The following is a 72,089-nucleotide window of genomic DNA, read 5'->3' as shown; positions in this document are numbered from 1 at the left end:
TTAACGGCTTGTATAAGCTGCTTACTGATTAGCGTTTCTAACAGCTTGGATCCTGCGCTTAGTGATGTTATGCCACGGTAATTAGAGATATTCCGCTTTTCTCCCTTCTTAAACACTGGAAACATGATCGAGCTCTTCCTACGGTCCGGAAATGTAGATTGGCTTACTGAACGGTTGCAGATGAAACGCAATGGTTCGCAGAGAGCTTCCGCACATCTTCTCAAAACAAGCGTAGGGATTCCATCAGGCCCTGCAGCAGCGGACGGTTTAATTCATCTGATAGCAGCTTCAATATCCATGTTGGAGAACTGACCCACGTGGAAGTCCAGCACATCAAAGGGCGTATTTTGCAAAGCGCTCTCAACTTGTTGATTGCTGATGATTTCCCCGTCAAACACGCTCGAAAAGTGCTTTGCAAAAAATTGCATATGCTGTCGACTGAATCTGCATGCTCTTCACCAAGAAACATAGTGGACGGGAGACCACTTTCCTTGCGTTTGTCGTTAACGAATGCCCAGAAAAGTTTTGGGTTATTTTTGAGATTTGTTTGTGTACGCCGAACATACCTAGCATACAGTGCACGGTTATAACTTTTATATCTAGTGCTCGCTGTCGCGAACACACGTTGAGCAAAGGCATTTCGATTTCTAGAATATCTCCGGAGCGCGACGGCTCTTTCGCGTTTTAATTTTCTCAGTGTACCGTTTGACCAGGGTGGCTTCCGTCGTGGTCGGGGAGGCGGAACGTAAATTCGAAACAGTTGTGTAAGAATTGATATCAAAAGTTCCACAGAATCATTGACATTCGCCGCTGCATACAATGGAGACCAACCAATAGCTGAGATGGCTTCGTTAAGAGATTCGAAATCAGCACGTTTAAAATCGAATTCTCTGTCGTCGTCTAAATCCTCGAAATGAACCGGAGCGACACACGAGAGAGCAGCATAGAGAGGAGGATGCTGCGGGTCGATGCGGGTTAAGGGCTCAACGGATTCCGAAAGTTCACAACACGGTGCAGCATCTTCATCTACGAAAAGAAGATCCAGTGTTCTACCATTCACATTTTTAACCGCATTCAGTTGCTTGAAATTCAGTACAGAAAGTCCGTCTAGGAGGGCTACGCTGGAGGTTGAGAACGTTGATTTAAGCGGATCTGGGAACACTATGTTGGCGGCACCCGAGTCGGACCATGTTAAACCGGGCTGATTAAAGTCACCAAACAACAAGTGCATATCAGTCATTCCAGAGGAGTTTACAACAGCGTCAACTGAGTTAATAAGCCTTCTAATTACGTCTACTTCAACTGCGAGATCAGGAGGGACGTATGCTACACCAACATGTATTGTTCTTCCATTCCCATCTACGTTTATCCACAACTGCTCGATATCTTCATCAACTCGAACTGTAGAGCGAGAAAAGATTAGCCGATTACGGACCGCAATCAAAACCCCGCCACCTCTTAATTTTCCAGAGCGTATGGGGTCACGATCGTAATGGAATGTGATTGAATGTGGCCTGATTTGATCCAGGATTTCGTCCTTCGAATCCAGGCAGGATTAGTATACGGGAGAGTAGGGGGCGGGATCGCTACATCTCCCCCCCCCCCCTTATGAGCTGTTGAGCACCGCTGAAAGAGATGCTCGACAACTGGTGGGTGATGGGTACTTGGTGTGCAAATCGAAGTGAAGGCGAATGGTAAAAACACTCAATAGCGTGGCGGATAACTACCCTTTCCAATAGTGAATACAATATGAATAGACTTAATTTCATTGATATCCGACATAATTTCTGATACTTTTTCTGACATTGACTTTTAAAAATAGATTGTAAAATCAACATACATTGATTATAAAATAAAATTCTTCTGATTATAATTTTTTTCTTCTTGTAATTAGCTAGTGCCCCGCCGCTTATGGCCATTGGTGACACTGCTTGATAATGTAGGCAACTGTATTGGAGAAAATTTTCACGTGTATGTATTCCTGTAAATTTCAGCAATCTGCAAGGTTCTATCGGCGACATCGGCGACCTGTCATCGTCCGGTCCAGATCACCGCAACTTTATTGTTATCTGAAAGGTTCTGTGGAATGGTGGGAGCGTTGAGCGTGTCGGAAAAAGCGGAGGTTCTTCCTCGTGTCATCTGGGCAGCTTCTCGGAATTTGGCATCTGGCATCGTAGTAAATCTTCGTGGTTTTATCGTCATCGACTGTCTCTCAAAAATAAATCGTCGTCTGCATGCTTCTTAGAAATCGTCGTTTCCGCGTCTTATTGGCTGCGCGTGGTGTACGGCATGGCAACACTGTGCTTTGCGTTGCTCGATGTACCCCTTGGCTTCAATATACTTTTTCATTACTTTCATTACATTACTTTTTCACTTTTTCGTATCGGTTCCCTGGCCTATCATAAACTTTCGTGGTTGTGGTTATAATATTACGGCCCTTTGGCCTACTGGCAGATAAGACTGCGTACTTATAATTGTGGCCCCTTGGCCTTCCGCACATATGTCCAAATAGTCGATCGGACTTATGTGGTGCGTAGCGAGGATTCGGCTGGTCTTATGTAGCGTGACCAGCGGAATCAAACAAGTATCTCTACTTTTGCTTATAGGTTCTTTCGTGTTAGAAAAAAATGGCGCGGTCGTCGGTATTATTTTATTTTATTTTTTATTTTATTTTATTTATTTAACTACATATTCACGTAACACAAGTAACCTTATAATGGTTTTCAAAGTTTGCGTACAATGTGATTTCTGCTAATAATCAATCAGTTCCAATAATAATCAGTTTTCTGCTGAGAGGAATGTTTTACAAGATATTTTGAAGGCGGCGTAGCTTCTAGCACTTTTGCACACGCTCGGCAGACGGTTCCAGAGACAGATACTACGGTGACGAAAGGCTTTCCTGCCAGCATCAGTTACACAACTGGTTAGCAAAAGATTGTTGGTTCTATTTGATTGGGAGAATGAGTAAAAGTTTGAAAGATAAGTTGGCCCATCAAACAATATTTTATATGTTTGAGTGCATATTCGGAAGTAGAGAAAATTTTCAAATGTACACCCAACCAATAGTGCCAACCAATGAGTTTTGAAAGCTTGAAATATGATCAAAACGGCGAATGTTATGGACGTAACGAGTGACGGAATTAAAAGCCAACTTGAGTTTTTCGAAATTTTCGTTAGATACATTTGCAAACAGGACACTACCATATTCGAACAAAGGAACAATAAGAGTTCTGGCTAGTTGTAAACGTATAGGTTGTGGAGTGTAATGACGTAGTGCTACTAATGAATGCATAGACCCATAAACTTTCTTACACACGGCTGCTACTTGAGCATCCCACTTCATATAGCTATCAATGAGTATGCCCAAGTTTTTGACAACCGCTGAATAGGGAATAATCTCGTTTCCAACCATAACTTGAGCAACTTCATCAAAAATCATTCTTTTCGTTCTGAAAATGATTGCTTGAGTTTTTCCAGCATTTAATCGAATACCATTTGAGTTACTCCAATCCATAATTTTCTTTATGTCCATATTGATTTTATTTACGAGAATGTCGATTTCATCACTTTTACCGGGAAGGTATAATTGAAAATCATCAGCATAAAGATGAAATTTGCAGTACAGTAATTGCTCAGGAAGATCGTTAATAAACATCGAGAACAGAAGCGGTCCTAAAATCGATCCTTGCGGGACTCCGCTTGTTACGGTAGCCAAATCTGATTTTATGCCGTTGAGCTCAACGTATTGTGATCGGCCGGAAAGATATGAATGAAGGAGCTTAATAGCACAGTCTTGTAGTGAGAATATGCGCTTTAACTTTATGCAAAGTAAAGCATGGTTGATTGAGTCAAAAGCTTTGCTAAAATCAAGGAGCACCATAACTGTAGCAAACTTTCGATCCAACGCGCATCGAATATCATTTTCGATTTTGATGAGCGCTGTGGTTGTGCTGCAGTGCTTACGGTATCCTGACTGGAGAGGGCACAGCAGACTATTTTGCACTAAATAGTTATTCAGTTGTTTTGCTATTAGACTTTCAAAGATTTTTGAGAGAGCGGAAAGAATGCTGATTGGACGATAATCAGCCTCGGTGGAAGGATTCTCATTTTTTGCAATAGGAACAACGCGAGCAATTTTCCAGTCACAAGGGAAGCATGACGTATCTGGTATCATGATCATCTGGCAACATTGGATTCATTAGTAGCAACTATCTCTGCAGCTATTTTAAATTGCGAATTATAGTGTGGAATCATCTACAAAAATTATATATTTGGTGCTTGGCTAAGAAGTGATACATGGCTACTGGGGCCGCCGTTGTTTGCTGTGAGGATAAGTAGCTTTTCGGTGCGTAAAAAGGTATTTTTTTACAATACATCGGTACCTGAATATTGGATTTGCATATCATTTTTCCGTTACGCACGTTACGAGATTATTTCTTTCGTCTTTATTGATTCGCCTTCGATGACAGTCGCGTTAAATAGCTTGTGCTAACAGTTTGAGGTGCTGTACCAATACTATAGTGAACTGTTTACAATATCGTTTGCAAGATATGATAATCGGCTAAATATGTATAACAATGTCTGACGACGGTGAGGAATTATTTTGTTTTCTGTGTGAACAACCGGAGGATATTCCCGCGGGTGTGATTGAGTGCGCAAACTGCTGCAGATGTGCCCATTTCAGGTGCAAAAAGATCTACGGGAATGCCATAGCTAGAGTAAAGAAAAAACTATTTTTCTTTACCACTGACTGTGCTGAGATGCATGCTAAGCTACACCAACGACAAACCGACAACGATGAATTAATAAATGAGCTCTAGCTGCTAGGGCAGTCCCTGAGAGAAGTAAAGCAGGAATCTGCGCATGTTCGGATTGCTGTTGAGAATACCCAAATGCAAATGAAGGCGGTAGTTGATACGACCCAGCAGATTGAAAAATCCCAGGAATTTCTGGCAAATCAATTCGATGCATTGCATAATGAGTTCGGGACTTTTAAAAGTGAATTGTCATACCTGAAGGCTGATTGTAACAAGTCTAAGCAAGAGGTACTGGATTGGCAGAGCAAACACTGCAAGCTGTCGCAAACTGTTATGCGAATGGAGATGGAGCTCGACAAAGTTAACCGTTCATTACTGTCGAAAAATGCCGTGCTGCTTGGTATACCGTTCATGGAAAACGAAAATATTTTCAATTTGGTCAAAAAAATTGGTGATGTTATCAGCTGTTCACTCGATAGGAATGCAATAGTCGGTGCCAAACGGTTGTATGTCAAAAACACAGTTAATGTTAACAAAGATGCTCCTATTCTTGTCACGTTCTGCACTGTAACAGTCAAGGAGCAGTTTTTCGATCGTAAGCGTCAGTATGGCGTTCTACCGGTCTCTACTGTATTGGACGGCTGCGCTGGGATGACAAACAGGATTACAATCAGAGACGATATGACGGCTTTCGGCAGGGATCTACTTCATGAGGTGAAGAAGCTACAAGAACCGTATGACATTAAATATGTATGGCTTGGTAGAAACGGAGTCGTACTTATTAAACGGAGCGATGGGGCTAAAATTCATCGTGTGGAAAGCAAACAACAATTAGAAACCATAATGCACACCATTTTTAAACGATCGCTAGATCAGTCCAGCAGCAATTTATCTATGAGCTCGCCATCTGCAGAGCCTTCAGCAAAACGTTAAGGCGTATGATATGTGAGGTTTCTTTGTAATATTATTTGTAATGGATTATACACGAAATAAATATTGTAATTACTACTACGATAGTTTTAATCAGTTGAATCAAGGTGCTAGGCAAGATTGCAACCATTTGTTGAGAATCTTACAGTTTAATATTCGGGGCATGAACGAGTCAGACAAGCTGGATTACATCAGACAACTACTTACAATGTACCCTCATAGCACAGATGTTGTTGTCATTGGTGAGACCTGGATAAAACAAGATAGGATCTCATGTTGCCAAATCGTTGGTTACCGAAGTATTTTCTCCTGCAGACCAGAAGCTCAAGGAGGAGGATTAGCAGTCTTTATCAGAGAGCCGATTCTCTTTGAAACAGTATCGAATACCCATGATCAGGGACTACACCACATTCATGTTCGCTTAGATGTCGTTGGAACAGCGTTTCACATACATGCAGTTTACCGACCACCGTCTTTCAGTTGTTCTGGGTTCTTAGAGAAATTTGAGCCAGTTTTGTCGTCAAATATGCGTAATGATTGTGTAATTGTTGGTGATGTAAACATCCCATTCAACCAACACGATAATGGAAATGTGCAAGAATATTCGAACCAATTACGTTGTTACAACTTCGCTGTGACGAATTCGTATCCGACTAGACCTAGCAGTGGAAACATTTTAGACCATGTTGTGTGTTCTGAGAGTTTGCAATCCACTGTAATGAATTAGACTATACATTCAGATGAGAGTGACCATTGTTTGATTTTGTCGACATTAAAATTGCAAAAAATCGTAACCAAGCGAGCGCTGGAAAAAAATATTGTGGATAATGCCAAACTAAATGAAGCGTTTATTACTGGCCTATCTGATCTGCCTCAGAGCACACCCGTGAATAAATTAAAGTACGTTGTGAGTATGTACCAGCAGTTGAAGGAAAAATTTTCAAGGAAAGTAACAGTCCAAGCCAAAATTAAAGGTTATTGTCCTTGGATGACTTTTGACGTGTGGAAATTGATTCGAATAAAAGAAAATGTATCACGGAATTACAGAAAAAATCCAACAGACGCCCACCAACAAGAGCTCTGGTTGCATATTTCCAAAAAAGTGCAGCAAGCTAAGAAATTCGCGAAGAAAAGCTACTACTCCAAACTTTTTTCCACTGCAAACCAAACGAGTATGTGGAGAAATCTAAAAAAAGTTATGGGTTGCCAGGAAGGAAGGAAAGAGATGATAAAACTACAGATTGGACATGATGTAGTCACACATGGCGTTACTGTTGCAAACGCTTTCAATGAGTATTTTTGTACGGTTGGACCCCAGTTAGCCTCGACAATAAACAGTTCTCGCGATATCAACAAATTTGCCAGACTGTCTCCATTAAATAATAGTTGACGATATTTACAGTGCATTAGATTCGCAACAAACCTTGGGCGTACTTTTCCTGGATTTGAAAAAGGCATTCGACACGATTGACCACAAAATTCTGTTACGCAAGCTTGAGTACTATGGTATTCGGGGTCCAGCAAACGACTTGATAAGAAGCTATCTCTCATCAAGAACACAATTCGTAGTCGTAAACGATTCCTGTAGTAATAGTCTAAATACCGCCGTTAGAGTGCCCCAAGGCAGTAACTTGGGGCCCCTCCTCTTCTTGATCTATATCAACGACCTTCCTAAAATTGGACTACATGGAATACCACGTCTCTTTGCTGACGATACGTCCCTGTCATATGCATCTGCCGACTCGAATCAAATCATTCAACAAATGAGGAATGACATGGAGAAACTGCAGATATATTTCGGCGAAAATTTGTTGTCACTCAATATATCCACAACGAAATACATGATATTCAATTCCGCTCGATCCAGACGACCTACCAACCCTGCTTTAATCGTTAACCTTGAAACGGTTCAACAAGTTGATACCTTTAAGCATCTTGGCTTAACGTTTGATACAAAACTCACTTGGCACAGCCACATAGCTAAACTACAGTCTGAAATTAGTTCAACTTGCGGTTTACTGTATAAAGTTTCTAGCTACCTGCCAACGAAACAATTGTTGAACATATACCATGCTTTTGTGCAGTCAAAACTCCAATACATGGTTTCAATCTGGGGGGCGGCCAGCAAGTATAAAATTAAGTGTTTGCAAACCCTTCAAAATCGCTGTCTGAAGGCAGTATATCGGAAACCACGTTTGTATTCGACGCTCGATTTGTTTAACGCAACAGCCAGATCTGTCTTGCCAGTAGCAGCACTTCGTGAAAAACAAATACTGATACAAATGCATGATATCCTGTGGAATCCATCAACGCATCATAACCGAAAGTTTGAACGGGCTTCACATAGTCACTTCACTAGAACTCAGACTAATCTGTCAATATCAAGAGTAAATACCGAATTCGGGAAAAGAGCGTTTTCATACCACGGTAAAAAGCAATATAATGGACTCCCAGCCACCATGAAAGACGAGAGAAACTTGAAGAAATTTAAAGACTCGGTGTTACGATTAATGCGACTCAAACTTCCACAATTCTTGCGGTAAATGGATCCAATATTTTGAACGCTAAACATACGAGCACTCCCTTCAAAGAGATCTAAATCTCACTGGGGGTGCAAATCAGCCAAGTTAGTTAGATTACCCAGTAAATTTAGAAAAGAACTTAGTGTAGGAAGTATAATGAAATTGTAATAAATATTGTAAATAAAATAATAAATAGTTGCGACCACTACCAGGGGGATCACAATACTTAGAGCCCCCTGGAGTGGGGGTGAGTGGCGGGCGCAAATAAAAAAAAATGACGTAGTTAATATACAATTGAACAGGTCGGTAATAAAAGGCAGCGTGACACAAAGTGTCTTTTTACCTTTGTTATACTATAACAAAGGTTTAAAAATTGGTCGAAAAACACGAAATTGATCCGAGGCCCGGAGGGCCAAGTCACATATACCAATCGATATGGTTCGACGATTTGAGCAATGTCTGTGTGTGTGTGTGTGTGTGTGTGTGTGTGTGTGTGTGTGTGTGTGTGTGTGTGTGTGTGTGTGTGTGTGTGTGTGTGTGTGTGTGTGTGTGTGTGTGTGTGTGTGTGTGTGTGTGTGTGTGTGTGTGTGTGTGTGTGTGTGTGTGTGTGTGTGTGTGTGTGTGTGTGTGTGTGTGTGTGTGTGTGTGTGTGTGTGTGTGTGTGTGTGTGTGTGTGTGTGTGTGTGTGTGTGTGTGTGTGTGTGTGTGTGTGTGTGTGTGTGTGTGTGTGTGTGTGTGTGTGTGTGTGTGTGTGTGTGTGTGTGTGTGTGTGTGTGTGTGTGTGTGTGTGTGTGTGTGTGTGTGTGTGTGTGTGTGTGTGTGTGTGTGTGTGTGTGTGTGTGTGTGTGTGTGTGTGTGTGTGTGTGTGTGTGTGTGTGTGGGTGCGTTTTTTTTTTTTTTTAACGAGTAGGGAAATCTGCTATCAGACACCTGAGAAGACAGCTCAGGGAGTGGGGTTTGGTATCCCGTGAAGATCGTGAAGATCCAGACCCACTAAAACCCTACTCGAGTCTCCAGCCTCAATCCCCCCTGGAACCACCTTATCGGTATTACTTCAGGGAGGGGCTATTGTGCTTAACGCACGCTCTTAGATAACTACTGGACTATGGTAGTTAGGCTGTTTATTCGCCGTTGATCGGCTTTCCAGCGGTTTTGCAGCTCAAGTACGATCTGGGTAGCAGCCGCATTGACCGCACCCCAGACGTCCGAGCTAGAACACATCCTTTGGACTAAGTTATCCGGAGTAGTGTCCTGTCCGCTAACTGCCATCATGTTGCTTCTCACGCCCTCGAAACGAGGGCATATGAAGAAAGCATGTTCTGCAGTTTCCTCAACGTCCGCGCATTCGGGACACTCGGGGGACTCCGCATGCCCAAATTTGTGCAGATACTGTCTAAAACAACCATGCCCTGACAGAATCTGTGTCAGGTGGAAGTTGACTTCGCCATGACGCCTGTTGACCCATCCGGATAATTCCGGGATAAGTCTATGTGTCCACCGGCCTTTTGTGGAATCAGACCATGCCCGCTGCCATGTGATCATCGAGGCCGATCTTGTGGTACTCCGTATGCCTCTAGTTCCACGTTGGTTGAAGCGATACCAATAGGCATCATACCCGCTAAGACGCAGATTGCGTCATGTGAAACGGTACGCACTCGCCACTCTTAAGCACATGAGACGATAGGTGCTTTCCAGCTTGGCTAGATAGCTTTTGGTACCTAACGCCGATGACCACACCGGCCCGCCATACCTGAGTATGGACTGGACCACGTTGGCTAAAAGCCTTCGCTTGCTGCCATATACCGCAGAGCTCAAGCGCAGAGCGTGTGTGTGTGTGTGTGTGTGTGTGTGTGTGTGTGTGTGTGTGTGTGTGTGTGTGTGTGTGTGTGTGTGTGTGTGTGTGTGTGTGTGTGTGTGTGTGTGTGTGTGTGTGTGTGTGTGTGTGTGTGTGTGTGTGTGTGTGTGTGTGTGTGTGTGTGTGTGTGTGTGTGTGTGTGTGTGTGTGTGTGTGTGTGTGTGTGTGTGTGTGTGTGTGTGTGTGTGTGTGTGTGTGTGTGTGTGTGTGTGTGTGTGTGTGTGTGTGTGTGTGTGTGTGTGTGTGTGTGTGTGTGTGTGTGTGTGTGTGTGTGTGTGTGTGTGTGTGTGTGTGTGTGTGTGTGTGTGTGTGTGTGTGTGTGTGTGTGTGTGTGTGTGTGTGTGTGTGTGTGTGTGTGTGTGTGTGTGTGTGTGTGTGTGTGTGTGTGTGTGTGTGTGTGTGTGTGTGTGTGTGTGTGTAATGATTTTTTCTATCGCCTGTTTCTCAGAGATGGCTGAACCGAATGGTTCGCTATTACTTTTGTTTGAAAGGTGTTATTGTCTAGTAGATCACTATTGAGCTTCGTGATACGACGTTTCGTTTAAAAGTTATAAGCAAAAATGTGAAAAATACGTGACACGGGTTTCTTCGAAACTACATGACCGATTTCATCGATCTTAGTATCAAATGAAAGCCCTTATTAAAGGTAAATTGTTCAGGAATTTTTAATTGAAAACAAACAAGTAGTTTAAAAGTTAGTTTTAAAAAACCTGTTTTGACAAGGTAATAATTATCGCCTGTTTCTTAGAGATGGCCAAACCGATTTATGCGCTATTAGTCTCATTCGAAAGATAATATATCCTAATAGACCACTATTGAATGGTTTTTTGATTGGACGTTTAATTTGAAAGTTATGTGCAACCGTATACACCACACCAAAATTAACAATAATTTATAATGATTTTAACAAAGATAATTTACCTAATTTCAATTATTTTAATATCAAACGAGAGGTTTTGACACTACGAATATATATGCAAAATTTCATAAGAATTGGTTTTACCGGTTAAAATATATTAACCGTCGAACACTCGCGCCAACTTTTGTAACACAGTTACTCGCGCGCACAACAGCCCCAAACCAAAGAAAACGTGTGCACTAGAGTTTTGACTGGGAAAACTTGATTTTAGGTTTATCAAACCTTTGGAAGAGTTTCTTGAAATTGAAAGCTCTATCGTCTGGTGGAATTTAAATTTTTATTAATCCCCCTAAAAGTGAAATAAAAAAAATATTTTTCTTTAGTGTCAATATAACACATTGATGTGTTCTGCAAAGTTATAGAGCATATTATTACAAGAAATTTTGCTAAAGACAGTAACCTTCTATCTCTGCAGCGAAGATAGAAATATCTTATTTATTGTACAGTAGACTCTCGGAAAAGTTAACTCTCTGAAAAGTTAATTGTTCAGAAAAGTTAAGCGAATATCAGCTCTCATGCAACGCTCTAAAAAGTTAATTTTTGCCTTAACTTTTCTGAGAGTTTGAATTTATTGGTTGTCCAAGCGTTCGTCCACACACGTGAGTTTACCTTCTATCTTTATTTCTCATTTTTCAGTTTATTGTCGCCTTTCTACAGTTTCATACAGAGTCGTATCATAACTGAGATTAAATTAAATTTTTGTACCGGACAGTCGCAACAATAGTTCAATACGAGCACATAGTTACTTCAGGATTATTGAAAACATACTGGAAAAGCGCAAACTCAGATGAATTTTAAATGCAAAAAAGGAACAGCAAACTAAAAATAAGCGCGAACATTATCAAAACGTAGTCGCAGAAAAAACAAAAGTAAACTAGTGTAACCGATTATTTTAAACTTACTGAAAGGAACTAAGTATTATTTCATAAAGATCTTGCTACATATTTCTTTCCATTTCATAAAAATACATAATACAAAATACAAATACATAAAAATGTCTATCCTATATCCCGGAATGCATTTTTCGCCTTTGTATTTATCATTTTCAATGATTTTTAGGACTACTCGGAAAAGTTAATACTTCGGAAAAGTTAATCAACCCATTCCCCAATCGATTAACTTTTCCGAGAGTTCACTGTATATGAATTTGTAAAATCAGTTTTTCTATTTTTACTCTTTTTGTAATTGTTGTATGACTTTTTCATATACTACAAAATTGTACAAATAGTAAAAATACACAACTTTGCTGAAAATAGTATACCTGTATGTTTGCTTGTTTAGGAACTGTAGAACTTTGATTATAAAGAATACCCTAATTTTGACTCCGAATTACTCGACTACCAGCAGACGGATGAATTTTAAACATTTTACATTTGCTGATAGTTTTGCTGCATACATTTTCCCAACAATTTAAATTATTAATGCATTGAATAATTATGACGTTTTGCTCACAATAAGTTTGTTGAAGAATATACGTTAGTTAAACAACGATTTGTAACTTTACAACAATATGGCGTTGAAAAACCTACACGTGTTGTATAAAATACAACAGCGTGAGTTAATAAAAATTGATGAAAATTATTCAAGAAAACTCTATTGATGTGATTCAAATAGAATGGCATTACAGGAAACTATGCATAGTTCAAAACCTATAAACTAGACCTTTACTAGACAATGTATATGCTAAAGCAGCGGTTCCCAAATGGGGGTTCGCCAAAATTTTAGTTCGCTGCAAAATAGTATAGGGAAATCCTTCAGGGGGTACGCGAACCGAAAAAAGGTTGGGAACCGCTGTGCTAAAGGATAAGATTTCCTCTTACAACTTACTTTTATTTGCACTTACTCAGATTAATAACAACTTACTTATCCTTACTCAGCAATTTCATGAAAAAAGGATCCATCGAAATTTAAAAGTGTTCCTATTTTGTTCAAATTTTGTAAACTTTTTCAATTTTCAAAAATTTTATGTAAACCAACACACTACGCAACGATAACCAATAGATGAATTATGTTCCGAAGACGTGTCGATTTCTATCTCAAATAGCAAGTAAGACCGTATAACAAAGGTTCCTTTCACCACTAGGTGGATTAAATCGGGTTTTTAGAACATGCAATGGAATTTGATCAGTTCCGACCGAATCACATGTGGCCGAATTGAATTCGGTTAACGCTTCATCTTAAGATAAACATCTGAAAGAAAAATTTTCCTGACTTATATCCGCAGTTAAATCGTAGGGATGTGTGGGATTAAGTTGAGAAACAAAGTACGTGTTAAGCGATGACGCACTGACGTCCCCGCCACCAGCTCTAGAAGACGCCTCTTTAAGACCCAGCTGTTTGATGTTTCTCCAAAGTTTGTTTGTTGAAAGTTCAGGGTTAAGATGGGAAGTGAAAAATTCTTGCTTGGATTTTTTTACTTCACGATTCACAATATTTCTTAACCGCGTAAAATTGTTCCACTTACTAAGACATTGCTTATCTCTTTTCCAGCAATTATATGCATCCAATCTGTTTTTAAATAGCACATTTAAATTCTGAGTGATCCAAGGGCATTTGGGATCGATGCTCTTTTTCTTTCGCAAGGGAGCGTGTTGATCGATGATGGATAAAAGGGTGTCGTTCAAAATAGCTAATTTATCATTTACATCGTTGTATTGTTGCATTACAGAGAGATCGGCATTACGTAGATCCTGCGCAAACTTGTGGTAATTAATTTTGCCATATTCACGAGTCCAATGATATTCGGGAGCGGAATATTGGCTTTTTATTCTATAATCGAAGCAGATTAGATCATGATCACTAATACCTCCAAATGAAGACTGATACAAATTTTTGATATTAAAAGTACAGTTACCCGCTACTAAATCAATCCAAGATTCTGGGCAGTTGGGTCGATGACATGTGGGTAGGGAGGGCACTAGTTTAAAAGTCACCGTATCAAGCTGTTTCAGCAGCTTTGTCGCGGATGGTTCAGCAAATTTTAGCAGATTAATGTTTAAATCGCCCATGATTAAGACATTCGGCTCACACGAGGATAGCTCAGCAATTATTTCGAAGATTTCGTTTAGACTAGAACTAGGAATGTTAAGTGGTTTGTATATTATCCCGCAAACAGTTTTTAAACTAGTAAGCTTAATAAAAAGATAATCTACTTCGCTACCTTTTTGAGATTTAGAAAGAACAGAATATTTCATTGATTTGTTTAAGTAAAATGCAACTCCCCCCCCCACGAGTCTTGGAACTGCTCAGGCGATCAGATCGTACAATTTTAAAGTTGCTTATGGATATTGATCTGTTAGTGTTTTCAGGCTTAAGCCAAGTTTCTACTACTCCAAGAACCGATATCATTGTATTTTCGAAAAATGCACGGTAATTATCAATGTTGTTCAGTAGGCTGCGAGCATTATGAAAACCAATAGTTGTGAAATTACGAGATTTTTTAGAAATCAACGATTTTAAACTGGTGTCAGAAAAGTCGTTAACCTTTGTTACCGATTCAATGTAACTGTCCAAGTATAAGCTTATGTCGACCGTGCGCCTCCGTTGCTTTTTCACTTATCGAAATTGAGGTCGTCCTTCCTCACTTTTTGTTGTCGTCATTGGCATTCACTTGCTGCTTCTTGGTTGTGGTCCTTTAGTTCTCGTCTCCTTCGAATCCCGCCAATCCTCGACGCTCGCGACTCACCTCGTCGTCTCAAAAAAAAATCATCTCGTCATCATGGCTCATCTGACATGGAGCCCGTTGGTGTCTTGCGCGACACATCCCTGTGGCTAATTTTCGTCGTCCTCTCGTAATATTCACTTCTTAAAAATATCACTTCCTAAATGCGTTAACCGGCGGTAACTCAACACGATTTTTTTAGTTTCTCAAAAAACACATCGGCTGCGTTCATTTATTTACCTGACGGCTACCACGGGTTACCGCGGGTTTCTCCTGACGGGCCGTAATAATTCATATGACTTTGTTTGTTAAGTTTTTGAAAAAAAGAATGTTGTCTGCTCCTATTGTATCTACTGTGTTCTGTTTCTTATAGCCTAAGCCCGTAATTTTTCTTGATCCCTATCTAGCTACTTATTGCTATTCCAAGCAAGTCTTTATTTAACGTATAGTTTTGTTTAAATGTTTAATTCTTTTAAGATTTATTGTTTTGGGGTTTTTAGTTTACATGTATAAATATAAACATTTTCGTTATAATTTTAGTTGTATACAAATAAGTTGTATATAATTCGATTACTATAAATTCTCTTTTTTTCGAGCCGAACGCCTTGCCTTCGTTCGAACTACGGGTTCATGACCCTTTTTCATTCCTAAGTTTCAACGTAAGGTTGGTGACTTTTCCCATACCTTCGTTATTTCATTAAAAGTTCTGTTTTGTACCTCGTTGGCATTTTTCATCAACGTGTAAATTTTTTTAAACGTCCCCTTTTTTTAAATATCCCCTTCCCCCCCCCCTCTCTCTCTCTCTCTCTCTCTATCTCTCTCTCTTTCACTTTTCGCTCTCTCATTTACCTTTTAATTCTTCTTCAATAATAAATTTGTCTTTGATCGTCTGTCTTTTCCCAACTTTCCCACTTTATTATGCAGTAGCCTGCATCTTCCTCCCCTCTCCCTTTATAGGTGCAGGCACCTGAGGATTTTGGCATTGGGCAACGGTAAGACTGTGCCATTCATACTTCCATTTACTCCGGGCGCCCATTCCCGTATTTATTCGCTCTTTCACACATGCATACTCATACATTCCGGTTTCGGCTTGCCTTGTTAATTTTCCAACAGTCTCATTAGCCGTTCTGCGCAAGAGATCCCCTTCGGGAGATTCTACCAACATTCCGAACATATCTTGTCAACATTTTCCCCTGCGTCTATTTTTCTTCTTCGATGCTGAGAAAAAAAATGTTCCCTGGCATAGCCATCATGGCCTCGTCATTCATTGTTCTTTTTGCACAACCTTGTATGTAGAACAAATCCTTTAACTACCTTTTTCTGGGCAAAGTCCAACGACTCCCTATCGTCATTATGTATTCGTTTTTATTATGGAGTGGCTCTTTCTGGCTCTTCTCCATATTTGTCTTGTTATTTTTTTTTATAAATTATATTCAATAGATTTGCTCGTGTGCATAGTATCTCACGTTTTCTATGCACCGCCCTTGTATATTTTATATCTTTTCCCGATTTCATTATCTCTTTTATTTTTCTGCTCGCGTGCATAGTGTCATAGTGTTTTCTATGCACCGGCCTTCGCGTTTTCCGCGGCTATATTTACTATTTTCTTGCTATCTTTCCCCATTTCAATCTGTTTTATATTTCCCGCTCCTCCACATAGTGTCCTATGTTTTCTACGTGGGGCACTCGTCCTTAAATTTTTGTAATTTGTCATATGCCCTTTTCGGCCGTAAAAGTCTTCCATGTTCATTGCCTTTTGGTAGAGAGAGAGAAAAAAGGTAAAATTTGGCAGTTCTTTGCTGCTTATATATCGTATTAAAAGAGAGGTGTTTTTCCACACTCTTTCGTCTGTTCGTTTGACTTGTTATATTGTCAAATTTCTTTCTTTCTAATGAGGGTACTCGTATTTTTCCTCCTCATTTATTACTTTCCTTTTCCATTTTCTCAAGTGAAAAAAAGGTTATTTAGTATTTACTCTACGTGTACTTTGAGTTTTGAATAAAAATTATTAATCAAGATCTTTCCCATGAAACAAAAGAAAACATTTTTTTTCTATAAAGTAGGCATACCTACTACTAACAGACATCAGTCTGAGTCTGCAGCATGGTTAAAATCGCTGCTTGTGCATACAAATATGCTGTGGATGCCGCTGGCTGTCTCCACCGCCGCTGTCAGCTTATCAGCTGATCACATCGAATTAACATTATCGTTCAAAAATTTTCCTTCTTAAATTTTATTTTATTTAAAATTGTTAAAATTGCTTTTTATTCATAAAAAAAATCATAAAATTTAAAAATTGCACCATAATAATTAAACTTTAGTAATGTAAATCTGTTCCGCCTGTACTCTTGAAAGGTGGAAAAGAAAAATAAAATAAAACATAAATTTGAATAAAACAAACTTAGCATCCCCAGTCGGTCTCACTACTTGGGTTACGTATGTCGAGGGAAAAAAACACTGTTCCAAAATGATTAGACTTTTTTCAAACATTTCAATCTGATTCTGGCCGAAAGACCATGATCTTCCGATCATAGTGCGCCGCAGGTTGTGTTGTTTATAGTTTCAAATGCGCGAGCAGTCCAAAAATGCTGATTCAGCGCTTTCTTCACCGTGGCTTCAAAGCCGTGAGCAAAGTTAATTCCAATATTTACGAACATTGCCTTTGCAATGCGAATGAACTAAAAGGAGACTCAGAGTGCCTCCTTTCGGTGGTCACTCATGAGAATTTGTTTTATTTCGTGCCGCTGGCACACACCAGAGCACCAGCGAAGCAGCTATTACTGCACCCTTCACCCTCTAATTCTTCCATCGTCGCTGCAATTGCGACCGGTACAGGCGAACGATGATAAAATAAGCGAAACGTGTGGCAACTGTCGTTGCTTCTTTCTACTCCGCCTCACCTTACCACCGCGATTACGGCAGGTAAATGACGCAAATTCTATTCCAAAGAACATTCTAAAAAAATCCATTCATTCTTCATAAAAAAAATCAATATTAGGTAGGTATTGTAAAACCCAATATTAGGTAGGTATGTATATTAAAGTTCACTATTAAGTAAGTAGGTAAAATAAATTTTCAATATTAGGTAGGTGTGTATATTGAAATACTTCTGTGTATATAAAAGTTCACTATTAAGTAGGGGTATAAAAAGAAAATTTTTATAAAATAAGTAAAATTGACTCACCATATGATCCTTCCATTTACTCCGGCCATCATGCCAGATTTCACTGCTCACCAAAATTGCTCTTAGGGGAATTTACACAGTATTGTTTTGATTAGTTTTAATTGATTTGAATAAAACTTAGGTTAACTAGATTTTTAACAACTTAATCGTACAGAGGATGAAAGATGGCTTCTTTTGGCGACCATAAGTGCATGAAGCTCGGTCACATAATTCGCAAAAACATTCAAATCAGTCGAAAAAAAAGTCAGGTAAGTACTCGAAAAAAAAAATCAGGCAAGTGCAACGTTCGTTCACTTTCTTTCACAATTGCCCTCGCTTCGGGGAAGAGAGTTCACCTCTACCCGGAGACCACCGATAAAGATAGATCGCTGCGTCGATCGTAAACGGTTCAAAAAAACACAGTAACACTAGTTCTAATTTATGCTGGTTTGCCAGCAACAAGCAAAACCAGTTGGACGTTAAACTCCACCCGCGAACTTGTACCACTATTGAATGAACGAGCAAAAACAGGTGACTCAGTTTCGCTCACACGGATGATAATTCGACGTAAAGCTGTCGTTTGGTAGAATTGGTTGATTTCTTATAAAACACAAGAATGTAACGTAAAACACCAGAATGTAATACGCGTCGTGAATCACAGATTTGAAGTATCAGCTCAAAACTTATTCCGAACGGTAAAGTAGATGCAGGGTTTTTTAACTTTTTTTAACTTTAAATCTGCAGCTGAATTGACTTCTATTCTCGTTTTCTTAGGGTTCTGTTAGTGTGATCCACCGTGTAAAATGCAGCCTCGAAACTTTTCAACATTAAATTCTGTTCGTATGCGCAATATTTAGTTTCACTCAGCACCGATTACCACACTCGTTATACGTTTTACACACGTACTGCTTTTATCCCCCCGTACACTTTTTCGCGCTTACTGCAAACTCTTTTACTATTCGAATTGCTCAATCGCCCCAATCTCAGCACAAAATTAAAAATTGTCACAGCTTTTCAATCGTACCTGATGGTCCAATTTTGCAGCAAATTGCACTTTACTTGATGGGTTACACTTTCTTCGATTCTTATTTACTTTTCTTCTTATTACGAACAATGACGTAAATGCAGGCAACTAAACACAAACTACGGCACAGGCTTCAGCTTAATTTGTTTCGAAATCACACAAATTTTCCTTTTCTGAGATAATGATTTACAGCTTTGGTGCACAATTCGGGTATTTTGCTGAACGAAAAACCTTTTTTTCTTTTACCTTGTTCAATACGGTCACTCGACTACGCCCCACTTTGTCGTGTAACAATTTTAAATATACAGCTCAACGCTGATTGCATCTCGTGTGTGCATTTATGCTTAAATACTGTCCATTTTGCTTTTGCCGTTTGCAGAGGGCCAACAATTGTGGCTCCGTTTGCTGCCTCAATACACCCGGTAGTATAACAGTCAATTAGTAATCAACACTAGTTTCTGATTTTGTCTTCTACTTTGCTCAATTTCACTAACAAACATTTACAATCTACGACGCTGATTAGTAAAAACCCTAATCGTTACAAGTTTCACTTGACAATGCTTCCGGGGCACTGTGACCAGTCGGAAATGGCGTACCGAGGGAAGCCTTAAGGGCCCCCTCGATCCTAAAAATCCGCGCGGAAGGTACAAATCAAAAACAGAAATAAAACAACCGTTTTTAATCGCACTACCGACCGGACGGGTCGGCGTGCCAAATTGGACTCCCCTATATTTTCCTAAACTTTTTCCACAAAGTTAATTCTTACTTGCTAAAACCTCTTTGCCCTAAGGAAACTCCTCCTTCTCGAGGTAGTTCCGTCCTATTCTCCCTAGCGGCAGATCTCACGCTGTCCGTTGAGCTTTCGTTTGTATACGAGCGGAGGGGTTCTAATTCACCATAGAAAATATTCATGCCCTAGAAAACTTTCACATGCCAAATTTGGTTCCATTTGCTTGATTAATTCTAGAGTTATGAGGAAATTTGCATTTCATTTGTATAGGAGCCCCCCTTCCTAAAGTGGGGAGGGGTCCCAATTCATCATAGAAAAAAAATTTTTCTCCAAAAACACCCACGGGCCAAATTTGGTTCCATTTGCTTGATTAGCTCTCGAGTTATGAGGAAATTTGTATTTCGTTTATATAGGAGCCCCCCCTCTTAAAGTGGGGAGGGGTCCTAATTTACTATAGAAAATATTCTTGCCCTAGAAAACCTTCACATGCCAAGTTTTGTTCCATTTGCTTGATTAGTTCTCGAGTTATGAGAAAATTTGTATGGAAGCCCCCCCTTTTATAGAGGAGAGGAGTTATAATTCCCCTTATAAAGAGGGGAGGGGTCTCAATTTACCATAGAATAAATTCTTGTCACCGAAAACACCCACATGCCAAATTTTGATCTATTTGCTTGATTAGTTGTCGAGTTATGCAGAAATTTGTGTTTCATTTGTATGGGAGCCCCCCCTCTTAGTGGGGGAGGGGTTTCTAACCATCACTAAAACCTTTCCTGGGCCTATAAAACCTCTACATGCATATTTTCATGCCGTTTGGTTCAGTAGTTTTCGATTCTATAAGGAACATACGGACAGACAGACAGACAGACAGAAATCCTTCTTTATAGGTATAGATAATGATGCAGTAACTCAATGTCTTCACATTCAACTATAAATCATCTGCGGTAATAGTGTTTTGCCATATACATTCTTCTTTCTTCTGATCATGTGCAGATTCGCACTTTTACCCCACTAGCGGGGCAAAAGTGCGAATACCGCGGGGCAAAAGTTCCAAGCTAGAATCCATGAAATTAGCCCAGCAGTATCTAACAAAACCATATTATCTTCAATCTGCGTTATGTTTCGGTAAGGAATATTCTCAATTTGCATCTCTTCTAGTTTGCGCTGGTGTATTGCAGCCTCCGTTAGATCGAGACTTTTCCAAACGTTTGTGTTTTGTTTCATCAGCGGAAACACATTGTTTTTCTTCGGCCAACATCTGTAGAGCACACAGTTTACTGTAGATCTTTCATTTTTAGTATCTGTAATGTAGTGCCTAAAGCTTTATATAACTAGCTATACATTTTTGCCTCGTCCACGAAGCGCACTTTTGCCCCGTCCGTGAATCGAACTTTTACCCTGCAAGGCGCTTGACGAGGTCAGATTAAATTACGGAAAAGCGAAATATATTTTGTAAATTATTTTCACCGTATTTTCAAAACAGATATGTGAGTGATGTAAAAAGCTGCTACAAATTTTCAACAAGTAATATCCTCCTGTTGATATCGTATTTGCCGTATAACGAAAAATTACATCAAAACCGCCCTAAAATAACATTTGCACATAACTCAGCAACTATGCTTCGTAAGCAACCAAAGTTTACGTTAGATTCAAGCTGTCAAAGTAGTCACCCATCCATGCCAACGTAGAAAATTTACTCGAAATCTGCAATCATTGAATCGCACTTTTACCCGCATCGCACTTTTACCCCTCCTTACTCTATTAGATGTAGCATCTTGTATTCCACCTTCCAACAATTTAACGATGAATCTACAGCACAACCTCCAAGTCGAATTTGTTTTCTATTCATGCTAGGGAGCAAACGAAAATTAGTGGTAATGTTGGTTTAACAACTGATCACCCACGAATATTAATAGTAGAAGTAGTTGGCTTCAACTCTCCCTTTATTAGACGATCTACATCAGGTAAAAATTTTGACTTGTTTACATACCTTAACTCAAAAATAACAATCGTAGAAAATTATATTGGTCAGAGCATGACTGAACTTTACAATACAGTTATGACTGAAATATGTAAAGTCGATAAAACGCTAATGGAAACAAGATTAACATTAGCACGATTAAATCCCACGGAATTTGTTTCTAGTATAAATAAGCAGTCCGGATATATGGCCGTTGGACTATGGCGCAAAGCTGGCCAAAAGTCAAAAATCCAATTTCAGGTTTTTGCCATTTTTATATTTTTATCATTTTCTGGAATAGTTTGAAAGCTTAGCCTAAAGATTTTAGCCAGTTTGAAGTTAAAATGAATTTTTGACAAATGCCTGAAGTTGAACATGTTGAAGAATGATATTTTCTTTTTCCATACAAAATGTATGGGAAACTCAACACCAACATTCAGCGATCAAGAAAGTATGGTAGGAAACGTCAGGAAACGATCACGTTAAATGCATCTTATACGAAATTTTCTTTACTTTTCGAAAAACTGGTTGGCTTTCTGCGCTTTGCTGCGCTAAGGAAGGCATATCGATTTTTGAAGGGTATATTGGAAGTGATTTCTACTCATTATATGAAGGAATGATGCCAATGGGTCATTCCATCTCAAACGTACACAAAAATCGGAAAAATTGGATCCGACCATCAGCGATTTCAACTAAAGTTGGCATAATTTTTCATTCCGACCCTACAACCAATTTCCCAAAGTTTAATACCGATTGATCAATCCCCCTAGCACTGGCGCTACTTCCTTTTTAACAGATTTTCAAAAAAGGTTCAAATATCTCTGAAACAGTTTGATGTGAAGACATGCTAATATACTTTTTCTATTGATTTTTGACTGCGCAATCGAATGATGTTATCAGTTTTTATCTAATTTGTCAAAATCATACAATTTTTTGCGATTTAGAACGAAAAATGCGAATATCTCAAAGCACCCCCAATTTTATTTTATCTATACCTATAAAAAAGAATTTCTGTCTGTCTGTCTGTCTGTCGGTCTGTCTGTATGTTCTTTATAGAATCGAAAACTACTGAACCAATCGGCGTGAAAATTTGCCTGTAGAGGTTTTTGGGGCCAGGAAAGGTTTTAGTGATGGTTAGAGAACCCTTCCCCCACTAAGGGGGGGGGGCTCCCATACAAATGAAACACAAATTTCTGCATAACTCGAGAACTAATCAAGCAAATAGAACAAAATTTGGCATGTGGGTGTTTTCGGTGACAAGAATTTATTATATGGTAAATTGAGACCCCTCTCCTCTTTATAAGGGGAATTATAACTCTTCTCCCCTTTAAGAGGGGGGGGGGGCTTCCATACAAATTTCCTCATAACTCGAGAACTAATCAAGCAAATGGAACCAAATTTGGCATGTGAAGGTTTTCGAGGGCAAGAATATTTTCTATAGTGAATTAGGACCCATCCCCACTTTAAGAGGGGGGGCTCCTGTACCAAAAAAATACAAATTTCCTCATAACTCGAGAACTAATCAAGTAAATGGAAGAAAATTTCGCACGTGGGTGTTTTTGGAGATGAAATTTTTTCGGGAAATGGCGTATGTAGTCAAACCAAAATCGTAACAAATTTTTAGTTACTCTCCGACGTTTCGCTTTTATTTTTAAAGCTTTTTCAAGGAATCGCTATAAACATTGGTATTTTAACTATATGACAATTTTTAGTATTTGTTTGTTACTCACTAACTAGTCTGTCCGTTGTCTGAATGATTTTGTCTAAAAATGTCTAAAATTGTCGCTGCTGTCTTATGTTTCCATCTTAGGTTCCTGTATATGATGAATTTGATTGTAGATTTTGTTGTTTTAGTCGTCTATTGCTAACCTGTAGTTTGTCATTTGTTGTGGATTTTTAGTATCTTTCGTCACTATTATTTTTGAGTTTTATTCTGTTCCTGCACTATCGGTCTAAGAGTCACCTGGATCTACAATTACTGTTTATGTGTGTGGATATGTTTGGTTAGGCACTAGGGTTGTGGGGGTGTTCTTGGTTTTATTTTGTATAGAAAATAGTATTCCGGCATATATACTATTTAATCCTTCTACGTCTGTTCGTTTGTTGATTGCGTTTGGACTGTTGTATATGTGGCACATCTCTAGTATGGCTAGTGATGATCTTTTGTAGCTTTGGTCTAGTATTTTGGTGGTTGTGAGGTCAAATCTATGTTTTTCGTCTATGCAATGGGCGATTAAAGCGGTTTTTTCCTTGAGGGCTTGTATTTCCCAATCTGTGTATGTGTGTCCTGTTTCTATTAGTTTGTTTAGCTTGTTTATGGTTGTTTGATGTCCTGATAGTCTTGTTTTTAAATGGGTGGTTGTCATTCCTATGTATGAGGCTGAGCAATCTTGGCAACATATTTCATAAATTATATTATGTTTTAGTTTATTTGGGATGGTATCTTTAATCGGGGGGAGTAGCCTGCCAACATTATATCTGGTGCTGTATGCTAAACGAATTTCGGGGTAATCTGTTTTGAGAATTTGTGCAATACGGGGAGATAAACTATTTATATGTGGAAACGGTTTGTAAGTTATGTTGGGTTGTATACAGGTTGTAGAAATTGTAGTTGGTTTGTGTTTGTATCTATTCCAGCATCTGTTAATGAGGCTTTTGGGGTAGTCATTGTTTTTGAGGTGTTTTACTACTATGGAATATTTTTGTTCTGTTGTGTAGTCGGTAGAAAGCCTGTCAACGCGTGTGATAAAGTTGATCACAGTGTTGATTTTTTGATTGGTGGGATGGAACGAATGATAGTTTAGTAACCTACCAGAGGCGGTTGGTTTGGCATACCATCGGGAACTGATAGTCTGGTTTTCCTGTCGAATCAGCAGCATGTCCAAGTATGGTAGGGTGTTGTCTTTCTCCTCTTCGCACGTGAATTGTAGGCTGGGGTGGTATTTGTTGAAATCATCGATTATCTCCTGGATTTGATGTTGGTGGACTGCAAGGAAGAGGTCGTCTACATATTTTTTGATGACTGGAACTGTCGTTGCCGTTGTTTCAAGCGTTGCTTTTATCAGTGTGTCCATCACTATTTCAGCCAGAATAGACGAAAGAGGACTTCCCATAGCTGTTCCATTTATTTGCTGGTAAAATTTGTTGTTGTATTGAAAATAGCTTGAGTTTACGCAAAACTCTACTATTTCCAGAAACAGATCTAAACATATGTTGGTTTTTGTTTTAATTTGTTGCCAGTTGTCGATGATTCCTTTGGTAATTAGTTCTTGCGGAATGCTTGGGAACAATGCAATCACATCGAGGGATATCATTACATATTCCGGTGGTAATGTTACGGAATTTATATATTCACAAAAGGCGAAAGAGTCTGGTATACTGTATTCACTGTTCATTGATGATTGTAGAATCCGAGAGATGTATTTGGACAGCATGTATGACGGTGCAGTGATGTTGGGTACAACTGGACGAAGCGGTATATTCATTTTGTGCTCTTTCGGTTGCCCGTAAATTCTAGGGCAAGTAGCGGTATTGGTTTTCAGTGAGCGGAACGTCTGGTTGTCTATGAGCTTTAAGTCGAGCAGCCGCTGCGCAATGTTATTGTTACGGGATTGGTATTTTGCTGTTGGATCTCGAGCTATTTCTTTGTATGTGTTAGCATCTTGCAGTACTTCATTCATCTTCAGCTGGTACGTGTCGGATTTCATGATGACGGTTCTATTGCCTTTATCGGCCGGCATCACGCGTATGTCTGGGTGTGCTGCCAGGAATTTTTTGGTGGTACTGATAGCGGTCGTACAGAATTGTGTTAGTTGGTCGGTCGGTGTATGTTTTCCCATCTTGTTTATGTGATTTTGTATGGTGTTGGAGATTTGGCATCTATTACGGTCTTGCATATTCTTATCTGAGTTTGTGTGTAGGATCGATTCGAGGTCTGCTATCAGATGGTATATTGGCAAATTGATTACATTGGTGTACGGAAGGCTGAACTTCGGTCCGAGGCTGAGAATTATGCTGGTTTCGGGTGGAATTTCTTGGTCGGTTGTGTTAAATATTGCCTGTTCTTTGAGTTCTGGGTTTTTGGTGTGTTGATCAGCTGTTTTTGATATGATCCGTGCAAGTTTCTGTGTTGTGCTTTTGGTTTTGCGGTTTAAGATGCTATGGTATGCCAGTTCTTGGGAGAAAGTGAAGGTTCCGTAAATTTCTTTGCTGATATCGGTTGCGATCTGTTGTTTGCATTTATCGACCTGTTTATGCAGGAGGCTGATCTTGTGGAAAGTGTGTTTGATCTCTATTGATAAGATAGATTTTTTGAACTTTGCTATGTGTCTATTTAGTTGGTTCAGATACGGACTTTTTTCCTCCAGTAGTGAGTGGATACACTTGAACGAATTTGTTATGTGTGCCGGAAAAATGCCTTTTTTCCTGCATTCGATAAGGAAACTTTTTCTGCTCATCATGTGCGCTAGTTTCGTATTAAGCGAGGCATATTTTTTCATATTGAGTGTGACATCTTGGCCGTAGTGTTGGTCGATATAGCGATAGAAACCGTTGTGTACTTGAACTGCCATAGTTAATATTGCGTAGTATGGTGTCGACTTGTAACTCAGATAAGAATATGCAAGACCGTAATAGATGCCAAATCTCCAACACCATACAAAATCACATAAACAAGATGGGAAAACATACACCGACCGACCAACTAACACAATTCTGTACGACCGCTATCAGTACCACCAAAAAATTTCTGGCAGCACACCCAGACATACGCGTGATGCCGGCCGATAAAGGCAATAGAACCGTCATCATGAAATCCGACACGTACCAGCTGAAGATGAATGAAGTACTGCAAGATGCTAACACATACAAAGAAATAGCTCGAGATCCAACAGCAAAATACCAATCCCGTAACAATAACATTGCGCAGCGGCTGCTCGACTTAAAGCTCATAGACAACCAGACGTTCCGCTCACTGAAAACCAATACCGCTACTTGCCCTAGAATTTACGGGCAACCGAAAGTGCACAAAATGAATATACCGCTTCGTCCAGTTGTACCCAACATCACTGCACCGTCATACATGCTGTCCAAATACATCTCTCGGATTCTACAATCATCAATGAAAAGTGAATACAGTATACCAGACTCTTTCGCCTCTTGTGAATATATAAATTCCGTAACATTACCACCGGAATATGTAATGATATCCCTCGATGTGATTGCATTGTTCCCAAGCATTCCGCAAGAACTAATTACCAAAGGAATCATCGACAACTGGCAACAAATTAAAACAAAAACCAACATATGTTTAGATCTGTTTCTGGAAATAGTAGAGTTTTGCGTAAACTCAAGCTATTTTCAATACAACAACAAATTTTACCAGCAAATAAATGGAACAGCTATGGGAAGTCCTCTTTCGCCTATTCTGGCTGAAATAGTGATGGACACACTGATAAAAGCAACGCTTGAAACAACGGCAACGACAGTTCCAGTCATCAAAAAATATGTAGACGACCTCTTCCTTGCAGTCCACCAACATCAAATCCAGGAGATAATCGATGATTTCAACAAATACCACCCCAGCCTACAATTCACGTGCGAAGAGGAGAAAGACAACACCCTACCATACTTGGACATGCTGCTGATTCGACAGGAAAACCAGACTATCAGTTCCCGATGGTATGCCAAACCAACCGCCTCTGGTAGGTTACTAAACTATCATTCGTTCCATCCCACCAATCAAAAAATCAACACTGTGATCAACTTTATCACACGCGTTGACAGGCTTTCTACCGACTACACAACAGAACAAAAATATTCCATAGTAGTAAAACACCTCAAAAACAATGACTACCCCAAAAGCCTCATTAACAGATGCTGGAATAGATACAAACACAAACCAACTACAATTTCTACAACCTGTATACAACCCAACATAACTTACAAACCGTTTCCACATATAAATAGTTTATCTCCCCGTATTGCACAAATTCTCAAAACAGATTACCCCGAAATTCGTTTAGCATACAGCACCAGATATAATGTTGGCAGGCTACTCCCCCCGATTAAAGATACCATCCCAAATAAACTAAAACATAATATAATTTATGAAATATGTTGCCAAGATTGCTCAGCCTCATACATAGGAATGACAACCACCCATTTAAAAACAAGACTATCAGGACATCAAACAACCATAAACAAGCTAAACAAACTAATAGAAACAGGACACACATACACAGATTGGGAAATACAAGCCCTCAAGGAAAAAACCGCTTTAATCGCCCATTGCATAGACGAAAAACATAGATTTGACCTCACAACCACCAAAATACTAGACCAAAGCTACAAAAGATCATCACTAGCCATACTAGAGATGTGCCACATATACAACAGTCCAAACGCAATCAACAAACGAACAGACGTAGAAGGATTAAATAGTATATATGCCGGAATACTATTTTCTATACAAAATAAAACCAAGAACACCCCCACAACCCTAGTGCCTAACCAAACATATCCACACACATAAACAGTAATTGTAGATCCAGGTGACTCTTAGACCGATAGTGCAGGAACAGAATAAAACTCAAAAATAATAGTGACGAAAGATACTAAAAATCCACAACAAATGACAAACTACAGGTTAGCAATAGACGACTAAAACAACAAAATCTACAATCAAATTCATCATATACAGGAACCTAAGATGGAAACATAAGACAGCAGCGACAATTTTAGACATTTTCAGACAAAATCATTCAGACAACGGACAGACTAGTTAGTGAGTAACAAACAAATACTAAAAATTGTCATATAGTTAAAATACCAATGTTTATGGCGATTCCTTGAAAAAGCTTTAAAAATAAAAGCGAAACGTCGGAGAGTAACTAAAAATTTGTTACGATTTTGGTTTGACTACATACGCCATTTCCCAAAAAAAGCTACAAACAAATACAAGTCGACACCATACTACGAAATTTTTTCTATGGTAAATTGGGACCCCTCCCCACTTTAGGAAGGGGGGCTCCCATACAAATGAAATACAAATTTCCTTATAACTCGAGAATTAATCAAGCAAATGGAACCAAATTTGGCATCTGAAAGTTTTCTAGGGCAAGAATATTTTCTATGGTGAATTAGAATCCCTCCCCACTTTAAGAGGGGGGGCTCCTATACGAATGAAATACAAATTTCCTCATAACTCGAGAACTAATAAAGCAAATGGAACCAAATTTGGCATGTGAAAGTTTTCGAGGGCAAGAATATTTTCTATGGTGAATTAGGACCCCTCCCAACTTTAAGAGGGGGGGCTACCAAACAAGCGAAATACAAATTTCCTCATAACTCGAGAACTAATCAAGCAAATGGAACCAAATTTGGCACGTGGGTGTTTTTGGAGACAAAAATTTTTTCTATGATGAATTGGGACGCCTACCCACTTTAGGAGTGGATGCTCCTATACAAATGAAATTCAAATTTCCTCATAACTCGAGAACTGATCAAGCAAAGAACAAAATTTGACATGTGAAAGTTTTCGAGGGCAAGAATATTTTCTATGGTGAATTAGGACCCCTCCCAACTTTAAGAGGGGGAAGGGCTCCTATACAAACGCAATACAAATTTCCTCATAATTCGAGAACTAATCTAGCAAATGGAACCATATTTGGCATGTGGGTATTTTTGGAGGCAACCATTTTTCCTACGATGAATTAGGACCCCTCACCTTTTTAAGAGGGGGAGCTCTCATACAAACGAAATACAAATTTCCTCATAACTCTACAACTAATCAAGCAAATGGAACCAAATTTAGCATATGGGTGTTTTTGTAGGCGAGAATATTTTCTATGGTGAATTAGGACCCCTCCCCACTTTAAGAGGAGGGAGCTCCTATACAAATGAAAAACAAATTTCCTCATAACTCGAGAACTAATCAAGCAAATGGAATCAAATTTGACATGTAAGTGGTTTTGGAGGCAAGATTTTTTTCAATGGTGAATTGAGACCCCTCTCTTCTTTAGAAAGCGAGTTATGGCCCATCTCCCCATTAAGAGGGTGGGCTTCAATACAAATGAAATGCAAATTTCCTCTTATCTCGAGAACTAATCAATCAAATGGAACCAAATTTAGCATGTGGGAGTTTTGGCAGAAATTTTTTCTATGGTGAATTACGACCCCTTCCCCTTTTAAGAGGGGGGCTCCCATACAAATGAAATTCAAATTTCCTTATAATTCGAGAACTAATCAAGCAAATAGAACCAAATTTGGCATGTGGGAGATTTTGGAGTCTTGAATTTATTTTACGATAGTTAGAGACCTCTCACCCCTGTGGTAGGGGGATACGACTCTCATACAAATAAAACAGAAATTTTTGCGAAACTCAAAAACTAATCGAACTCGAGAAATTCGATACTCTTCCATAAAACATTAGTCAATACAAGACCACAAAAACTATCTATAGTAACATTAGATCTTTCAGGACGAGACGGTCGCGAGTGTTGCCGGTGACCCGCCGTCGGAAGCGCCGCCCACTGGGGGGCTTGCAAAACTCGAGATTGTGACAAAGATCACCCAAATTCATGATTTATGTACAACACAGGTTAATTACGGCAATACGAAGTTTGTCGGGTCAGCTAGTTTTCAAATAAATATGCTCAAAATGTTCGCCAGAAAATTCTACAAAAGAATCACTTAACTAGAAAATACAATTTTGGTAGTTTGGGAGATATGGAGTTTTGAATATCTGGGGCATGCGTAATTTTAACTGAATTGTTAGCGAAAGTATGTTTAAACACGTCTACCTGAAGTTTCCGGACATTTTCATGACTAAATAATGTATTTTAATGAAAACGATGCATTTTCAACATATAATCAGCATAATAAATTTTGATGTTCTAGATACTTTTATATATATTTAAAAATAAGTAACAAATTCGTGCAAATTTTTATAGTTCTATTATTTAAGTGTGCTAGTTATTTGAGCGATATAATGCATTGTTGTGTCGACTAATGTGGCATTTGACTCCCGTGATTATTCGAAAGTTCGAAGTAATTTCGAAACTTGAAAATGGCTGTATTAACACTTTGTTGCACTATGGGAAAAACTAGACTAAACACGAACGAAATTCAGAAATGGTCTGCCAACTGATGAAATATTAGTGGTCTTATGTAAAATTTTCCGGTGAATCTGACGGTGCGCACCCCTTCCTTAATTTTCATCGGAAAGTACCAATTTTTGCTAATTTTCCCCTATTCTTAACATTATTTTAACTTAATGGAATTTATCAGGCAAGGCTTAAAAAACAGACTCTATAAACCCAAGTTCGTGTAATCGAAGAGTATCATTCAAAGTCTTATTTTCTCAAAATCTAGTCTGGTGTAGTCCAATAAGTTTAAATGTTGCTAAAAATAGACGAAAATTAGCAAAACTTGATACTTTCCGATGGCTATTAGAAAAGAGGTGGGCACCATGGGATTCGGCGGAAAATTTTACATAAGATCACTTATATTTCATCAGTTGGCAGACCATTTCTGAATTTTACTCGTTTTAAGCCAGTTTTCCCCATAGTGCAATGAAGCCCTTTTCAAATTTCGAAATTACTTCTAACTTTCGAATAATCTCAGGAGTGAAATACCACATTAGTCGACATAACAATGCATTATATCGCTCAAATAACTAGCACACTTAAATAATAAAACTATAAAAATTTGCACGAATTTGTTACTTTTATTTAAATATATATAAAACTATCCAGAACATCAAAATTTATTATGCTGGTTCTATGTTGAAAATACATCTTTTTCATTAAAATACATTATTTAGTCATGAAAATGTCCGGAAACTTCAGGTAAACATGTTTAAACATACTTTCGCTAACAATTCAGTTAAAATTACGCATGCCCCAGGTATTCAAAATTCCATATCTCCCAAACTACCAATATTGTTTTTTCTAGTTAAGTGATTCTTGTGTAGAATTTTCTGGCGAGCATTTTGAGCATATTTATTTGAAAATAAAATTGGGGGTGTTTTGAGATATTCGCATTTTTCGTTTTAAATCGCAAAAAAATGTATGATTTTGACAAATTAGATAAAAACTGATAACATCATTCGATTGCGCAGTCAAAAATCAATAGAAAAAGTATATTGGCATGTCTTCACATCAAACTGTTTCAGAGATATTTGAACCCGAAAAATGACTTTTTTTGAAAATCTGTAAAAAAGGAAGTAGCACCATTGCTAGCGGGATTAATCAATCGGCACAATGTTTTGGGAAATTGGTTGTAGGGTCGGAATGAACAATTATGCCAACTTTGGTTGAAATCGCTGCTGGTCGAATCCAAACCTTGTGTACGTTTGAGATGGAATGACCCATATGTGCAATTCTATGAAAAATTCTTTTTTCAAAATGATCCGGATTTGTTCCAATTTTGTGTAGTTCTTTCTTTTGGGAAAATTTTACACCCCTTCATTTTTACTTGGCGCTTAGCGTGCCACTTTCTGAGTAAGGGTGGTCTCAAAAATCATCATTTTGCTTTTCTTAAAACATTCAAAAAGTTTTCGTTAAATCGGATCGTGTATACACTGTTTTTATTGCTCCTATATCGTGGCGAAATTAGCGTTGCAAAAGCGTTTGTTTCAAACCAAAAGTTGGTGATCCGCTTTTCCCAATCGTTTATTAACCTTCCTAGTGCATTGGGGTCGTTTTCGACCCATCGGCATACTTACAAAGCTTGATACTCAGTAACGGTACGAGCTAGAGACTTGAAATTTTCTGACTTTTCCTAACTTTGGAAAATTAGCATTGTGGGGGAGTTTCAGCTTTCAGCGACATCTAGAAGAGCCACAGCAAAAAAAGTTACATATTATGCATTAAGGGTCGAAAACGACCCAAGTTTTGAAATTGCTCTCATTCATCCATTTTCAATCCGAATTTCGTTTTCTTTACCTCGTTTGAAAGATATGGCCAAAAACTAGCACCCAAGCTATGTTGGGGAATATTTGTTGATTGATGGACACTTCTGCGTCGGTTCCGGAACACCCACTACCAGGTCCCGGGGAACATTTTTATATTTTGAGATAATTCATTTTGCGGCACATCAAATCACATTGGCTTGATAAAATAAGACTAGTGGAAGTACAATGGGGACATTTTGGACCCGAATGGCCACTTCCCCATCGGTAACGGAACATCCGGTACCAGGTTTTTGAGGCCATTTTTGAATTTTAGGATGATTTCTATTGCGGCACGTCAAATTTCATCACATTGATAACATAAGACTATTGAAAGTACAATAAACACATGTTGAAGGCAAATGGCCACATCAGCATCGGTCCTGGAACATCCGGTATCCGGTTTTTGGGGACATTTTTGTATTTTAGGATAACTCATAATGCGACATATCAAATCACATCGGCTTGATAAAATAAGACTGATGGAAGTAAAACAATGTCATTTAGAAACCAAATGGCCACTTTACCATCGGTACTGGGTCATCCGGTACCAGTTTCGGGGGACATTTTTGGCTTTTGAGATAATTCACCATGCGGCACCTCAAATCACATCGCGTTGATAAAATAACAACAATGGAAGTATAATGGGGCGTCAGTCGCATATAATCCGGTACCCGGTATTTATAATGAACCGTAAAACGGGGTAACTCGAGGCAGATGAATTACCCTGTAATCCAAAAATGTCCCCAAAATCCGGATACCGGATAGTCCGGAACCGATGGTGAAATGGTAATTTTGACTCCAAAATTTTTCCATTGTACTTCCATTAGTGTTATTTCATCAAGCCAATGTGATTTGATGTGGCTCATGATGAATTATCCTATCCAAAAATGTTCTCATAAACCGTGCACCCGATGTTCCGGAACCGATGATGAAATGGCCATTTGTCTTCAAATGGTCCCCATAGCTCTTGTAACTGTTTTATTTGATCAAGGCGTTGTGATTTGATGTGCCGCAAGATGAATTATTTCATAATCCAAAAATATCCCGCGGAACCAGGTGCCGGATGTTCCGGAACCGATGGTAAAATGGCCATTTGGCTTCTAAATGACCTTATTTTATTTTCATCAGTCTTATTTAATCAAGCCGATGTGATTTGATGTGTCGCAAGATGGGTTATCCTAAAATACAAAAATGACCCCAAAACCCGGGTACCAGATGTTCCGGGACCAATGCTGATGTAGCCATTTGCCTTCAAAATGTCTTTATTATACTTTCAATAGTCTTACGTTATCAAGCTGATGTAATTTGACGTGTCGCAAGATAAATCATCCTAAAATTTAAAATTGTCCTCAAAAACCGGGTACCGGATGTTCCAGAACCAATGAGGAAATGGCCGCTTGGGTCCAAAATGTTCCCATTGCACTTCCATTAATCTTATTTTATCAAGCCAATGTGATTTGATGTGCCGCAAAATGAATTATCTCAAAATATAAAAATGTCCCCCGGGACCTGGTAGTGAGTGTTTCGGAACCGACGCAGAAGTGTCCATCAATCAACAAATATTCCCCAACATAGCTTGGGTGGTAGTTTTTGGCCATATCTTTCAAACGAGGTAAAGAAAACGAAATTCGGATTGAAAATGGATGAATGAGAGCAATTTCAAAACTTGGGTCGTTTTCGACCCTTAATGCATAATATGTAACTTTTTTCTAATGCATTAGGAAGGTTAAGCTATTTGAAGTGAACTAAACGAGTGTCGAGCATTATTTGATTATTATTTGTACATTTTGCCTCGCGATCATTGTCTAGTGCCGGCTGCTTCGAACAATAAGCATTCCTCCATCATCATCATCTTCGTTAAGTTATCTGCCTTGCCTGTATTCGTCATCCGTGTGCGCGAAACCAAGTGTGAAGCGCAATGGAGAAAAAACAATGCTTGGAATGCAAGAATGATTTCAACGATATCGAACCGCTGCGCTGCGGATTTTGTGATGGCTATATGCATATTAGTCAAACCTGCTGCGGCATTAACTCGCGCGGATTAAAGGAACCATTCGCACAGGGGAAGCTTATGCTGTTATGTACTGCTTGCAAAAACGAATTGAATGGTCGCAGCATTCGTGTATATATTGCAGACATTCAACATGGGTCACCAAATATGCCAAACGTGCCTGTCTCGACTGAACTGCCAGTCAAAGTTCAACAACTTTCTGACATCGTAGAATCGCTGAGTAAAAAAATAGATAATTTAACATCAACAAATCAACTGCAACTCGATTGGCCTGTGCCTACACCTAAAACGCCTGCTTGGACCAACCGTTCGGCTAAACGGCGGCGTACTGATGAAAATGCCATCGTTGATGCCCCTGCTAATGTTGGAACGAACATTGTTGATCTGAGTGATCTCCCGGTTCCCTCTATTGCGCCAAAAGCAAACAAATTTTGGCTGTATCTTTCACGCTTAAATCCAGTTTTGACCGATAGTGATGTACAGAAAATTATTTCTCGTTGTTTGAACATTACCGATCCGGTTGATGCAGTGCGGCTTGTCCCTAAGGGGAAAGACGTTGCCAACATGTCCTTTATATCCTACAAAATTGGATTGGATCCTGATATGAAGTCTCAGGCACTCGACCCTTCCTCGTGGCCAGTAGAAATGCTGTTTCGTGAATTTTTTGATCGTCCAAAAAACTTAAATCGTCTGACCATCCCTCCCCCGCCAGAGAGAATGGAGTGAACGGAGTGCGAACGAGAAGCGACGATAACTTGACAACGTACCAATGCAGCTATGATGCCAACAGCCATCTGGACCCGGGACACACTTTAACAGGCATTATGGAAGCCCCAACCCCCTCTGACACAGTCGTGCTCTCTGCTGTTACCTGCTGTCGACATCGTCCCGGTCCTGTTGTCGGAGTGCGGGATGGGGTCTTCCAGCCTGCAATCTCAGGCATGTATAATTGTAATGATGATCTTTCGGTACCTGATTATTTTCGCTGTTCCAGTACATCGACCCGCGGCTTTGTCTTAGAGCAACCTGTTAACGACGCAAACAAAATTTGGATCAGCTACCAGAACGTGCGCGGGCTACGAACAAAAATCGACGAAATCTTCCTAGGCACAACTGACTGTTTGTATGACGCTATAATTCTTACCGAAACGGGCTTAGACGATCGCATTCATTCTGTTCAATTATTCGGTAATTCATTCAACGTGTTTCGGTGCGATAGGAGTCACTTGAATAGTACTAAAAGCTCATTTGGTGGTGTTCTGATTGCTGTGGCAAAACGACATCCGTCTGCATTATTTGAGCCTGTACAAGGGAAACATTTGGAACAGGTTTGTGTAAAGGCGACCATTTATGGTTTAAGAATTTTGCTTTGCGCCTTTTATCTACCGCCGGATAAATCAAACGATGTGGCAATTATAAAATGCCATACAGCCTCGGTGCGTGAACTATTGGGGAATAGTTCTGATAATAGCACTGTTATTGTTTGTGGCGACTATAATCAGCCACGTATTGCTTGGTCTATACAAAACGGTGTGACACAGTGTCATAATTCTGCGCAACTTTCGGCCGCCAATGCAGCACTGATCGACGGCATGGATTATTTGAACTTATATCAGGTCAATGCACAGCGTAATCATCTTGGTCGTCTGCTGGATTTGGTGTTTACAAGTGATACCAATCTGCTCGTCGAAAGGTCCGTTGTACCATTAACACATCCGGACTTGCACCACCCTCCCCTGCTCGTTTCGCTCCCAGCAACTGTATGCCAAGACGCCGTTCAAGAATGTGTTGTTCCTGTAAGACGCGAGTTAAATTATCGCAAAATCAATTTCGACGCCTTTTCTGCATATCTTTGCAATATTGATTGGTCCGAATTATTAGAAACTGACTCTGTTGATACCATGGCCGTGCGCTTTTGTGATACCGTTTGCTTATGGCTAAATGACAATTTGCCGTTTGTGAGACCCGCTTCCTCTCCCGCTTGGAGCATACAGTTGTTACGTCGTTTGAAGCGTATGCGTAATAAATGCCAGCGTAAGCATCGTCGGTGGCGTACTATTCAAACAAAACACGACTTTAAACGGGCCAGTGAAGAGTATAGGCGGCTAAATGCTAACCTTTATAAATCGTACGTCTTAGGTGTTCAAACAGACCTACGTAGAAACCCGAAAAAGTTTTGGACGTTTGTAAACTCGAAGCGAAAATGTTCCTCGGTCCCTTCTGAAGTTTACTTCGACGACACCGAATCATCCACTGCATCTGATTCATGTGAACTATTTGCTACGTTTTTCTCGTCTGTTTTTGCTTGCGATCCTGGACCATCAAGTGCTGCTGATTATGCCACGTTGCAGGTCCCAGCCGATTACATCGATTTCGATATCTTTGAAATTTCTCCGGATATGATAACCGCTGCCGCCAAGAAATTGAAAACATCGCACTGTGCTGGTCCTGATGGAATTCCTGCCGTTGTCTTTTGCCGTTGCGCCGAAATCTTAGCTGTACCGCTTTGTTGTATTTTCAAAAAATCTTTTGCGCAAGGCAAATTTCCTGAGATTTGGAAGCATTCTTATATGTTTCCGGTCTTTAAGAATGGGGATCGCCGAAGTGTCAGAAACTACCGGGGTATTACAAATTTGCCTGCTGCCTCGAAATTGTTCGAAATAATTGTGAGTGCCGCATTAATTCAACGTACCAGACACTACATTTCCTCGGACCAACACGGTTTCATTGCTGGCCGCTCCGTGACTACAAATCTTCTAGATTTCACTTCTAATTGTATTATCGAAATGGAACGTAAGGCACAAGTGGATGTGATCTATACTGACTTAAAAGCTGCCTTCGACCGCATCAATCATCGAATACTGCTTGACAAAGTCTTACGTCTGGGTGCTACGCAACAATTTATCACCTGGCTACGCTCATATTTGTGCAATAGAGTACTGCAAGTGAAACTTGAGTCTAAGTTATCGTCGCCGTTTACAAATAAATCTGGTGTACCTCAAGGCAGTAACTTGGGTCCACTTTTGTTTATCATATTCTTCAACGACGCTGCCTCTGCTCTAGGAACTGGGTGCAGACTGGTATATGCTGATGATTTTAAAATTTACTTGACGATTCGTTGCATCGAGGATTGTCGTCGTCTTCAGACACTTTTGGATACATTTGTGAACTGGTGTAAATCAAACTACTTGACTATCAGCACTGCTAAATGTGAGGTAATGACATTTCATCGTATCAAATCGCCGATAGCATTCGATTATAGAATTGATGATCAAATATTAAAAAGGGTTGAATGCGTTAACGATCTTGGTGTCACATTAGACCCGAAAATGGCGTTTGATCGGCATCGTGCGATGATAATTTCAAAAGCTACCCGTCAGCTGGGATTTATCGCCAAAATTGGACGAGATTTCAATCATCCACATTGTTTCAAAGCACTCTATTGCGCGTTAGTCCGTCCGATTCTTGAAAACGCTTGTCTGATTTGGACACCGCACCAGCTCTATTGGAACCTTCGAATTGAACGAGTGCAAAGAAGGTTTATACGATTGGCTCTACGGAATCTGCCTTGGCGTGATCCAGATAACTTACCCCCATATCCTGACCGCTGTCGTTTGCTTGGTCTCGATACACTTGAGTGTCGGCGTAAGGTGCAACAGGCGTTGTTCGTGGCCAAACTGCTGAATGGCGAGATTGATTGTCCAAAGTTGCTGTCGCTCCTAAACTTTCGAGCATCTCAAAGGACTCTGAGACCGACGTTACTGCTGACTAACAGATTTCACCGCACTGAATTTGGCCGCAATGAACCAGTGGCATCGTGTATAAAAACTTTCAACCAAGTAGAGGAGTATTTTGAATTCGGTGAACCGTTGAATAAGTTCAAGCGTTTGGTGACAATGCAATTGTCGTAGATTATTATTAGTGTTATTAGTACTTCATTTAGACTTTAAGTCAGATAGGTTGTAAAACAATAAAACAATAAAACAATTCATAACTGCCCAGCCAGAATTAACTCGACTATCAATCTCTGAAAATTATCGTAAATATCTATAAATGAATTTGGAATCGTAATTATAGCCTAGTAAAGCGCACACAAGTTGATATACCATCGTTTATAATGATAGAAGAAAACAAACATACGATTTTCAGCACAAAGTTGTATAGCTGTATTAACCTGATTGCGCTTAATCGAATCTTAGCGTATAAAAATACCTATATAAGTGAATCGCTTAAAACTATTCTTCAATGCGTATATCGCCTCCAAAATGGTACGTAAAAACTAGTTTTGCGCATCGAATACGACTTTGTTAGATACATATCGGCACGTAGTTCTCATTTGTAACCTTAAAATATATATGAAAATGCTAGCTGGGTGTTGAACTACTGAACCGGTTTGAATGATTGTGATATAAGATGAAAGGAATTTTAGTGAGCTTTTAAAAAAAAATATAAGTAAGAAACTCAAAGATCCATTCGAGTGACAACCGTTGTCCAGTTAACACTTGTTGTACGATCGCTCCGTAAAGTATAAAAATTTTGCTTTTCAATCCGCGTTCAAGGCCAATGAATTGTGTGCTTGGTGTGCTGTGCCGTTCGTTTCGACACAACACAAGTGAAGTTGCAGTTTTTTGCCTCCCGAATCTTTGTGCTACAGTGCCGTATATCGTATGCTATCGAAATAGCACAGCCCGACAAGCGGCATTGTAGTTTTCATTGTGTGCTGCCCCGAACACGTGCTAACCAGGACGCAACAGAAGCATCGATCGACATCAGTCGGTCCTACTGTATTGTTTGCGCACAGCGTCACTTAGCCAGGAAGAGATCAACTCACCTACCAGGTGGTTTGGATTGCGTTTGGTGAAGTATTGAATTCTTTATATATTTATAATTTTTTTTTTTTTTTTTTTTTGATTATTTGATAAATTGCTTTTCCGTTAAATTGACCCCCCCCCCCCCCCTACATCCCAGTTTTTAAAGTACATGAGCGGTAGAGCTTATTGCTCCCGCTAAAATGGAAAACCTCAACGTCGCGATGTTCATCGACGTTGGAACGGACGAGGAGGAAATAGATGAGCTAGATATCTCACCGCCTAGTTCACCTCTTTTGAACTTACCGCTCAGTCCTCCAGTCTCGTCTGGTCCCCCAGCCCCGTCCGGCCTCCCAGTCTCGGACCTACAGGTTGCACAACGGATTAAGGCTTATCCGGATGACTCGAAGGGGCCGTTTATTGTTTTCTTCCGGCCCAAAACGAAACCTTTGAACATTTTACAAATTGGCAAAGACCTGGCAAAACAGTTTTCGGACGTAACCGAGATAACAAAGGTGAGACCGAATAAACTGCGAGTTGCCGTGAAAAGCTTGAAGCAAGCAAACGCAATTGCTAGCTGCGAGCTTTTCACGAGAGAGTATCGCGTGTACATCCCTGCCAAGGATGTAGAGATTGACGGTGTAGTTACCGATGGGAACCTCACCGTCGAATACATTTTGGAGCATGGCGTTGGCTGTTTCAAGAACTCCATGCTGCAAAAGGTAAAGGTACTGGACTGCAAGCAATTGCATTCAGCGTCGATCGAAAACGGGAAGAAAATATTCTGCCCTTCGGAATCCTTTCGGGTAACTTTCGCCGGATCTGCATTGCCAAACTACATCCTTCTGGATAGAGTTCGTCTGCCTGTACGCCTGTTCGTACCGCGGGTCATGAACTGCCAGAACTGCAAGCAGTTGGGTCATACAGCCTCCTACTGTTGCAATAAGGCACGCTGTAGCAAATGTGGCGGCAATCATGTGGAGAACGCTTGTAATGAGGACACTGAGAAGTGTCCTTACTGCGAGGGAACCCCACATGATCTCGCGGCATGTCCCACGTACAAACAGCGCGAGGAAAAAATTAAACGCTCCCTTAGGGAACGTTCCAAGCGCTCTTTTGCAGAAATGCTCAAGAAAGCCGAGCCATTGACCAACGAAAATATTTATTCCTTTTTGCCAACCGACGAGGGTACTTCTGACGAACCCCTCGAAGGATGTTCTTATGCCATGCAAGAAAGCTCTAGGAAGAGGAAAACAATTAACTCTCCTCGACTTACTCGCAAAGGACTTAAGATATCCCCGAGCGGAATGGAAAATACATCAAACTCGAAGAAAAGCGGTGAAAAAAATCCGAAGCAGGTACCTCCAGGGTTGCAAAATTTGAGATCAAACCAGGAGTACCCACCGCTTTCTGGTGCACCAAAAACCCCTGGCACATCCAACTTACACTCAGAGATCAAATCGGGAAAGGGATTTTTGAAGTTCTCTGACATTGTGGACTGGATATTTCAAACCTTCAACATCTCGGATCCACTCAAAAGCTTTCCACTTGCCTTTCTTCCCACAGTTAAGACATTTTTGAAGCAACTAACTGCACAATGGCCCCTCCTCTCAGCTATCGTATCCTTCGATGACTAATACGTCGAAAAATGCTGAGAACTCTATCGCTGTGTTACAGTGGAATTGCAGAAGTATCATCCCCAAATTCGACCTTCTCAAACAATTATTAAATATTTCTAACTGTGACGTATTCGCGCTCTGTGAAACTTTTCTCAATTCAAGTAATGATCTCAACTTCCACGATTTTAACGTCATCCGACGAGACCGAGGATCACATGGTGGAGGAGTACTTCTAGGGATCAAGAAGTGCTATTCGTTCTTCCGAATAGATCTCCCCTCGTTCTCGAATATAGAAGTCGTTGCCATTCATGCTAAAATAAAAGGAAAAGACCTCTGTATCGCTTCGATATATATCCCTCCATCGGTGCGGATTGAGCAGAAGCAACTTTCTGATATTGCAGAATTGCTTCCCGCACCCTTGCTAATTCTGGGAGATTTCAATTCCCATTGCACTCAATGGGGGTCGTTATACGACGACAACCGATCCTCCCTAATTAATAAGCTGATTGACGACTTCGATATGGCACTTCTAAACACTGGGGAAGCGACACGTATACCTAATCCTCCAGCCCGCGCCAGCGTACTGGATCTATCTCTCTGTTCAACATCACTAGCGTTAGATTGCAAGTGGAAGGTAATCAATGATCCCCACGGTAGTGATCATCTGCCAATCCTTATATCAATTACTAATGGCTACCCACCCGTGCATTCAATCAATGTTACATATGACCTCACACGCAATATCGATTGGAAACGCTACGCGGCCGTAATCTCAGAAAACATCGAATCGCGCGATGAACTTCCTCCGGAGGAAGATTACGGCTTTATTACTGGCTTGATCCTCGACGCCGCGACTCAAGCTCAGACGAAACCGACACCCGGGAAAACGTTCAACCGGCGATCTTCCACCATTTGGTGGAACAAAGAGTGCTCTGAACTGTACGCGCAAAAGTCCTTGGCGTATAAGGACTTTCGAAAACACGGTTCGATAGATCTGCTTAGGAAGTACGAGGTACTTGAGAGACAGATGAAGAGTTTGATGAAAGCGAAAAAACGCGGATATGGCGTCGGTTCGTGAGCGGTTTGTCGAGAGAAACAGCGATGAGCACTCTTTGGAGCACCGCTCGACGCATGCGGAACCGTAACGTTTCAAACGAAAGTGCGGAGTACTCTAACCGATGGATTCTCGACTTTGCCAAGAAGGTCTGTCCGGACTCTGTCCCGGCTCAGAGATCTTTTCGCGACGCGTCCCCTTCGATTGCAAATGAACCTCCGTTTACAATGGTAGAATTTTCTATAGCTCTCCTTTCTTGCAACAATACTGCTCCAGGGTTAGACAAAATCAAATTCAACTTGTTGAAGAATCTGCCTGACCCTGCCAAAAGACGCTTGTTGAACCTGTTCAATAAGTTTCTCGAGCTGAATATTGTTCCGCAAGACTGGAGGCAAGTGAAAGTAATCGCCATTCAAAAACCCGGGAAACCAGCCTCCGATCATAATTCTTATAGGCCGATTGCGATGCTTTCCTGTATCCGAAAGTTAATGGAGAAAATGATCCTCCTTCGCCTGGATAAATGGGTCGAAGAGAATGGCTTACTTTCAAATACCCAATTTGGCTTCCGCAGGGGCAAAGGAACAAACGATTGCTTAGCGTTGCTGTCTACTGAGATTCAACTCGCCTACGCTCAGAAGGAGCAAATGGCATCCGTCTTTTTGGACATTAAAGGGGCCTTTGACTCTGTCTCCGTAGAAGTTTTGACCGAGAAACTTCACTTGCAGGGTCTCTCACCGGTTATGAATAATTTTTTGCTCAATCTGTTGTCGGAAAAACGCATGAGTTTTACACATGATGATTTGACAACATCTCGAATTAGCTACATGGGTCTTCCCCAGGGCTCATGTCTAAGTCCTCTTCTGTATAACTTTTATGTTAACGATATTGATAGTTGTCTCGAAGAGTCATGCACGTTAAAGCAACTTGCAGATGATAGCGTTGTTTCCATTACAGGATCCACGGCTAACGATTTGCAAGGACCCTTGCAAGATACTTTGGACAATTTGTCCGACTGGGCGTTAAAGCTGGGTATCGAATTCTCCCCGGAAAAATCAGAGTTGGTCGTTTTTTCTAGGAAGCATGATCCAGCACAACTTCAGCTCCTACTTATGGGTTAAACGATCGCTCAGGTACTAGTTTACAAATATCTCGGTATCTGGTTCGATTCCAAATGCACTTGGGCATGCCATTTTAGGTATCTGATTCAAAAATGCCAACAGAGGATAAATTTTCTTCGTACAATTACCGGAACTTGGTGGGGAGCTCACCCAGGAGATCTTACAAGGCTATACCAAACAACGATATTATCTGTTCTTGAATATGGGTGTTTTTGCTTTCGATCCGCCGCTAATACGCATATTATCAAGTTAGAAAGAATACAATACCGTTGTGTATTGCCTTAGGCTGCATGCAATCGACCCATACGATGAGTCTCGAAGTTCTGGCGGGGATTCTACCGTTGAAGAATCGATTTTGGGAATTATCCTATCGTTTACTCATTCGATGTGAGATTATGAACCCATTAGTAATTGATAATTTTGAAAAGCTGGTTGAACTTCAATTTCAATCTAGATTTATGATTATATATTTTGACTACATGGCTCAAGATATCAACCCTTCTCAGTATACTCCCATGAGTGTCGCATCACTAGATACATCGAACTCTGCTATATTCTTCGACACCACCATGAAAGAAGAAACTTTCGGTATCCCGGATCAACTGCGATCGCAAGAGATCCCCAAAATTTTCTTCAACAAATTTAAAAATGTTAGTTGCGATAAGATGTTCTACACTGACGGATCCTTCCTCGACGAGTCCACTGGCTTCGGTGTCTTCAACGAAAATTTTACTGCCTCCTACAAACTCGATGCTCCTGCTTCCGTGTATGTCGCAGAACTTGCTGCAATTCAATACTCCCTTGGAATCATCGAAACTATGCCCACAGACCACTACTTCATCTTCACAGATAGTCTCAGTGCCATTGAGGCTCTGCGATCGATGAAGATGGTAAAGCACTCCCCGTATTTCCTGGGGAAAATACGGGAGCTATTTAGTGCTTTAACTGATAAAAATTTTAAGGTTACCTTAGCCTGGGTCCCTTCTCATTGCTCCATTCCGGGTAATGAGAAGGCTGATTCTTTAGCTAAGGTGGGTGCAATTGATGGCATTATTTTCGATAGACCAATTGCTTATAACGAATTTTATAGTACCTTGCGTCAGAGGTCGCTCATTAGTTGGCAAACATCATGGAATATAGATGAATTGGGACGATGGCTACATACCATCATTCCTAAGGTATCGACGAAAGCATGGTTCAAGGGATTGAATGTGAGTAGAGATTTCATTCGCGTGATGTCTAGACTTATGTCCAATCACTACACGTTAAACACGCATCTCTTTCGTATTGGGCTTGCAGAGAGTAACCACTGTGTTTGCGGCGATGGCTTCCACGACATCGAGCATGTTGTTTGGTCGTGTGCCGAATTCTGTGATGCTAGGTCTAAGCTAACTGATTCCCTTCGGGCCCGAGGAAGACAACCTAACGTCCCTGTACGAGATATTCTGGGTAGCCGAGATCTCCAGTATATGAATCTCATATACGCATTCCTAAAAAATGCTGACATAAAGATTTAAAATAAAATTCTACATTTAATTCCCAGACTACTCGTCCTACACCCCAATGTGACAGTAACATGTACTGGAGACAGCAGACATGGTCCAAAGACAGTAAAACGCCAGTATCAAACAACGCCAGTACGACTGCGATACCACACACTACAACGTAGTTGCACCTTTGCCAACGACACAAGTACAAATGAAATCCCTAATCCATCCCTCCTAGCCCCTATATATTAAGAAAACTGTGTAAACCTACTAACCCCAGTAAATCGGGTGTATCGATCATACCTCCTAACATAGGTTATAAGCAATGCTCACAATTATAACATTCCTATAAAAGACTTACGGCTCCTCTAAGCTACCGCAAACGAGCCAAATCAAATAAACGAGTTAAAAAAAAAAAAAAACTCAAAGATTTATGTGATATCCATTTTTTATGTTTTTATGGTGACACAGACCAAAGAGTCCCACATGATTTGGTTTTCTGTGAAGATGAGATTTTTTATATATCATTTCGAAAATTATTTCAGTTTTGTTATGTTATGTTATGTTATGGATGGTTAATCCTTTATTTTATTTTTTAAATTTTGTGTTACAAAATTGATATTAGTGACTTATAATTTACTAAAGTCTTTAAATCATTAGTTTTTCAACCTTTGTGAACCACCCTAATGCATCATGATACAAGTTTTTTATGTTGTCAAGGGCAAATACAAAAATTGCCATTCCGAAAAACAACAAACAACAATAAAATAAGTAAAAAGCGAAATTCTTTTTTAAAATTTTGTGAACCACCCTAATAAGCCTACATTTTTAAGATTTTTGATCCCTAATTTGAAATCAGTGACCCAAAATTAGTAAAAGATGTTATTTTCAGCCGATTTGAAGCAACTTTTGACTTTTGGCCAAGCTTTGTATGGAAGAGCGCCACTGTGCGTTGTAGCAAGTGAAGTTTTACACATTTTGGAGTGTAAATCAGTTTACGTAACGCCCAGGTCGGAAGAAAACTGCTATCAAGATACCAGTAAATTATAACACCAAATCAATGTTTATATCGCCTGCGACCAGAATTCTGCAAATTAGAGGGACGCACACCTTTACTCCCTGTTAAATTTCGAATCGGTGGTAGATGCTATACCACAGATAGTCGTATACGAGAGACTACCGCTCCGTTATAGCTTGCAACGGATATTCTCACTACATGGTCCTACACGCCGCTACCAAATCTCATGCAAAGTGGAGTATATGATGCGGATAGTGTTGAAAAAATTAGGAATATGATATATGAACAGGGAGACAGACGTATAGCGTCTAACGTACTACACAAAATCCTAGTTGGCCAGCGACCCGATGTTCAAGGATTTCGTTTCGATGCGCTTGTTTCAAGTAAGATAGTTGAAAATGTCATCGACAAATATTGGAGTAAGCTGATGTCCTGGTCAATTTGGCTGGGGAATATAACTTCCACATTTATTGGAGTATACATAATTGGTAGGATAATTAAATTTGTAATTGATACATTTATGCACAGACGTATATTACCGTCAAACGGGGTAACTTGCAACAACACTATATCGATCCAATTTACTGTACTTTTTGATCTGTTACTTCAATTTTTAATCTATATCAGTATCTGAATCTTGTTGTTAACACTTCATAGATGCCATAGATACTGTTACGTTGATTTTCTGCTGTTTTGGTGATTTTTAAAAAATTCCACATGATGGTGTCAAATTCATCGTCAATTTTTCGTCAGTAAAACGTTTGTGTCGCCCACAGGCACTTCAAATAAAAGAATCCTAACATACATTTTTATAGTAAAATGAACAATAAGGAAACAAAATAATCGATTTATGATGACTAGTTTTGTTTATCTTACTTGTTAACCCATTATTCGTAAAACAAGTACATAAACGGTGTAACTTGCAACAGCTGGTAGATATAAAAAACTGTGTTCCGTTAGCTTCAAGAGGCAAGTTGTCATTTAATTTTGCATCAAATAATACTAAAGCACACCTGAAGAGTGTAAGATACTTTCGGTAAGTCGGAAATATGCCAGTTTTTCTCTGGATATACTGAAAATGGCCATAGAAGAGGCCAAAAAGAAAATAACCTCACTGAGAAAATTGATCAGCAATATGACTGTGTCTAATTACGATCACTCGTAACGTAATGAACATTCATATATTATGTAACCAAGATATCGATGATTTTTAACTCTCCCGCTCCACTTCATGACGCGATTTTGCATAGTGGATACACGGCGTGTAATGCGTTATTACACAACTACAACTTCCTTAAGTACGTTACGTAATATGTGAATGGTCCTTAAAGAAGGAGGCTTTAAAGAATCCAGACAAGGAATATGAACTACATGAATAATATAAAAAGTTATTTCTGTAATTTCTATTACGAGGCTCATAATTTTTTTTCACCAGCGTGACATAGGACATTTATGCGTATATTCATAGCAAAAGCATTAAAAATCGCGAGTCGGATTATCATTTGCACATTCAAGTCAAAAGAAACTCTTACAAATGTTTAAATTCGTTCAATTTCCAAAATACATTGCTTGTTGCAAGTTACCCCGTTTAAGGGGTTACCAGTCACAAATTAGTTAAAAAATTCTACAACAGCCAATATTGATCGCATATTTTTTCTCAATATGTGAAATTGTTCTATGCTAGACCTAATAACTTTGTATTAATTAAATGTCCTCAAATGTACTACAGATAAGTTTTCACTTGCACTCATAGTTGAGAACTGATATATACGGTCTCGGTTGGCAACGGTTGGCCCGATGGCGTACCTTCAAAATTTTTATAGAACTGCATTGATGCCTTGGCTGCTCCAATCCGACGTCTATTTAACTTCTCGATTAGCTCAGGCATATTGGCATATCCTTCTGCTTGGAAATCCGCTTACATGTTTCCAGTTCATAAGAAGGGGAACAAAAGAAACATAGACAACTACAGAGGTATCTCTGCCTTATGTGCATTATCAAAACTCTTCGAGCTCGTTGTGATCGTGCCAATTTCCTCGTTCGTCCAGCAATACATCGCTGATGAGCAACACGGATTCATGCCGAAGCGCTCAACGTCTACCAATCTACTAACGCTCACTACGTACGTAACGGACTGCTTTGACGACCGATCCCAGACGGACGTTATCTACACTGACCTCTCCGCCGCCTTCGACAAGCTAAATCACCAAATCTCCGTTGCAAAACTGGACAAACTGGGCATTGGAGGGCCGCTGCTTCAGTGGTTTAAATCATATCTGACGAACCGTCCTATCAACGTGTCTATCAATGGCTTCACGTCACCGGCTTTCACCGTTTTTTCTGGAGTCCTACAGGGTAGCCACCTCGGACCGTTGGTCTTTCTTATTTATTTCAACGACGTCAACTTAATGCTCAAAGGTCCTCGGCTTGTGTTCGCCGACGACCTGAAACTGTTTTCGAAAGTTAACGATTCATCGGACACTCGCACTCCAGGAGCAACTGTTGATATTCGCTGGATGGTGCAAACACAATCGTTTGGTACTAAACCCCGACAAATGTGAAGTGATAACGTTCTCGAGAAAGCTTAACCCTATAATATTCGATTACCGATTATCAAGCGTACCCTTACGCCGTGTAGATTGCGTCAAGGATCTTGGGGTACTGCTGGACTCTAAATTGACTTTCAAACAGCATGTTTCATTCGTTGTCGACGAGGCCTGCAGAAACCTAGGATTCATCATGCGTATCACCAAAAACTTCAACGATATTTATTGTTCGAAATCACTCTTCTGTGCGTTGGTTCGCTCCAACCTCGAGTATTGCGCACCCGTATGGAGCCCGTATTACCAAAACGGCGTCAGTCGAATAGAGTCGGTGCAACGGAGGTTCATCCGCTTTGCTCTCCGTAGGTTACCATGGAATGATCCGTTCCGGCTACCAAGCTACGAACAGCGCTACAGATTAATCAACTTGTACACCCTGCAAACACGTCGGGACGTAACTAGAGCCGTCTTTGTATCAGATGTTCTGACATCCCGGATTGACTGTCCTTGGATTCTAGGAAGACTAGACATGTTAACTCGGTCTCGCTTAACGCGGAACAATTCCTTCTTGCATATACCGCATCGGAGAACTAACTACAGTACTTTCGGTACTATAACCGCCTAACAGCGGAACTTCAACCGTTTTGTGTCCTACTTCGACTTTGACGTCAGCCGCAACGTGCTGAAAACCCGATTTAGAGCTCTTGCTATTAGTTTTCAAGTAGTCAGTAGGATAGAAAACTCTGTTGACTTTTAATTAATAAACAATAATAATAACTTATAGCATCATTTTGGGATTCACTAACGAGCTTCTTGTCCCACCGAGATTCAATGAGAAGGATGAACCAAAACAATGAAACAAATGAAATAAGTCTGCATATTGAAAGTGCACCAAGGGAGGCCGATCTGCCGGCTGAACCCGAAGCATATTTATATCCAAAAATACAACAAATTAATTAGTACATCCAGGATGATTTACGGAGCCCGGTATGTCGCTGATAGAGCGGAATGATTAAAAATAAATAACTTAGCTGGAGGCATTATTACTACTTCTAGAGGTAGAGCAAACAAGCTGCTTAGCTAGACGCGCCAACGATGTAATCACATGAACACGCCAGTAGCACGATCCAGCTGATCGGGAGTAGGAAAATCAGAATATGAAAAGGAACCTGAAAAACCATCTCGCACATGGATTATGTACTGGTTAGACTATTCATTTAGGGCATGAAGATTAAGTCACTCCCATTTGTCGCATCTAGAATTTCGTTCTCTTTTTATCATTAGGATGCAATGGGGAGTGTTCAAACAATTATAGTGTTTTGGAATAAGCGCCCGTTAGACTCCAGAAGGAAAATCAATGAAGATTATGGATATTTGAAGAAAAGTCTGGTATCTAAAGGGACAGTATATAAGTCAATTTTTCTGGGATGCTTTACATAAGTATCCATCGATTACTCAACGCGTAGCTTTAAGACGACAATTGTAACTTTTTCTAATAAAGTTAAGTTTTCCTGGGAACAGTTTCCCGCATATCTGTCGTGAAGTCTTAAGTGAGTGAATATCACATCCAATTTCCAAGTACGACCTAGTCGGAAAACGAACTTTGGGCGACAACAAATACCACCAGCTAAGACCATCTCCAGCCGAAATAAATGTTGCTCGCGACAACAGGCATATTACCCGCATAGACGAGAAACCCAAATTTTAGACGCCGTTTTTAAATAATTCCTAGCATTGATATTCTTCAATATTAAAGGAGTTAAATAGTTGCAATTGATTTTAAACTCAAAAATTAATATGTATTCGTAATTGTAACGTTAATCTTGGGAAGCCCGTTTGAAATATATCCATTTATTCTTAAGGGGGGCACATTATAGTACACTAGCTGACCCGACAAACTTCGTATTGCCACAAATCAACCTGTGTTGTACATAAATCATGAATCTCGGATGATCTTTGTCACAATCTCGAGTTTTGCAAGCCCCCCAGTGGGCGGCGCTTCCGACTGCGGGTCACCGGCAACACTCGCGACCGTCTCGTCCTGAATGATCTAGTGTTACTATAGATTGTTTTTGTGGTCTTGTATTGACTAATGTTTTATGGAAGAGTCTCGAATTTCACGAGTTCGATTAGTTTTTGAGTTCGCAAAAAATTTCTCCATATCCCCCTACCATAGGGGTGAGAGGTCTCTAACTATCGTAAAATAAATTCAAGACTCCAAAATCTCCCACATGCCAAATTTGGTTCCATTTGCTTGATTAGTTCTCAAATTATAAGGAAATTTGAATTTCATTTGTATGGGAGCTCCCCACTTAAAAGGGGAAGGGGTCGTAATTCACCATAGAAAAAATTTCTGCCATCTAAAACTCCCACATGCCAAATTTGGTTCCATTTGATTGATTAGTTCTCGAGATAAGAGGAAATTTGCATTTCATTTGTATGGAAGCCCACCCTCTTAAAGGGGAGATGGGCCATAACTCGCTTTCTAAAGAAGAGAGGGGTCTCAATTCACCATAGAAAAAAATCTTGCGTCCAAAACCACTTACATGTCAAATTTGGTTCCATTTGCTTGATTAGTTCTCGAGTTATGAGGAAATTTGTTTTTCATTTGTATAGGAGCCCCCCCCTTAAAGTGGGAAATCCATAGAAAATATACCATAGAAAATATTCCTGCCTACAAAAACACCCACATGATTAATTTGGTTCCATTTGCTTGATTAGTTCTAGAGTTATGAGGACATTTGTATTTCGTTTGTATGAGAGCCCCCCCTCTTAAAAAGGTAAGGGGTCCCAATTTATCATAGAAAAAATGGTTGCCTCCAAAAACACCCACATGCCAAATATGGTTCCATTTGCTTGATTAGTTCTCGAATTATGAGGAAATTTATTTTTCATTTGTGTAGAAGCACCCCCTCTTAAAGTTGGGAGGGGTCCTAATTCACCATAGAAAATATTTTTGCCTCCAGAAACCTCCACATGCCAAATTTGGTTCCATTTGCTTGATTAGTTCTCGAGTTATGAGGAAATTTGAATTTCATTTGTATAGGAGCCCCCCTTCCTAAAGCGGGTAGGGGTCCCAATTCATCATAGAAAAATTTTTGTCTCCAAAAACACCCACGTGCCAAATTTGGTTCCATTTCGTTTGTAGGAGCCCCCCCTCTTAATGTTGGGAAGGGTCCTAATTCAGCATAGAAAATATTCTTGCCCTCGAAAACTTTCACATGCCAAATTTGGTTTCATTTGCTTGATTAGCTCTCGAGTTATGAGGAAATTTGTATTTCATTTGTATAGGAGCCCCTAAGTGAGGAGGGGTCCCAGTTCATCATAGAAAAAAAACTTTTTCTCCAAAAACACCCACGTGTCAAATTTGGTTCCATTTGCTTGATTAGTTCTCGAGTTATGAGGAAATTTTTATTTCGTTTGTATAGGAGCCCCCCCTATTAAAGTGGGGAGGGGTTCTAATTCACCATAGAAAATATTCATGCCCTATAAAACTTTCACATGCCAAATTAGGTTCCATTTGCTTGATTAATTCTCGAGTTACGAGGAAATTTGCGTTTCATTTGTATAGGAGCCCCCCTTCCTAAAGTGGGGAGGGATCCCAATTCATCATAGAAAAAAATTTTGTCTCCAAAAACACCCACGTGTCAAATTTTGTTCCATTTGCTTGATTAGTTCTCGAGTTATGAGGAAATTTGTATTTCGTTTGTATAGGAGCCTCCCCTCCTAAAGTGGGGAGGGGTCCTTATTTACCATATAAAATATTCTTGCCCTCGAAAACTTTCACATGCCAAATTTTGTTCCATTTGCTTGATTAGTTCTTCAGTTATGAGGAAATTTGTATTTCATGTGTATAGGATCCCCCCCTCCTAAAACGGGGAGGGGTCCCAATTCATCATAGAAAAAAATTTTGTCTCCAAAAACACCCACATGCCAAATTTTGTTCCATTTCCTTAATTACTTCTCGAGTTATGAGGAAAATTGTGTTTCTTTGGTACAGGAGCCCCCCCCTCTTAAAATGGGGAGGAGTCCTAATTTACTATAGAAAATATTCTTGCCCTCGAAAACCTTCACATGCCAAATTTGGTTCCATTTGCTTGATTAGTTCTCGAGTTATGAGGAAATTTGTATGGAAGCCCCCCCTTTTAAAGAGGAGAGGAGTTATAATTCCCCTTATAAAGAGGGGAGGGGTCTCAATTTACCATAGAATAAATTCTTGTCACCGAAAACACCCACATGCCAAATTTTGTTCTATTTGCTTGATTAGTTGTCGAGTTATGCAGAAATTTGTGTTTCATTTGAATGGGAGCCCCCCCTCTTAGTGGGGGGAGGGGTTTCTAACCATCACTAAAACCTTTCCTGGCCCCAAAAAACCTCTACATGCATATTTTCATGCCGATTGGTTCAGTAGTTTTCGATTCTATAAGGAACATACGGACAGACAGACAGACAGACAGACAGAGAGACAGACAGACAGAAATCCTTCTTTATAGGTATAGATTACCTCATATCTGAGAAAGAGGCGCCAGCTGGGATTGTTATTATGCATCGAACTGTCAGTGAAAACCGGGTAAGAAATGTCAGTGTGAACCGGGCTAGCTAGATTGAATAAAACCTGATTTAATCCACCTAGTGGTGAAAGGAACCTTTGTTATACGGTCTTACTTGCTATTTGAGATACAAATCGATAAGTTTACAAAATTTGAACAAAATAGGAGCACTTATAAATATTGATAGATCCTTTTTCATGAAATTGCTGAGTAAGTTGTTATTAATGTGACTAAGTTTAAGTAAAAGTAAGTTGAAACAGGAAATATAATTCTTTAACATATACATTGCGTAGCAAAGGTCTAGTTTATAGGTTTTTGAACTATGCATAATTTCCTGTAATGCCATTGTATTTGGTTCACATCAATAAAGTTTTCTTGAATAAATATCATCAATTTGTATTAACCTTCGGTTGCTCACGCTGTTGTATTTTATACAACACGTGTAGGTTTTTGAAAGCCATATTGTTATATAGTTACAAATCGTTGTTTAACTAACATATATTCTTCAATAAACTTGTTATGGTCAAAATGTCATAACTATTCAATGCCTTAATACTTTAAATTGTACCGACATCACAGAAATGAAGCAAGCAGCATGTGAGGTGTAGCGCAATTGACCCCAACCGGAATTTTCTCTCGTTTCTTCATATGGAAAAATGGTGTTTTCTGCAGCAAAACTATCAGCAAATGTAAAATGTTTAAAATGTATCCGTCTATTGGTAGTCAAGTAATTCGGAGCCAAAATTAGGGTATTTTTTATAATCAAAATTCTACAGTTCCTGAACAAGCAAACATAGAGGTATATTATATTCAGCAAGGTTGTGTATTTTTACTATTTGTACTACTTTGTAATACATGAAAAAGTCATACAACAATTACAAAAAGTGCTAAAATACAATACTGATTTTACAAATGCATATACAATAAATAAGGTTTCGCTGAAGAGATAGAAGGTTGTTGTCTTCAGCAAAATTTCTTATAATAATATCTTATCTTATCTTATCTTATTCTTATCTTATTAATACCGTCACAGACACAATAAAGGATTCCTGGAAATAATTTTAATTATTTCTAATCATAGAAATAGTTTAAATTATTTTCTTGTCTGTATTAACATTTGCAAGATATCAGAGATTTCTTACAAATGTTTAATCGGCCAGGCCAACTGTGAAGTATTGCCGCAAAGATGATTATACGAAATGAATCTTGTGTGAATAAGTTATTCACACATAGATGCATTTCTAAATCTACAGGGAATGAAGAAACGGGGACGTCTCGTACCAACCGTCTCTGAGTATTTATAGCTTTGTTTTCGTTGGGAGTATCTTTGCTAATAAAAGTTAAGTGATACTCCGAACCCTCTGGGATGAACTTATGGTATTTAGACCAAAAGTCCGGCTGCAATAGGCCAAGGTTATAGCGCCTTATTTCGCTTTCTGAAAATAGACGACAATCCCTTTCTGCAAGGAATAATATTCTAAATTGTTTTGATTATTTAGAATATTAATGAAATGATCAAATAAATAAATAAGAGGAAATTATTTACTCCCCCAGTCAGTGTTGAAAATTTATCCACTAGATAGGTTATTTCCGGATGGAACTAATTTAACTTTCTGTTGGACATGACATGAATTATTTTGATGCTGCTTCTGGTTAATTCTTGTAACAGCAGCTCCACCATTTTCCAGTGAGCTTCCATTGATTGTTGAATGATGGACAAGATAGCAGCTTTCAAATTCAGTTGTTTCACCGGCGACAGTTTCTTCTTGTTTCACATTTCCTCAAACTACATTCTTCTGCATCTTGTCTTGCACGGGCTTGGGATGCTGAACATATACACCTTTCGTTTTCTGCCCTTTTTATTCAATGCTACAACAACTACTTTTAAACCGGAAAATTCTCACGCCTAAACGCACTTTTTTCTGAATACCTTCGCAGCTAGTAACACTAAATTCACATTTTCAAAAAACAATACATGTAAACAATTAAATACAAAATCATTTTTCGCAAAATTTCTTATAATAATATGCTCTAAAACTTTGCAGAACTTGTCAATGTGTTATCTTGAAATTTAAGAAAAATAATTTTTTGACGTAGGACTACGTATTTGTTTAGTATACTGGGACTGGGTAGCACTTTGTGAAAACGAAAATAGAAATGAAACGTTTGAATGAAAGATTTCAAATGCTAATAACTACTAAACTACTGAACGAAACTTAACAATTTATATGTCGTTGGATAGATAAAATGACCAGCAATTTTATGAAAGGCGTAAGAAGGGGGGCTCCTATACAAATGAAACACAAATTTCCTCAAAACTCGAGAACTAATCAAGCAAATGGAACCAAATTTGACATGTGGGGGTTTTAGAAGGCAGGATTTTTTTCTATGGTGTACTGAAACCCCTTCCTCTTCTAATAGGGGCATGTATGTATTCTCCCATACAAATGAAATACAAATTTCTTCATAACTCTAGAACTAATCAAGCAAAAGGAACCAAATTTGGCATGTAGGGGGTTTGGAGGTAAGAATTTGTTCTATGATGTACTGAAACCCCTTCCCCTTCTAAGAGAGGAGGCTCCCATACAAATGAAACACACATTTTCTCAAAACTCGAGAACTAATCAAACAAATGGAACCAAATTTGGCATGTGGTGGTTTTAGAAGACAGGATTTTTTTCTATGGTGTTCTGAGACCGCTTCTCCTTCTAAGAGGGGGGGCTCCCATTCAAATGAAATACAAATTTCCTCATAAATCGAGAACTAATCAAGCAAAAGGAACCTAATTTGGCATATGAGGGTTTTGGAGGTAAAATATTTTTCTATGGTGTACTGAGACCTTTTCCCCTTCTAAGAAGGGGGGGGCTTCCATACAAATGAAATACAAATTTCCTCATAACTCAACAACTAATCAAGCAAATGGAATCAAAAAATTTGGCATGCTGAGGTTTTTGGATGCATGAATTTATTTTATGAAGGTTTAAGACCCCTCAACCCTGTGGTAGGAGGATATGGACTCTCATACGAATAGAACAAAAAATTTTGCGTATGTAGCATGGGGTAAATTAACCATTAGTGGACCAGTTAGTGCTTAAGTAGTTTCCTTCCACGAATTATTTTAAACTGGTAACGCTAAACACGCAACTGATGACACTTACAATACGAGTAACTTTTGATTCAGCCTAAAAAAATATCAATTTATAACAACAACAATAACAATATAACAATAACAGATTGGAATGTCCGTTTTCCTTTAATCGACCTTGTGGTTTACAATAGGATAGCGACCGGGTCCATTATATGAATTCTAGTGTATTTTGCATGGAGAGGGTCCACTAATGGCGACATCTTTTGCGTTGTTAACGTATAATGGACCCACACTTGTTGAAAGTATCGATTTTTTTTAATTGAATGCAGCTAAATCTCTATAAACTGGAATGTGTGGTATGTTTAGTACTTTCTGTTTCATGTCATATTTTCTTGGAAATAAGTAGCACAAGCTAATCAACGCCAAAACTGTACCCGAGGTCCATTATAGGTAAAGGGTCCACTATAGGATAACTTACCCTATTTTCTGCTATATAACAAGCGGTAAGCTGTGAAAGTAAACCAGAAAAACCTTCTCGGAGCAAAAGATAGTGAAAGGCCATTTAAAGGCCACAAGCGAGTTAAAGTAAAATTATTGAAACATGTCAAGCTACGCATAATCATTTTTAATAAAATAATCTGTGAGCTGGACATTCATTACTATTTCAACCTTTATGATGCACACAAGTGATTTTTAAAAGAAATCTCTATGTCGCAATGGTTGCAGGCGTTGTACTTATAAACTCCCGTCCACGTATTTCCAAAGCCACCATTGCATTCAATGAAGAATTGAATCTGAATATTTCTTAAATATTTACTTAAACAATGGCACTCACAGATTCTTATAAACATACATATGCCAGAAATGCAGTTTACATTAGTCCTACGTCACCCTTTGAAACTCTACCAAAGGTTCGATAAATCGAAAACCAAGTTTTCCCAGTCAAAACTTTAATGCGCTCATTTTTTTGGTTTTCGGCTAGTGCGCGCGAGTAACCGTGTTACAAAAGTTGGTGCGAGTGTTCGGGGGTTAATATCTTTTGACCAGCAAAACCAATTTTTATGACATTTTGCAGATACATTCGCAGTGTCAAAACCATTCGTTTAATCTATCTATACCTATAAAGAAGGATTTCTGTCTGTCTGTCTGTCTGTCTGTCTGTCTGTCTGTCTGTCTGTCTGTCTGTCCTGTGTTCCTTATAGAATCAAAAACTACTGAACCAATCGGCGTGAAAATTTGCATATAGAGGTTTTTGGGGCCAGGAAAGGTTTTAGTGATGGTTAGAGACCCCTCCCTCCACTAAGAGGGGGGGCTCCCATACAAATGAAACACAAATTTCTGCATAACTCGAGAACTAATCAAGCAAATAGAACCAAATTTGGCATGTGGGTGTTTTCGGTGACAAGAATTTATTCTAGGGTAATTTGAGACCCCTCCCCTCTTTATAAGGGGAATTATAATTCCTCTCCCCTTTAAGAGGGGGGGTTTCCATACAAATTTCCTCATAACTCGAGAACTAATCAAGCAAATGGAACCAAATTTGGCATGTGAAGGTTTTCGAGGGCAAGAAAATTTTCTATGTTGAATTAGGACCCCTCCTCACTTTAAGAGGGGGGGCTCCTGTACAAATGAAATACCAATTTCCTCATAACTCGAGAACTAATCAAGCAAATGGAACCAAATTTGGCATGTGTGTGTTTTTGAAGACAAAATTTTTTTCTATGATGAATTGAGACCCCTCCCCACTTTAAGAGGGGGGGGGCTCCTATACAAACGAAATACAAATTTCCTTATAACTCGAGAGCTAATCCAGCAAATGGAACCAAATTTGGCATGTAGGTGTTTTTGGAGGCAAGAATGTTTTCTATGATGAATAAGAACTTCTCCCCACTTTAGGAGGGGGGGCTCCTATACAAATGAAATACAAATTTCCTCATAACTCGAGAACTAATCAAGCAAATAGAACCAAATTTGGCATGTGGGTGTTTTCGGTGACAAGAATTTATTCTATGGTAAATTGAGACCCCTCTCTCTTTATAAGGGGAATTGTAACTCCTCTCCCCTTTAAGAGGGGGGGCTTCCATACAAATTTCCTCATAGCTCGAGAACTAATCAAGCAAATGGAACCAACTTTGGCATGTGAAGGTTTTCGAGGGCAAGAAAATTTTCTACGGTGAATTGGGACCCCTCCCCACTTTAGGAGGGGGGGTCCTATACAAACGAAATACAAATTTCCTCATAACTCGAGAACTAATCCAGCAAATGGAACCAAATTTGGCGTGTAGGTGTTTTTGGAGGCAAGAATTTTTTCTGTGATGAATTAGGACCTCTTCCCACATTAGGAGGGGGGGCTCCAATACAAATGAAATACAAATTTCTCCATAACTCGAGAACTAATCAAGCAAATAGAACCAAATTCGGCATGTGGAGGTTTTTGGAGGCAAAAATATTTTCTACGGTGAATTAGGATCCTTCCACACTTCAAGAGGGGGGGCTTCTACACAAATGAAATACAAATTTCCTCATAATTCGAGAACTAATCAAGCAAATGGAACCATATTTGGCATGTGGGTGTTTTTGGAGGCAACCATTTTTCCCATGATAAATTAGGACTTCTTACCTTTTTAGGAGGGGGGGGGGGGCTCCCATTCAAACGAAATACAAATTTGCTCATAACTTTAGAACTAATCAAGCAAATGGAACCAAATTTGGCATGTGAGAGTTTTAGATGGCAGAATTTTTTTTCTGTGGTGTATTACGACCCCTTTCCCTTTTAAGAGGGGGGGGGCTCCCATACAAATGAAATACAAATTTCCTTATAATTTGAGTACTAATCAAGCAAATGGAACCAAATTTAGCATGTAGGAGATTTTTGAGTCTTGAATTTATTTTATGATAGAGACCTCTCACCCCTGTGGTAGGGGGATATGGACTCTCATACAAATAAAACAGAAATTTTTGCGAAACTCAAAAACTAATCCAACTTGAGAAATTCGAGACTCTTCCATAAAACATTAATCAATAACAAGACCACAAAAACTATCTATAGTAACACTAGATCATTCAGGACGAGCCGGTCGCGAGTGTTGCCGGTGACCCGCCGTCGGAAGCGCCGCCCACTGGGGGGCTTGCAAAACTCGAGAAGTGACAAAGATCATCCGAGATTCATGATTTATGTACAACACAGGTTAATTTGTGGCAATACGAAGTTTGTCGGGTCAGCTAGTACTAAAATAATTGAAACTTGATAAATTGTCTTAGTTAAAATTATTATAAATTTTTGTAATTTTGATGTATTGTACACGATTGTTCATAACTTTCACATCCAACGTCCAATTAAAAAAACAATTCGATAGTTATCTATTAGAATATATTACCTTTCAAATGAGACTAATAGCGCAAAAATCGGTTTGGTCATCTCTGAGAAACAGGCGATAATTATTACCTTGTCAAAACAGGTTTTTTAAGGTTAACTTTTTTGTGTGATAGTAAGAGCTTTCATTTGGTACTAAAATTATTAAAATGGGTTGTATGGTTCCGGAGAAAATCGTGTCAGGTAGTTTTCACATTTTTGCTTATAACTTTAAAACGAAACGTCGGACCAAGAAACTATACTAGGCAATAGTACCTTTCAAACAAAAGTAAAATCGAACGAATCGGCCCAGCCATCTCCGAGAAACAGACGATAGAACATAAAGTGCACACACACATACTTACATACACACATACACACACACATACACACACACACATACACACACACACACACATACACACACACACACACACACACACACAGACACACACACACACACACACACACACACACACACACACACACACACACACACACACACACACACACACACACACACACACACACACACACACACACACACACACACACACACATTGCTCAGTTTGCCGAACCCTATCGATTGGTATATTTGACTCGGTTCGATTTCGTGTTTTTCAACCAATTCCTAAACCTAACAAAGGTAAAACAGGGGAAGTATTTATTTGCGTTGAAATTTCAGTTTAAATTGTAGTATTTGAATTTTTTGCATCAAATATAAGAAGACAACGACAACAATCAATCTGTCACTGAGCTTGTGCCTCTCTCTCAGGTATATATATGGTAAACTTATGAGTGATGCGTGCATGAAACAGATGAGTGATGCGTGGAAGCAGATCATATGTGAAGAACTTACAGTGATGACCAAAAGTTTTATGACAGGAATGGAGAATAAAATGAAAGAAATTTTAAAACGTGAAATTTCAAGCATGAAAGATAAACTTTGTACTGATGCATGTAATGCCCCAATTGTTCAAAGTAGCTGGTCCCAAGTTATTCGTTCTGGAACAGCTAATAAAATATATAGATTGTATTGTCAGTCGAGTGAGACAGTTGTTTTGTTTTCGCTGCTCTAAAGTTTTATCTTTTTGTTACGATTTATTGAGTGAATTTTACCAAGTTTTTTCCAAACGTACTCTGTGACTTACTTAATGAATATGTTCAATAAAGTATACGTGATTAGTGATAGTATTTGCTGAATATTTTGCTGATCAACAGTCGTTGCTTCATTTCATCTACGATAGCACCAAGCTACACGCTCTATTGTACCTACTGTTCCAAACCAAAGTATACATCGATCAAAGCGTAATCGATAGAAATCAGTGTGGAGAATGCAAATGTGAAATTAATGATCTCGAGCCACTTCGCTGTGGTTGCTGCGAAGCGTTTCTGCATATAAACCAACAGTGCTGTGGTATTAATGTACGTGGGTTAAAAGAATCCTTTGCAGCCGGAAAACTTTTATTAATTTGCTCAACCTGCAGGGCTGAGCTTAACGGCTGCAGTATTTTTTTAATACCCTCCACTGACTCCCACACCAAAAAGCTCGCACAAAGAGCCCCTGGTAGTGGACACTTAGAAAGAAAAAGGAAAAAAAGAAAAATATGGAGAACTAGAGGACCCGGCGCGCGTTGCTACGCCATTCTAAAAAGGGGGTCCATGCATAATCCTGAAGATTTGATTAATTGTAATCTTGCAACCAAGAGCTTTCTTTTTGACTACCCAAGATATTCCTAAATCATGCAGCAAATTTCTAATCCAACGCATCAGCATTTGTGACTCGAGCAGCCCAACGTAACAATTTGGGTTTTACCGTGGACCCCCGTTCGTTTGACCGCTTTTAATCTGAACACTTTTTAATTTGCACCCCGTTGGTTTGCACAACGTGCAAATTAAAAATGGTTCAAATGTCATTCTCAACATGACATCATATTTTCATTTCAACAATGTATTTTCTCTTCAATTTTCTTTTTAAAATAAGTATTATATTATCTTACTATCTAGGCTTCACCGATTTATTCTTAACAATTTTGTTCCAAATTTATCTTATATTTTAGTATGAACGGCAACACTCGCGAGTTCGATTACGTTTTGAATATTGCTAACAATTCTGTTTAATTTGTATGAGAGCCCTCCCCTCTTCCAGAGGGGAGCGGAATCTCAATACGCCATAGAAAAAAAATTCTGCCTCCAAAAACCTTCACATGCCAAATTTGGTTCCATTTGCTTGATTAGTTCCCGAGTTATAGAAAAATTTGTGTTTCATTTGTATGGAAGCCCCCCCCCCCTTCTAGAGTGGGAGGGGTCTCAAACATCCATAGAAAAAATTATGTCTCTAGAAGCCCTCACATGCCAAATTTGGTTCCATTTGCTTGATCAATAGTCAAGTTATGAGGAAATTGTGGTTTTATTTGTATGGGAGCCCCCCCTCTTAGAAAAAGGAGGGTTCTCAATCTACCATAGACAAAATTTCTGCCTCCAAAAAGCTTCGCATGCCAAATTTGGTTCCATTTGCTTAATTAGTTTCCGAGTTGTAGAGAAATTTGTGTTTTATTTGTATGGGAGCCCCCCCCCCCCCTTCTAGAGGGGGAGGGGTCTCAAACATTCATAGAAAAAGAATCATATCTCTAGAAGCCCCCACATGCCAAATTTGGTTCCATTTGCTTGATCAATAGTCAAGTTATGAGGAAATTTTGGTTTTATTTGTATGGGAGCCCCCCCTCTTAGAAAAAGGAGGGTTCTCAATCTACCATAGGAAAAATTTCTGCCTCCAAAAACCTTCACGTGCCAAATTTGGTTCCATTTGCTTGATTAGTTCCCGAGTTATGAAGAAATTTGTGTTCCATTTGTATGGGAGCCCCCCCTTCTAGAGGGGGAGGGGTCTCAAACCATGCTAACAACATTCATCACATCAAACGCAATGTGTATGCCAAGTTTCATCAAAATCCGTCGAGCGGTTTGCGAGTCTATACCGGACACACGAACAGCATTTCATTTTTATATATATAGATTAAACTACCATTAATAACAAAGTGAGAACCCAGTGGAACTTAGTTCTTTTGAAGCGTTTCACATACAAAACGGAAAAATAGTTTACAAAACAGAAAAATAAGTTAAACTGTGATAACGGATTAAAGATGCAGGAAAAAACTAGCAGGAACCAGAAAAACCTACATTTGTGTTGGGCACCGCTAATTTGCTATTTCGCTAACCGACCAATCGAGAAACGCTAGTTATACTTTATAATTTATACAGAGACTAGCCAAATTGTTGCTGGTTCATAATTCCAAATAAAGTGCCGCTGTTTATTTTAAAATTGATAAACTGTAAAGCATTTTATCCATTATAATAGGTTTTGATGTTTGTTAAATTAAGAAAAGTCGTATAATATATACAAATTAGTAATAATTTGTACAGTGATAGATTACAATGTAAGTTGTTGCGATATGTTCAAAAATAAACAGTGACTGTTAATTTGCAGTTTGCGATTAGTGATTAGCGAAATTTCCACGATTAACGAGCAAATTGTATCGGTTAGCGAATTAGCGGTGCCCAACACTGATTAGATCTACATAATATATTGGTTCACGTTCCTGATTAAGTGATGTTTCAGCTTATTTTTAAAGGGAATCCCAAGTAATCAATAAGCATTACCAATGCTATTTACATGCAAGCCAATAAGCATTTAAGTCACCTTAATAGCTACTTAATTGCTACTTTGGCAAAATATACAGCTGCTTTACTGCTAATTCTCTTATAATGCTGACAATGCTTGTTACCAGCTTTAAAAAGATTTGAAATAGAATTTTGTATGCTAATTTACAACAGCTACGCATTCAAAAAGCTAATATACAGCAGCGTGCTGTAAAAACGCCAGATATGCTAATAAGCGATTGATTTACTGCTTATGGTAATGCTTATTGGTTACCTGGGATGGAATTTGTTATTCCTTTCAGTTCAATTGGAAGCAAATTATACTTTGATGGACCATAATTCAGAATGCGCACTAGGCCCAAAGTACGTTAAAAGCAAAGTAATGTATTCGCGGTTATTTTCATGTATTGGTGAGAAAAGAAAAAATCGAGAAAATAGTGTTGAAAAAATCGAGAAAATAGTGAAAATGAAGTTTATGGTGGATTCCTTACAAACTTCAATTATTATTAAGAGCCGTTGCTTGATATAGCTTCAAAATTTAAATATTTTTACATTTAATCCTACGTTTATCCGCAGACAACTATCAAAAACAAGCCTGTCGTTCAGATTCCATTTAATTCTATACATTTCTGTGGCTGCAGCCGGCAAGTGATGAAATTTGATTCATATTAGCCAGTCCACGACTACATATGTCACTTGCTTGCTGCATTATGTAGCAAGTAAAAAGCTTCAGCCTCTCAGGCCTCGAGGTACTTACAACATTGGTCTAACAGGCATACATCGCATGTTCGAATTTTGACTGCAACAGGCTGTGAGTGGCAATAGGATTGTAGCACTAGTCCTCCTATTGTCCTGTACTCTTACACCTGGCTGCGAAGTCTGTCGTAAAAGAATAGAAGGTCAAGTTTCCAAATCGGAATGTAACACCTAGGCTTTACTGTGCTTTGTAGCAAGAAAAAAACATGATCGAAAGTGAAGCATTCCAAGTTTAAATCAAAGTGGGAAGTTGCAGTGATCAGCTCAGAAGTTGAGCAGCGAATAAATGACAATAATGGCTCTGCTTTCCTTTTCATTTCAATGGTCTTTAACTCTTTACATATCAACACGGTGGGACTACGCAACCACCGCAAGTTTATTTTGCTTCCTTGCTTGGTGTTTGTAATTCTTGTCCGTACAAGCAAGGCTAACATACGGAAAATGTATGGAAAATTTTTAACTTGAAAGTTTTCGTTAATTTTGACTATGTAGCGATTATAAAACAATCTTTTAAAGAAAACCATACAATTGCTGCATCTTTTATGAAACAAAAGGTATGCGAACCATCGAAATCTATCTACCTATACCTATAAAAATGGATTTCTGTCTGTCTGTCTGCCTGTCCCTATGTTCCTTATAGAATCGAAAACTACTGAACCGATCGGAGCGAAAATTTGCATGAAGGGGTTTTTGGTGCCAGGGAAGGTTCTTAGCCCCACTAAGAGTTCTTATAATGATTAGAGACCCCTCTCCCAACTAAGAGGGGAGCTCCCATACAAATGAAACACAAATTTCTGCATAACTCAAAAACTAATCAAGCAAATGGAACTAAATTTTACATGTGGGTGTTTTTGGAGACAAGGATTTTTCCTATGGTGAATTGAGACCCCTCCCCACTTTAGGAGGGGGGGGGGCTCCTATACAAATGAAATACAAATTTCCTCATAACTCGAAAACTATTTAAACAAATGAAACCATATTTGGCATGTGGGTGTTTTTGGAGGCATGAATTTTGTCTATGATGAATTGAGACCCCTTACCTTTTAGGAGGGGGGCTCCCATACAAATGAAATACAAATTTCCTCATAACTCGAGAACTAATCAAGCATATAGAACCAAATTTAGCATGTGGGTGTTTTATAGGCAATTTTTTTTCTATGGTGAATTGAGACCCCACCCCTCTTTAGGAGGGGAATAATGACCCCGCTCCCTTTTAAGAGCGGGAGCTTCCATACAAATGAAATACAAATTTACTCATATCTCGAGAACTAATCAAGCAAATGGAACAAAATTTGTCATGTGGGTGTTTTTGGAGACAAGATTTTTTGACGTAGGACTACGTCTTTGTTTACTATACTGGGACTGGGTAGCACTTTGTAAAAACGAGAAATAGAAGTGTAACGTTTGAATGAAATATTTCAAACGCTAATAGCTACTATACTACTGAACGAAACATAACAGTTAATATGTCGTTGGATAGATAAAATGTCCAGCAATTTTATAGTAACATACTAATAATAATTTTTTATACGCTAAATAGTGAAAATGTGTGTAAAGATTCAAGGTCGAATTTTTCCATACATTTCCCTTGTTATCGCCTAGCTTCACAGGCACGGACGACAATTAGATACACCAAAGGATTTGGATCCAAATGATAACCTTGAGACCACTTTGTAAGCCACACCCCTTTTCCAATCCAATCGGCAACATCGATGGCTATTGACGGCAACACCGGTCCCAAAGACAAGCGGAATCAGAGGGCAATGGCCAACGTGAATCCCACACGATGCACTTAACATTACATTTTGCATTATCCCCATCGCAGACATGCGAAATTGTTCGATAGCTTGCTCAATCAGTGTCGGACAATCATTTAAGCAGCAGCAGCCGATATGGTTTCCTCCACCACCTACACTAGCTTACAAGCAGCAGCGGCAGTGCCAGTGACTATAAAATGGTACTCTTGGTTCGCCGTCTGCTCATTCATCGCACAATCGCACTGACGGACGGTCAGTATTTACCATCGACGGCTATTGGTGGCGAAAGCAACGGCATTTGGCGACAAACACCAGCGATCGGAGCCAACAACGATAGTAATCGGGAGGTAACAACGATAGCATTTTGGCGGCTATTGGAGGCAAATCCAAGGACCTTTGCGGCATCTAATGTCATTTTCGATGACAATTCGAGGCACCCAATGGCATTTTGGCGGTTATTTTCGCAAACCAACAGCAAATGGAAACGGATCGACTGACGGGCAGCAAATTCAGCAGTAGGCTGTTGTGGTCTTAAACAGTTCTTATAAGAACTATAGTAATTGAAGAATGAAAAGATTTTTCTACACTTTTCTAAATGGTTAACGTTCCAACGTTCCATGGAAAATGCTTGCTCATTCAGCGTCGGATAATCATTCGAGCAGCAGCAGCAATTGATCTGGTTTCTCCCACCACCTACACTAGCTTACAAGCAGCAGCGGCAGTGCCAGTGACTATAAAATGGTACTCTTGGTTCGCCGTCTGCTCATTCATCGCACAATCGCACTGACGGACGGTCAGTATTTACCATCGACGGCTATTGGTGGCGAAAGCAACGGCATTTGGCGGCAAACACCAGCGATCGGAGCCAACAACGATAGCAATCGGGAGGTAACAACGATAGCATTTTGGCGGCTATTGGAGGCAAATCCAAGGACCTTTGCGGCATCTAATGTCATTTTCGATGACAATTCGAGGCACCCAATGGCATTTTGGCGGTTATTTTCGCAAACCAACAGTAAATGGAAACGGATCGACTGACGGGCAGCAAATTCAGCAGTAGGCTGTTGTGGTCTTAAACAGTTCTTATAAGAACTATAGTAATTGAATAATGAAAAGATTTTTCTACACTTTTCTAAATGGTTAACGTTCCAACGTTCCATGGAAAATGCTTGCTCATTCAGCGTCGGATAATCATTCGAGCAGCAGCAGCAATTGATCTGGTTTCCCCCACCACCTACACTAGCTTACAAGCAGCAGCGGCAGTGCCAGTGACTATAAAATGGTACTCTTGGTTCGCCGTCTGCTCATTCATCGCACAATCGCACTGACGGACGGTCAGTATTTACCATCGACGGCTATTGGTGGCGAAAGCAACGGCATTTGGCGGCAAACACCAGCGATCGGAGCCAACAACGATAGCAATCGGGAGGTAACAACGATAGCATTTTGGCGGCTATTGGAGGCAAATCCAAGGACCTTTGCGGCATCTAATGTCATTTTCGATGACAATTCGAGGCACCCAATGGCATGTTGGCAGTTATTTTCGCAAACCAACAGCAAATGGAAACGGATCGACTGACGGGCAGCAAATTCAGCAGTAGGCCGTTGTGGTCTTAAACAGTTCTTATAAGAACTATAGTAATTGAAGAATGAAAAGATTTTTCTACACTTTTCTAAATGGTTAACGTTCCAACGTTCCATGGAAAATGCTTGCTCATTCAGCGTCGGATAATCATTCGAGCAGCAGCAGCAATTGATCTGGTTTCCCCCACCACCTACACTAGCTTACAAGCAGCAGCGGCAGTGCCAGTGACTATAAAATGGTACTCTTGGTTCGCCGTCTGCTCATTCATCGCACAGATTATCTAGTTTGACATATTATTTAATGAGTATTATATGACACAGTCCTACGTCACCCTTTCGTACAACCCTTAGGGCTGTATACCTTGTAGCTTTTCTATGGTGAATTGAAACCTCTCCCCACATTAGCAGGGGGCTCCTATACAAATGAAATACAAATTTCCTCATAACTCGAGAACTAATTAATCACATGGAACCATATTTGGCATGTGGGTGTTTTTGGAGGCATGAATTTTTTCTATGATGAATTAGGCCCCTTACCTTTTTAGGAGGGAGGACTCCCATACAAATGAAGTACAAATATCCACATAACTCCAGAACTAATCAAGCAAATGAAACCAAATTTAGCATGTTGGTGTTTCTGTAGGCAATTTTTTTTCTATGATGAATTGTAACCCCTCCCCTCTTTAGGAGGGTAATAATGGCCCCTCTCCCTTTTAAGAGGGGGAGCTTCCATAACTCAAGAACTAATCAAGCAAATGGAACCAAATTGAAACCTCTCCCTACTTTAGGAGGGGGGGGGCTCCTATACAAATGAAATACAAATTTCCTCATAACTCGAGAACTAATCAAGCAAATGGAACAAAATAAGACATGTAGGTGTTTTTGGAGACAAGAATGTTTTCTATGGTTAATTGAAACCTCTCCCCGCTTCAGGAGGGGGGGCTCCTATACAAATGAAATACAAATTACCTCATAACTCGAGAAGTAATCAAGCAAATGGAACCAAATTTGGCATGTGGGGGGTTTTAGAGGCAAGAATTTTTTTAATGATGGTTTGAAACCCCTCATCCCTGGGGGGGTCTCATCGCCTGGTAGGGAGATAAGGACTCTCATACAAATAAAACAGAAATTTTTGCGTAACTCAAAAACTAATCGGACTCGAGAAAATTTAGACTCTTTCATAAAACATCAATCAATAACAAGACCACCAAAAACTATCAATAGTTAACATTAGATAATTCAGCGCAAGACAGGCACAGGCCGCGAGTGTTGCCGTCAGAAGCGCCAGCCACTGCGGGGGGCAGCTCCCCGTAGAGATCACCTCTGTCTAGGTTTATTTATTTTCCTAGATCTACTGACCTCTATTACTTTCCTTCAGTTGGGTCACCCCTGCGAAATGGTACTTTCTACGAAAAGATTTTCCGTGAAATGGTACATCCCGCGTAAGGTTTTTCGTGAAATGGTATTCTGCGACACTCTATATTCCGAGTTATGGTCAGCTGAGAATTGGTGTTCCGCAAAATGGTATTCGGCGAAATGGTTTGTATTGATGGCGAATATTTAAATGCTATCCGCTTTATTTTCACTTCGTATTCCGCTATCAGGCTAAGCAATGGGGGAAGTTGCTTTCTACTTTACTGTGAGGAAAATTTGTATATTAAAACACCCATGAACTCCTCAGAAACTTGCAAAACTCGAGATTGTGACAAAGATCATCCGAGATTCACGATTTATGTACAACACAGTTTAATTTGTAGCAATACGCAGTTTGTCGGTTCAGCTAGTATATATATAAAAGTGAGCGTGAGTTTGTATGTTCCACCATAACTCCAGAACGCCTTGACCGATCTCCACCAAACTTGGCACACATATTCCTTGATATAAGGTAAGCAGCACTAGGGAGTTGATAAGAGAGGAGAGGGGGGGGGGGTTCGTAACAGGGGCTGGCAAATGAGTGAACATGTGCAAATATATCACCTCTGTTTTCTAACTCCTATCTCTACCTCCACGAGGTGCCGGCTGGGGTACGGTAGCCAAAGTTGCGCACCTGGTGGTACGCAACCTTGGTTGTCGTATGCAGACAGAGAAGGTGGAACACTCGCCGTGTGGTTTCCGGCTACCTAATCATGCAGTTCGGCGCAGGTTTTTTGGAGGGCGCGGCTGCGGGGTGTGGGCACACCGGGAGAGTTATTTTCTCAGCTGGCTTGGCACAGAGAGAGAGAGAGACTCTCAATCGGTCTGTTTTACACAATCTGCAGTTACGCTCTTTGGCGGTTGGTGCCGAATTGTACGTTTGGGCAAAAATTGAGCCACGGGACCTGATCCTGCCGGGAGTCGGCAAATCAGGAGCCCCTAAGTCAAGGTCTAACTCCGTGCCGATGACTGAATGGCTGGAGGGGTGAAAACATGCCAGTCGCGAACGGAGTGCTTTGGGCATCTTGCCCCTACTGTGCCATGCGAGGCTCTGGTACGGTCGATCTTTGTTGTCCCTTGCGTTTCGTGGGAACAGCATAGTAGTCCTGCCCAATTTCCCTTATGGGTTTTACGCCAAGTGCGTTCTGGCCAACATAATTGGCTTCGCTTACAATTTGCTGTCTGATCTATGTTGGAGATTGTTTGTGCATATACTCCGCTAGTCAAATAGTTAGAGTCGCACAAATAAATCTTCAACACAAACGGGCAGCAAATTTGTATTTATGCGAAAAACTTTTTAATGGCTCTGTCACCATCGCATTGGTTCAGGAGCCATATTTTCGCAGGGGTACTTTCATTCGACGGATATTGGAAACCAGAACTTTGCTGCTTTCAGCAAAACTGGTATGACAAATCCTCGTTTGATACCCAGGGCATGCATATTGTTGCATAGGTCAATAAGTGCATGCTTTATCTCTGAGTTGACTACTCGAGATATTTGTGCAGTCACAGTAGAACTCGTCGTGGATGATGTCCATAGGCGCTATGTCTACTGTTCTGCATACTTACCACATGACGAACCGTCTCCCAGCCACGATTTCAGAAATGTGGTGAGATACTGCCAATCTAATTGGCTTCCGCTCATTTTAGGCAGTGATGCCAATGCCCATCACATCATTTGGAGCAGCTTGGATATCAATCTGAGAGGCTCTGATTTGATGGAATATTTGAGTAGTACCAACCTTGGAATACTCAACATTGGCAATTGTCCATTTCATACGAGCTGGTAGAGAGGAAGTGTTAGATATAACACTCTGCTCTAACAGGATCAGTCAAGAGTTGGCACAATGGCATGTTTCAAATGAGACACCAACATTTGATCATTGCTTTATATATTTTGACCATTTAGGGGGTGTCTCCTTGAACGCTGCAACCTTTCGCAATCCGAGATTTTCTGACTGGGAACTCTTTAAGGAGGAACTAGCAACGAAATTTCAAGGATTCGAACCGACGATTGAGTCATCGATCGACTTGGATGTGGCTGTAGATGTCACAACATCTTCTATTGCGGAAGCTTTTGAAGTAGCTTGCCCGCTAAAAACTTTTAAAACGACTAGAGGAGCACCATGGTGGAACTCTCACCTCGCGGAACTAAAGAAACGATGCAGGAGAGCCTGGAATACACGTCGTAGGGATGGCGTGGAGCCTTTCGAGCAGGCCCGGAAAGCCTATGCAAAGGCTCTACGATCTTCAGCACGCACGTGCTGGCACAGGTTCTGAAGCAACGTTTCCAGTTTCGGCGAGGCAAGTCGACTTAATAAAATACTGTCAAAATCGAAAGATTATCAAGTTAATAACATTCGAAGTTCGAACGGTGAATACTGTTCGAATGACAATGAAATCCTGGAATGTCTCTTTTATAGTCACTTTCCGGGCTTTGTGGGAGCAAGCAAAAAGTTTTAGACCAATCAGTCTAACGTCTTTCCTGCTTAAATCACTTGAGCGGATTGTTGATCACCACATCCGCGAAACAAGCTTAGTAGAAGTTCCTCTTCATTCAGCACAACATGCTTATCAAAGTGGCAAGTCTACAACCACTTTAATACATGATGTGGTGGATAAAATTGAGGTTGCTTTTTCACAAAAGGAATCTTGCTTAGGAACTTTTTTGGATATTGAAGCCGCGTTTGATAACGTATCTTTCGCTTCCATTTTGGAGGCTGCCCGTTATCATAATGTGCCTTCAATAATCATAAAGTGGATAGAACAAATGCTTAGTAACCGATTGCTTTTTTCGTCCGTACGGCAAGCAAGCATTTGGAAGCAAAGTGTTTGTGGATGTCCACAAGGTGGCGTTCTCTCGCCTCTTTTATGGAACCTTGTGGCGGATGGCCTACTGAGGAAACTCAATGGCCTAGGCTATCCGTCATATGGTTTTGCGGATGACTACCTCATCCTTGTAGTTGGAAAGTGCATAAGCACATTATTTGACTTAATGCAGTAGGCACTACGCGTCGTGGAAACGTGGTGCCGAAAAACTGCACTTTCGGTAAATCCGAGCAAAACATCTATCGTCTTATTTTCAAGACGTAGAAATATCAATGGAGCTCGCGCTCTGCGCTTTTACGATTCGGATGTTGATGTTGTGAACGAATGAAGTACGTGGGGTTGATTCTCAACTCCAAGCTTGACTGGTCCACGAATATTGATTTCCGAATTAAAAAAATCAGAGGGGTTGTGTACAGGACACGACCGCATATATAGGTGACGCAGGACTACGTAAGTCTCTTTGAAGTGATAGTAGCATGTATTCTTGCTTGTAATAGGGTGTTTGCAGAGTGCATATGTATTGAAGAGCTGTTGGGTAGGCAAAAGTGACAGCTCCATATAAACTGTAGAGTTGGAAAGGACGAGATTTTTTAAATAATTTAATTTCTTCATTGAAAACAGAAATTACTATTTGCGTTATATGTATAGCAAGGTAATATATCTGTTTACTAAATAACAAATCTATTTTCAACAAACAAGCTAAAACGCGGTAGAATTGATCAAAAATGTAACTATTAACTATGTTAGCGGGATAAAACTGACCAAATATCTATAACCAGCGATTACTTTCAGCCAAGAAAACAATAAATTATACTAAAATTAATGCTACATTCAGTTGTTTCGAACTTGGCCTATGCGGCATGCTACATCCGAAAATCGTATTTTTGGGTCACCGATTTAATGCTAATTCACTGAAATATTAGTTGCTAAATGTGAACATATATATCGGGATACATTTCTTGGTTGATTTAAA

General features: G+C 39.7%; 2 protein-coding genes across 2 annotated transcripts; one reads left to right on the top strand and one right to left on the bottom strand.

The window, feature by feature from the left end:
* Positions 1-24,207: 24,207 nt before the first annotated feature.
* On the bottom strand, positions 24,208-25,357 carry LOC128740117 (uncharacterized). Its single transcript, XM_053835627.1, has 2 exons — positions 24,331-25,357; positions 24,208-24,248 (listed from the first exon to the last, which is right to left on the bottom strand). The coding sequence occupies exons 1-2, from the start codon at positions 25,355-25,357 to the stop codon at positions 24,208-24,210; spliced, it is 1,068 nt and encodes a 355-aa protein (XP_053691602.1).
* Positions 25,358-26,193: 836 nt separating this feature from the next.
* LOC128740115 (uncharacterized) lies at positions 26,194-27,343 on the top strand. Its single transcript, XM_053835626.1, has 2 exons — positions 26,194-27,220; positions 27,303-27,343. The coding sequence occupies exons 1-2, from the start codon at positions 26,194-26,196 to the stop codon at positions 27,341-27,343; spliced, it is 1,068 nt and encodes a 355-aa protein (XP_053691601.1).
* Positions 27,344-72,089: the final 44,746 nt, after the last annotated feature.

Source organism: Sabethes cyaneus, chromosome 3, assembly GCF_943734655.1.
Source record: "Sabethes cyaneus chromosome 3, idSabCyanKW18_F2, whole genome shotgun sequence".
Lineage (NCBI taxonomy): Eukaryota > Metazoa > Arthropoda > Insecta > Diptera > Culicidae > Sabethes > Sabethes cyaneus.
The sequence above is the reverse complement of the archived record's forward strand: the minus strand, read 5'-3'. Positions and strand labels throughout refer to the sequence as shown.

Excerpts from the sequence above, each read along its gene's own strand:
- LOC128740117 (XM_053835627.1), bottom strand. The coding sequence starts at position 25,357 with ATGGGAAAACATACACCGACCGACCAACTAACACAATTCTGTACGACC. Across the intron at positions 24,249-24,330 it reads TGCCAAACCAACCGCCTCTG|GCTTTCTACCGACTACACAA; the intron begins GTAGGTTACTAA and ends ACGCGTTGACAG.
- LOC128740115 (XM_053835626.1), top strand. The coding sequence starts at position 26,194 with ATGGGAAAACATACACCGACCGACCAACTAACACAATTCTGTACGACC. Across the intron at positions 27,221-27,302 it reads TGCCAAACCAACCGCCTCTG|GCTTTCTACCGACTACACAA; the intron begins GTAGGTTACTAA and ends ACGCGTTGACAG.